The sequence below is a fragment of the Coregonus lavaretus genome, assembly GCF_964263955.1.
Source record: "Coregonus lavaretus genome assembly, chromosome: 16".
NCBI classification, from domain to species: Eukaryota; Metazoa; Chordata; class Actinopteri; order Salmoniformes; family Salmonidae; genus Coregonus; species Coregonus lavaretus.
In genome coordinates, this window is record NC_140003.1 from 29,724,400 (window position 1) to 29,796,488 (window position 72,089).

The 72,089-nt window shown below is 42.5% G+C and overlaps 1 protein-coding gene across 1 annotated transcript; it reads left to right on the plus strand.

Annotated features, from left to right (window-relative positions):
* Positions 1–10,023: 10,023 nt before the first annotated feature.
* On the plus strand, positions 10,024–52,459 carry LOC311144076 (5-hydroxytryptamine receptor 2A-like; the record flags this gene model as incomplete). The annotated part of the gene is made up of 3 exons (XM_084180030.1): positions 10,024–10,507; positions 38,038–38,238; positions 51,603–52,459. The coding sequence occupies 3 exons, from the start codon at positions 10,024–10,026 to the stop codon at positions 52,457–52,459; spliced, it is 1,542 nt and encodes a 513-aa protein (XP_084036156.1).
* Positions 52,460–72,089: the final 19,630 nt, after the last annotated feature.

The window sequence follows — 72,089 nt, forward strand, 5'->3', positions numbered from 1 at the left end:
TTTTGAAGTATGCTTGGGGTCATTGTCCATTTGGAAGACCCATTTGCGACCAAGCTTTAACTTCCTGACTGATGTCTTGAGATGTTGCTTCAATATATCCACATAATTTTCCTTCCTCATGATGCCATCTATTTTGTGAAGTGCACCAGTCCCTCCTGCAGCAAAGCACCCCCACAGCATGATGCTGCCACCCCCGTGCTTCACGGTTGAGATGGTGTTCTTCGGCTTGCAAGCAGCCCCCTTTTTCCTCCAAACATAACGATGGTCATTATGGCCAAACAGTTCTATTTTTGTTTCATCAGACCAGAGGACATTTCTCCAAAAAGTACGATCTTTGTCCCCATGTGCAGTTGCAAACCGTAGTCTGGCTTTTTTATGGCAGTTTTGGAGCAGTGGCTTCTTCCTTGCTGGGCGGCCTTTCAGGTAATGTCGATATAGGACTTGTTTTATTGTGGATATAGATACTTTTGTACCTGTTTCCTCCAGCATCTTCACAAGATCCTTTGCTGTTGTTCTGGGATTGATTTGCACTTTTCGCACAAAAGTACGTTCATCTCTAGGAGACAGAATGTGTGCGTCTCCTTCCTGAGCGGTATGACGGCTGCGTGGTCCCATGGTGTTTATACTTGCGTACTATTGTTTGTACAGATTAACATGGTACCTTCAGTCGTTTGGAAATTGCTCCCAAGGATGAACCAGACTTGTGGAGGTCTACAATTTTTTGGGGGCTGATTTCTTTTGATTTTCCCATGATGTCAAGCAAAGAGGCACTGATGTTTGAAGGTAGGCCTTGAAATACATCCACAGGTACACCTCCAATTGACTCAAATGATGTCAATTAGCCTATCAGCAGCTTTTAAAGCCATGACATCATTTTCCATGCTGTTTAAAGGCACAGTGAACTTAGTGTATGTAAACTTCTGACCCACTGGAATTGTGATACAGTGAATTATAAGTGAAATAATCTGTCTGTATACAATTGTTGGAAAAATTACTTGTGTCATGCACAAAGTAGATGTCCTAACCAACTTGCCAAAACTATAGTTTGTTAACAAGAAATATGTGGAGTGGTTGAAAAATGAGTTTTAATGACTCCAACCTCAGTGTATGTAAACTTCCGACTTCAACTGTAGATATGTATTGTACATGTTGTTTATTTATAGTCTGTTTGTAATAACACTCTGGATGATTCATATTGACTATACAACTTGAAATATACCATATCACCAAAATGTTTGTGCCATGAAGCTCTGCCCTGGCTGTGAAATCCCAATACCCTGTAATACAGCATGGCAGGGCAGGGCTCAAGGGCAGGAGGACAAAAGCAACATCAAAGTGTATGTGAGTTCCTTGTAGAATCCCCACTGTACAAGTCATTATCTAATCAAACTCGAGGGGATTTGGCGCTGTGATTTGTGGGCAGCTGAGAGAAGGAGCAGAGGGTCTTAACGTGTGTTTGTGTGTGTGTGGAAAAGCTGAAACACTGCCAGGAGCCAATGCACCCTAATCTAGCATCACTGGTACTGAGGAAAACAAACAACATAACAGGCTTAGCCAGAGAGAAAAATAGGAGGGAAACGAGAGCGATAGGGAAAGAGGAGGAGGGGAAGAGAGACAGGAGAAACGAGTCGTGACAAAATAGTTGTAGAGGGGAGAGATAAAATAGATAGATGGAGAGGGATAGAAAGAGCAAAAGAGTCATAGAAAGAGAGAGAGGCAGTGTTATCATGAGTTTATGTCCAACATCCTCTTGGACTCCTCCAGTGATTGATGTACTGTAGGGCTCTCAGGGAGCCTGTCTCGGATGTCATAGACAGAACCTCTCCCTCAACTCATCAAGTGCCTGGCAGGTACAGTGGCTGCAGCAGCAGCCCACACAGCACCTTGCCCATAGACACGACAACCCTCTGTGTCCTGCTGAGACATAAGCCCCAGTACAGAGCAGCTCTGTCCCCCATGGGTGATACAAGAGACCGGGGGGATGTGACAGTGACATGATGCCGGAGATTGAACTGGAAAGGAGAAAGAAAGAGAGCAGAGAAAAAAGGAAGGAAGAGCGTGGAGGGGATTAGAGTGTGAGGAGAGGGGGAGGAATTGAGAGGGGGTTTGGAGCAAAGAGAGGAGAGATGAGTAGAGGAGAGAGGGGTAAGGTGAGGAGAAGACCATAACAGGAGAAAGGTCATGATGATTAAGTAAAATCGTCATTTTAATCAGAGGGTTCATTATTGTGTTCAGCTGAATCTTTGTAGAGGCCATTCACCCCTGATGAAAGGGAATAAAATAATATCACTTAATATAAGCTGTCGTTTATTACTTGGTGATTGTCATGTTATTTTTCTCTTTCTAAGGAAGGACACCTGAGGCAGTGTTCCCAGCTCACCCTGTTTATTGACAATCTGTGAGTAAGGCTTTGGTGTTGCTGTCTACACTCCCGATGCCCCTCAAACTCAACTCTGGACCTCGGAGCCAGTTCAACTGCGTTTTTTAATTGTTCCCCTCTAATCAGGGACTGATTTAGACCTGGGACACCAGGTGGATACAATTAATTATCAGGTAGAACAGAAAACCAGTAGGTTCCGGACCTCGTAGGGTAAGAGTTGAATATCCCTGCCCTATGCACTGTATGTCAACAGCTTATTGATGCCAATGTCACTGTCAGTTCAGCTCTCTACATGTTGCACAGCATTTCATTTACAAGGTCAGTCTAACTCTTGCATGCCACTATGTAGCATAGTATCCTAGATCAGTGAGATCTAGATAAGCAGTCAGTTACTCTTTACAACACATGTCAAACTCATTCCACGGAGGGCTGAGTGTCTGTGGGTTTTCGCTCCTCCCTTGTACTTGATTGAGGAATTAAGGTCACTGATTAGTAGGGAACTGCCTTCACCTGGTTTTCTAGGTCTTAATTGAAAGGAGAAACCAAAAACCAGCAGACACTAGGCCCTCCATGGAATGAGTTTGACACCCCTGGTTTACAATGTCCATCTATAACTGTTGTACGATATAGATCAGCCTTCCAATGGGATCTGATTGAGCACAATGATCTTTGACCATTACAGAGGCATCGGTTTGCTTCCCTTCGTTCTCCTCTCATTGAATTATACCATTGCACTGTCAGTAACTGTTGATGTACAAGAACACTGTTGATTGAGAAAAACATGATTTATAAGCCTTTCAACTGAGATATGATGGATCAGAGCGACCATTTACTTTTTACATCAGTTTATTTAAGCAGGTAGCCTCGCGGTTAGAGCGTTGGGCCAATAACTGAAAGGTCGCTGGTTCGAATACCCCAGCCGACAAACTGAAAAGTCTTTCGATGTGCTCTTGAGCAGGACACTTAACCCTAATTTGCTCCAGGGGAGCCGTAGTACTATGGCTGATCCTGTAAAACAACACATTTCACTGCACCTATCTGGTGTATGTGACAATAAAACGTTTTGTGTTATTATTTCCCTTCCTTCCCCTCTCATACCTATCGATCACTTCTGTATATCCACATATAACCAATGACACAGGAAGACAAAATGAGGGAGGAGGGAGAGAGGGATGGAGAGGAGATGCCCTTATCTCTCTTTGTGAACAGTGAGGACAAGTCGTTTATGAAGATGAAGTGTTGTGGAGGAGGTGGGAGGGGAGTGTTATCCGTAACATGACTGTTTAGTCTATTGAGCCGATCATTCATCCAGACCTCTGTTCTCTCTGTCATCCACTCAACGTCTGATGCTGTTTTATCTGAGGGAGGCTTCAGTCAGCAGGCATGAAAGGGGCAAAATTTTTAAGAACCACTGTTCTTATTGGACAATATTTCTCCTTTTCTAAATGTTTTTGTGTTTAATGCCACTGTACCAACCTAAATGACGTTATACGAATGGAATGAATCCAGTAAAGAACCAGAAATACATGCCTCCTGAAAGACGAGCCCAGGGCAGGAACACCTGTTAATTCTGACGTGGCTGTCATCATGAGCTATAGTTAACATATGGGGTAATGTAGATTGATTACAGTACCTTGAGCAACATCCTTGTGTCCAGGCTTACAGTATCAGGGGCATACTTGGTTTTAGAAGTGGGGGGGGACACATTTGTATATATATATTTTTTTTTCTATCCAGTCGGATAAACACTCCAAACAGCCTACCCGACGCTCGGAAGCGTCCGCATGGTCCTAAAGCACACCGTTGCCTCGTGTTGTATCACATTCCAATGATAAAACTGGGGGGAACAAAAATGCAATTTCAGAATGTGGGGAGGACATGTCCTAACCCTTACCCTTATTCAAACCTAACCATAACCGTAACATTAGCAAGCAGTTGCTTAACAGATAGTTTGTTGAAGATTCGGACTATCCAAAGAAAGTATGACCAACCAAGCAGACAAGGCAGGGGTTTGAGAAGTCAATGAGAGCAGTGAAAAATGATTCCTTAGGCACAACCTAGATTAGAGCCAATGTCTTAAGTAGTTGAACATGTTAATACTCCAACCCTCATTTTCATTTTCGTCAAAAACAACTTTATATTGAAGGAGTGCCTTTGATTTGACGGCCTGCACATTCGGCCCGAGATAACCGTTAGACCCGTTTACATGTTTCTGCGCATGAGTTTAGCTAGCCAACGTAGGCATGACATCGCCTACAAGCGTGATCAGGGATTTCTATTGGAGGGATTTCTATTCTATCTTCATACTGTACTGTCTTTGCTTGTACTGTATTTAATACTCTCAGACACATTATTCAGTCTCCATTTTAAGAGCCCTTAACCTCTTAAGGATTGGACCCTTTTTTTCAATTTTCGCCTAAAATGACATACCCAAATCTAACTGCCTGTAGCCCGGGACCTGAAGCAAGGATGTGCATATTCTTGATACCATTTGAAAGGAAACACTTTGAAGTTTGTGGAAATGTGAAATTAATGTAGGAGAATATAACACATTAGATCTGGTAAAAGATAATACAAACAAAAAAACATGCGTTTTCTATTTTTTTTCATCGTCTTTGAAATGCAAGAGAAAGGCCACAATACAATATTGCAGGTTAGGCGCAATTTAGATTTTGGCTACTAGATGGCAGCAGTGTGTGTGCAAAGTTTCAGATTGATCCAGTGAAGCATTGCAATACTGGACTATTTTGTATCAAGTCTGTCCAAATGTGCCAAATTGGTCAATTGATACATTTTCAAGCACATAACTATAGAGAACATACAAAAATTATATGGTAATACAAAATGTAAGTTTACACACTCCCAGGAATGTCATACATGATGGATCATTAGCTTATACACTAACTTTCACACATCTAGATGGCCGGGCGGGGTTGGTGTGGAGCCAGAGACAGCAGGGGTTCAAACAAAACTATGCTACATTTTATCTCTGGGACCCTTAGGATGACACATCAGAGCAAGATTACTGAATGTAAGTTCATTATTTACCTTCAGAGGTGAATGTATCAAACCAGTTGCCGTGATACGTTTTTTGTTGTTGTGTACTCTTTTCACTGTAATAGCTACTGTAAATTGGACAGTGCAGTTAGATTAACAAAAATGTAAGCTTTCTGCCCATATAAGACATGTCCATGTCCTGGAAAGTTTGCTGTTACTTACAACAGTCATGCTAATCACATTAGCGCACGTTAGCTCAACCGTCCCGAAAATGGACACCGATCCCGTAAAGGTAAAGTAGCACAACGACGATTCCATACCAGCATGGAGGCTGACATGAATTGTGCAGAGCAACAGACGGGCTACAGTTAGTCAACTGACAGTCCAGTACAACATTGCTGCCCAAAGACCCATAAAATAATGCACAACTCATCGTACCTTGACACGATTGGGGTTTGGCAGCTGACGACCTGGTCCCAGCACTCTTCAGGTCATTGACCACGTCCTGCCGTGTAGTTCTGGGCTGATCCCTCACCTTCCTCATGATCATTGATGCCCCACGAGGTGAGATCTTGCATGGAGCCCCAGACCGAGGGTGATTGACCGTCATCTTGAACTTCTTCCATTTTCTAATAATTGCGCCAACAGTTGTTGCCTTCTCACCAAGCTGCTTGCCTATTGTCCTGTAGCCCATCCCAGCCTTGTGCAGGTCTACAATTTTATCCCTGATGTCCTTACACAGCTCTCTGGTCTTGGCCATTGTGGAGAGGTTGGAGTCTGTTTGATTGAGTGTGTGGACAGGTGTCTTTTATACAGGTAACGAGTTCAAACAGGTGCAGTTAATACAGGTAATGAGTGGAGAACAGGAGGGCTTCTTAAAGAAAAACTAACAGGTCTGTGAGAGCCGGAATTCTTACTAGTTGGTAGGTGATCAAATACTTATGTCATGCAATAAAATGCAAATTAATTACTTAAAAATCATACAATTTTTTTTTTGGATTTTTGTTTTAGATTCCGTCTCTCACAGTTGAAGTGTACCTATGATAAAAATTACAGACCTCTACATGCTTTGTAAGTAGGAAAACCTGCAAAATCGGCAGTGTATCAAATACTTGTTCTCCCCACTGTACGTGTATGTGCGGGGTACAGAGATGAGGCAGTCATTCAAAAATCATTTTAAGCACTATTATTGCACACAGAGTGAGTCCATGCAACTTATTATGTGATGTTTTAAGGTAATTTTTACTCCTGAACTTATTTAGACTTGCCATAACAATTAGGTTTTCATTTTTTATTAATTAGTGAAAATGTGACATTATTGGGTATTGTGTGTAGGCCAGTGAAAAAATAATAATAATCGCAATTTAGGCACTATATATATATATATATATATATATATATATATATATACACACACACACACACACACACACACACACACACAGGGTCAGTACCAGTACCAGATGTACAATGTGCAGGGATACTGGAGTGGTTGAGGTAGGGTTAGGAGAAAGTGACTGGTAACAGGATAAATAATAATAATAATAATAATAATAATAATAGTAAACAATATGGCAGCAGCATAAGTGGTGGGTGGGTGTGTGAGTTGTGGTGAGTGTGTGTATGGGAGTATAAGTATGTGGGTGTGAGTGTGTGTGTGTGCAAGAGTGTCAGTGTAGGCATGATAAGCGGATATACATGTAAACAGGGCTGAAAAGTGACTGGTAGAAGGAATATATAAATACTTATGGTAATATACTAATGGTAATATATACATGTAAATAGGAGTAATAGTGTCCTGGATTGTGCGGGACAGTCCCGCATTTTGGCCCTTTGTCCCGCAACCAAACAATCTTGTCCAGCATTTTATCAACAAATTCAAACAAATCAAATGAAATCAATGTTTATTGGTCACGTACACAGATTTGCAGATGTTATCGCAAGTGCAGCGGAATGTTTGTGTTTCAGGCTCCAACAGTGCAGTAATACCTAGCAATACAAAACAATACACACATAATCCAAAAAACACCACTAATTTAGAAAAAAAAGGCTGATTTGTCCCGTATTTTAGTCAGACATTCCAACCTGTCTCTTGCAGTCCTGTTGCGCTTAGATATATCATAAGGATGTGGTACTGGTGATGTTAAACACTTCTCTAATCGCTGTTGAGATCTGATATTCTCTGCAGAGCAAGACGAGACGTAAGCCAATGTCATAGGCCTATTGTCAACCAATCACATTTCTCAAATCCTTTCGGGCTAAATTCCAGCAAAAAACTTGGAGAGGACAATTAGGCTTAACTACTTACAAAAAGCGTGCTTCTGACGAGGAGCTACAAAAGGAAGTAAATAGCCGTAATAGACTGAAAGACAAGGTTATTTCTTCAACCTTGTGAGGCTCTCCCATGCTCATTAGTTGCTCATTCAACATATTTGCTGCTACTTCACTCAATCCTGTTTTAAAAAGCATACCTTCCCTTCCTAACTGTTTTACATTCCCAGACACCAATCAGAAATGTTTCCATGGCCATATATTCCCAGATTTTCATAAAACAGCCACACTAGTGGTTTCTCGTTTCTGCATCGCCAAATTTTATGCGAGGCAAAAGAGTAGGCTAGGTGTGCTTCAATTAGCTTGTTCAGTGCAGCGGGAGCAGAGGTGTATTGCTGCCACTTCTTACAATGGTGCTTGTTTAGTAAAGTTAGATCAAAACTGAATCAATGTCTTGGGAGATTACATAATGCCGTGAATGTCCCGCAAAATCATCTTGTTTTCGTGCATATGGGTATTTTAAATGTGGTCACCCTATATGTGGTGCTGGCTGTCACTTCATATTCTCAATAATGTATCTCTGTCATCTAACTATCTATCAATTATCCTAATCCCATTTTATCCTTGTATTCCCGTTATGGCTCTCATGACTCAAACACATGTTGTTGCGTACAGAGAAAGGTCTGAATGGGGCTGTTATGTTCCTTGTCCCTGTCTGCCTGCATGCATACTGTACATGTACTGTTTGTATGCTTGAGTATGTATCTAAATATGCAATGTGTGTGTGTGTGTGTGTGCGCGCTTGAACTTTATGTCTTCCTACATGTTTCTGCTTGAGTGAGTATGTGAGAGACCCCAGAGTGGGAGGAAAGAGGTGGCCCTTTGGTGTGCACAACAGGGGGGTTTAGTGTCTGTGCTCTGTTGCTCTGTTGCTCTGTGATACTCGGAACAGACAGTGCTCAGAGGGACCCCTGTATGCACACTACGCTGCCTGGATTCAGCTGATTTATCACTGCAAAGCTGTACTTTTATGAGCTCTCACAGAACAACTCCTAAAGCTACTGTGTGTACACTGAAGACCTATCCTGGAATGTGTCAGGAGGAAGAGCTGCCTGACATACAGTACAGAGAGCCTGCCCTGTGTGAGAGTGACAGACAGAGAGGGAGAGAGGGAGTGAAACAGGAAGAGAGAGAGGGGTGCGTGGAGAGGGGAACAGAACAGAGAAAGTGAGAGAGAGAGCGAGAGTGAGAGAGAGAGTATGATGCAGGGAGAGAGTGAGGCAGGGAGAGAGAGAGCGAGTGTGAGGCAGGGAGAGCGTATGTGAGCGTGTGAGAGAGAAAATAAACGGCACACAGTGGAGTAGTGCTCAGTGACTGGCGGCTGAGGTGTAGAGCTGTTGGGGACTTCCTGATAATCAGAGGACCTGGAGAACCTGTCACTTGTCAAAGAGGAAACAAAACGATCTATCCTCTGTAGAGGCTGAACTAAAGGGCTGAAGGAATATGGAATAAAAAAAGGAGAAACGGAATAAAGGTAGAGGAATGTTTTCAGGGTGACTGTTTTTCCCAAACCATCATTTTCCATCCATCACATCTGGCGAAACTCACCTCCTTCCCAGCACAGAGGACGGACCTGGCTGGAAGTGTGTTTGTGTGTGTGTGTGTGACAGTGAGAAAGAGAGAGAGAGTGTCTGTGACACCTGTCGTCACTCATTATGCTTTTGATCCATCTCCATAGCACTCACACACACAGGTGCAGTCCTTAGCGAGTGCAGCTGAGACACCTGAGGATTTTCTGACACACACACATGCACACACACCTCCTGTCTCATCTTCTCCATCGCTATGACGACGTCAAGTTTAAACCGAGCGATCGCTGCCATCTGACAGTGTGGATACCTTTCTCTCCAAACTGGCACATTGGAGTTGAGCACATTCCTATGATTATACTTTCCTGATTTCAAATGGATTCAACCTCTTTGATCAACAGGTGATAACGTGGACCTGAGAAAAGGATTGAATGTGAGAAATCGCGCTTAGGGTAATTGCCCTCCGGTTTGGAATACAGAGCGAAAGTCGTAGAGCTCTCTACTGTTCGGTGGCGTTTTGCTACGTTATTGTTGCTCTCCGTTTCCGTCCAACATTAGCTACGACTACTTCAAGAATTGACAGAGGTGAAGTCTGTACCCATGGACAGCCTCCTCTGACTTAATCCCACGTGGAGTTTAACACTGACAGACATTATGAGGTTTGACTTTGAGCTCTGAGCATGTGGAGACTCTTAAGGACCAGACCTATCCCTCTCCGCTCCTCTCTCACCAGGTAACAGACTTGTAAGAGTTAGTGTGTCGTTGTAAGGGACGTGTTGGAGGTGTATGGCGACTGACATAATGAACCTGCATGGGAACATATCGGAGTTGATCTTTTCTGCCGTCAGAGCCATAACGCTTCCGTCGTTTGACCCTGACCCTGACCCTTGGCCTAATGGTCCAGAGGGACTTCTGGGAAATGAAAGCAGGAATTTTTCAAATGGGTGTAACGGGAATGATGGTGGCAACGTGAATTACTTTCCACCAGGCAACTGGACACATAGCGGCGGGGTTTACAGTGAGAAAGCAAGGATTCTGGCATCATCGCAGTGTGTGAAGGGGATGACAGCAGTGGACAAGAACTGGGCTGCTTTGCTGATCCTGGCGGTCATCGCCGTTACGGTGACGGGTAACATCCTGGTCATCATCGCAGTGTCTCTGGAGAAGAAGCTCCAGAACGCCACCAATTACTTCCTGATGTCGCTGGCTGTCGCCGACATGCTGCTGGGCATCCTGGTCATGCCCATCTCCATGGTGACAATTCTCTATGGTGAGTTCCAACTCAAGTTCAAAACTTTATTGTCCCATTGTTTGGTTAAAAATGTACATTTGTCTTTGGCTTGCAGACATACATGCTCAGACACAGCACAGTAAAGATTTTTTATTTTTTTACACAAAAAAGAGCATTACATCATAATACTTACAAAGTCTATAAACAAGAGTGTATTTTGTATATTTGAAGTTTATTTCCAAAAACGCTATACCCACCAATTTTTCTAATTTGTTATTTTTTTCATCAGAAATGATTGCTTATGGGTACATTAATGTGTGTATAAAATATTACTGTTCTCAGATTTTGCATTCATAGATTTTAGATTTGTATGAAAATGTGTTTTTTTGCTAAATGCTATATATCCATTGCTTAGCTGGAATGGAATGGTTGTATTCTGTATATTTGACTGTACAGGATTTGGTTGTCTCACCTAGCTATCTTAAGATGAATGCACATACTGTAAGTCACTCTAGATAAGAGCATCTGCTAGATGACTAAAATGTCAAATGTAAATGTTTTACATACAGATCTCCTATTACTGTATTGAATTACAATATATTTTTTTAAATTAAATAGTTATGACACAAATGTATCATCTGTACAGTTCTTTATTCAAAATGTAATTATTTGTTACATTTGACTGTGTAAAACCTATTAGTGCTACTTTTTTCTCTGAGAGTGAGTCATATATCATTTTGAAAAAAATACATTATTATTTGTCTCTCTGAAATAAAACCATCAAGTGATAGATTTTTAATAAATACACTACCGTTCAAAAATGTGGGGTCACTTAGAAATTTCCTTGTTTTCGAAAGAAAAGCAATTTTTTTGTCCATTAAAATAACATCAAAAATAAAGTGACAGTAGGGAGGCTATATATACAGGGGGGTACCGTTGCAGAGTCAATGTGCGGGGGCACCGGCTAGTTGAGGTAGTTGAGGTAATATGTACATGTGGGTAGAGTTAAAGTGACTATGCATAAATACTTAACAGAGTAGCAGCAGCGTAAAAAGGATGGGGTGGGGGGGCAGTGCAAATAGTCCGGGTAGCCATGATTAGCTGTTCAGGAGTCTTATGGCTTGGGGGTAGAAGCTGTTGAGAAGTCTTTTGGACCTAGACTTGGCACTCCGGTACCGCTTGCCGTGCGGTAGCAGAGAGAACAGTCTATGACTACGGTGGCTGGAGTCTTTGACAATTTTGAGGGCTCTGACACCGCCTGGTATAGAGGTCCTGGATGGCAGGACGCTTTGCCCCAGTGATGTACTGGGCCGTACGCACTACCCTCTGTAGTGCCTTGTAGTGCCTACTCTGTAGTGCCTACATGGGGTGGGAAAGAGTTCCATGTAGTCATGGCTCTATTTAATATTGTTTGTTTCCCAGCCTCTGTTCTGGACCTGGGGACTGTGAAGAGACTTCTGGTTGCATGTGTTGTGTTGTACCGATGAGTGTCCGAACTGTCCGAACTGTGTGCCAACAGACAGTTCGGTACCTTCAACACATCAACACCTCACACAAAGACCAACAGTGATGCAGTCAATCTCTCCTCAACTTTGAGCCAGGAGAGATTGAAATGCATGTCATTGACATGTACATCTAAGTGCAATGCACGCTGCTCTCTTCTGGACCAACTGCAATTTGCCTATGTCCTTCTTTGCCGCACCTTTGGGCTGTAGGAAAAAATTGGGGCTGTAGGACCTGTCTGGTTGACTGAGATGTCAAGAAAGCAGACCTCTTTCCTATTTTAGTAACCATTGAGTCTACATGTTTTGACCATGATAGCTTGCTATCTAGGGTAACAGCCAGCAGTTTAGTCTCCTCAACTTGCTCAATCGCCACATTATTCAATAATAGATCCAGATGAGGTTTAGGTTTGAGCAAGTGATTTGTCCCAAAAACGATGCTTTTAGTTTTTGAGATATTTAGCACCAGCCTATTGCTAGTTACTGTACCCAATCTAAAACTGATTGGAGCTCTTCGTGAAGGGTGTCAGTTATTTATTTTACTGTTGCAGCTGACGTGTATACTGTTGAGTCGTCAGCGTACATGGACACACAGGCTTTATTCAAGGTCAGTGGAAGGTCATTTTTAAGTTTTTTCAGCAATATGTTATGATCAATTATATCAAAAGCTGCACTGAAGTCTAACAATCTCCCACAATCTTCTCATTATCAATTTATGCTGGGGCTGACATTCTTCATTGTTGTGTTGTACAGAATTAGTTGGTTGTTTAACATTATTATTCAAATTGTTAGAATGATTAAGTCATGCGTGGAAACTCCAGCTGTTGGATTTCACAAGTGACTCGACAAGAGCCAGATAATTATTTTGAGAATTTTAATTCAATACATTTTTGGGAATTACGGTTTTGCAATGCATCGATATTTGGGTTATATTTATATGTTATATACAGCGGCTAGTTTATTAAGTACCCCAAACCATTCACGAAAATGGATCGCTCCTACAGGTAGTGAGTCACGTGGCTGTGGCTTGCTATATAAAGTAGACAGACAGGCATCGAGGCATTCTGTTGCTGTTCTATTGAACGTTAGCATGGCCAAAACAAGTGACCTAAGCAACTTTGAGTGTGTAATGATCGTCGGTGCCAGGCGCACCGGATCCAGTATCTCAGAAATGGCCGCCCTCCTGAGCTTTTCACCTACGACAGTCTCTGGGGTTTTCAGAGAAAGGTGCGACAAACAAAAAACATCCAGTCTGCGGCAGTCCTGTGGGCGAAAATTGCTTGTTGATGAGAGAGGAGAATGGCAAGAATCGTGCAAGCTAACAGCTGGGCCACAAACAGAACAACAGTGGTGTGCAGAAAGGCATCTTGGAACGCACAACTCGTCGATCCTTGTCACAGATGGGCTATATTGCAGCAAACAACCACACCGGGTTCCACTCCTTTCAGCTAAAAACAAGAAGAAGCGGCTCCAGTGGGCACGCAATCACCAACACTGGACAATTGAAGAGTGGAAAAACGTTGCTTGGAACATGACAGCGAGTTCAGTTTACTTGAGTGGCCTGCGCAGTCCCCAGACCTCAACCCAATAAAAACATATTTGGGATGAGACGGAACGGGCTGTTCGCAGCATGAATGTACCGCCGTCCGATCTGCAGCAACTGCTTGATGCCAACGCATCAGCATGGACCAACATCCCTGTGGAACGTTTTTGACACAGTGTAGAATTCCCAGAATAATTCAGGATATTCTGGAGGCAAAGGGGGGTCCGACCTGGTACTAGATGGGTGTACCTAATAAACTGTCAGGTGAGTGTATCTCACACAGATTGATCATGGTTGATTCATGTAAAGCATTTTTGTGAATATCATTTAACCGTACCAATTACTGGGACTGTTACTGAATATGGGCTATATTGCGAGCATCCCTTAGAGAGATCTTTACTCTGGAAGCTGCATAGACACGTTAAGTCATACTATGGAAGCTGTCAGAAATGTGCCTATATGGCTTTAGATTTTGATTTATGTCCCCCTTCCTAGAAGTCCCCATCCCCATCTGGTCTTTTTATTTATTTATTTATTTCACCTTTATTTAACCAGGTAAGCCAGTTGAGAACAAGTTCTCATTTACAACTGCGACCTGGCCAAGATAAAGCAAAGCAGTGCGATAAAAACAACAACACAGAGTTACATATGGGGTAAAACAAAACATAAAGTCAAAAATACAACAGAAAATATATATACAGTGTGTGCAAATGTAGCAAGTTATGGAGGTAAGGCAATAAATAGGCTATAGTGCAAAATAATTACAATTAGTATTAACACTGGAATGATAGATGTGCAAGAGATGATGTGCAAATAGAGAAACTGGGGTGCAAATGAGCTAAATAAATAACAATATGGGGATGTGGTAGTTGGGTGGGCTAATTTCAGATGGGCTGTGTACAGGTGCAGTGACCGGTAAGGTGCTCTGACAACTGATGCTTAAAGTTAGTGAGGGAGATAAGAGTCTCCAGCTTCAGAGATTTTTGCAATTCGTTCCAGTCATTGGCAGCAGAGAACTGGAAGGAATGGCGGCCAAAGGAGGTGTTGGCTTTGGGGATGACCAGTGAGATATACCTGCTGGAGCGCATACTACGGGTGGGTGTTGCTATGGTGACCAATGAGCTAAGATAAGGCAGGGATTTGCCTAGCAGTGATTTTTAGATGGCCTGGAGCCAGTGGGTTTGGCGACGAATATGTAGTGAGGACCAGCCAACAAGAGCGTACAGGTCACAGTGGTGGGTAGTATATGGGGCTTTGGTGACAAAACGGATGGCACTGTGATAGACTACATCCAATTTGCTGAGTAGAGTGTTGGAGGCTATTTTGTAAATGACATCGCCGAAGTCAAGGATCGGTAGGATAGTCCGTTTTACGAGGGCATGTTTGGCAGCATGAGTGAAGGAGGCTTTGTTGCGAAATAGGAAGCCGATTCTAGATTTAACTTTGGATTGGAGATTCTTAATGTGAGTCTGGAAGGAGAGTTTACAGTCTAACCAGACTCCTAGGTATTTGTAGTTGTCCACATACTCTAGGTCAGACCGGTCGAGAGTAGTGATTCTAGTCAGGTGGGCGGGTGCCAGCAGCGTTCGATTGAAGAGCATGCATTTAGTTTTACTAGTGTTTAAGAGCAGTTGTAGGCTACTGAAGGAGTGTTGTATGGCATTGAAGCTTGTTTGGAGGTTTGTTAACACAGTGTCCAATGAAGGGCCAGATGTATACAAAATGGTGTCGTCTGCGTAGAGGTGGATCTGAGAGTCACCAGCAGCAAGAGCGACATCATTGATATACACGGAGAAAAGAGTGGGCCCAAGAATTGAACCCTGTGGCACCCCCATAGAGACTGCCATAGGTCCAGACAACAGCCCTCCGATTTGACACATTGAACTCTATCTGAGAAGTAGTTGGTGAACCAGGCGAGGCAGTCATTTGAGAAACCAAGGCTATTTAGTCTGCCAATAAGAATGCGGTGGTTGACAGAGTCGAAAGCCTTGGCCAGGTCGATGAAGACGGCTGCACAGCACTGTCTATTATCGATCGCGGTTATAATATCGTTTAGGACCTTGAGCGTGGCTGAGGTGCACCCATGACCAGCTCGGAAACCGGATTGCATAGCGGAGAAGGTACGGTGTGATTCGAAATGGTCGGTGATCTGTTTGTTAACTTGGCTTTCAAAAGCTTTCGAAAGGCAGGGCAGGATGGATATAGGTCTGTAACAGTTTGGATCTAGAGTGTCACCCCCTTTGAAGAGGGGGATGACCGCGGCAGCTTTCCAATCTCTGGGGATCTCAGACGTTACGAAAGAGAGGTTGAACAGGCTAGTAAATAGGGGTTGCGACAATTTCGGCTGCTAGTTTTAGAAAGAAAGGGTCCAGATTGTCTAGCCCAGATGATTTGTAGGGGTCCAGATTTTGCAGCTCTTTCAGAACATCAGCTGTCTGAATTTGTGTGAAGGAGAAGGGGGGGGGGGGGGGGGGGGGGCATGGGCAAGTTGCAGCAGAGGGTGCAGAGCTGGTGGCCGGGACAGTGGTATCCAGGTGAAAGCATGGCCAGCCGTAGCAAAGTGCTTGTTGAAATTCTCGATTATTGTAGATTTATCGGTGGTGATAGTGTTTCCTAGCCTCAGTGCAGTGGGCAGCTGGGAGGAGGTGCTCTTATTCTCCATGGACTTTACAGTGTCCCAAAACTTTTTGGAGTTAGTGCTACAGGATGCAAATTTCTGTTTGAAAAAGTTAGCCTTTGCTTTCCTAACTGCTTGTGTATATTGGTTCCTGACTTCTCTGAAAAGTTGCATATCGCGGGGGCTATTTCATGCTAATGCAGTACGCCACAGGATGTTTTTGTGCTGGTCAAGGGCAGTCAAGTCTGAGGAGAACCAGGGGCTATATCTGTTCTTAGTTCTGTATTTTTTTAAAGGGGCATGTTTATTTAAGATTGAGAGGAAATTACTTTTAAAGAACAACCAGGCATCCTCTACTGACGGAGTGAGATCTACAGTGGGGAAAAAAAGTATTTAGTCAGCCACCAATTGTGCAAGTTCTCCCACTTAAAAAGATGAGAGAGGCCTGTCATTTTCATCATAGGTACACATCAACTATGACAGACAAATTGAGAGAGAAAAAATCCAGAAAATCACATTGTAGAGTTTTTTATGAATTTATTTGCAAATTATGGTGGAAAATAACTATTTGGTCACCTACAAACAAGCAAGATTTCGGGCTCTCACAGACCTGTAACTTCTTCTTTAAGAGGCTCCTCTGTCCTCCACTCGTTACCTGTATTGATAGCACCTGTTTGAACTTATCATCAGTATAAAAGACACCTGTCCACAACCTCAAACAGTCACACTCCAAACTCCACTATGGCCAAGACCAAAGAGCTGTCAAAGGACACCAGAAACAAAATTGTAGACCTGCACCAGGCTGGGAAGACTGAATCTGCAATAGGTAAGCAGCTTGGTTTGAAGAAATCAACTGTGGGAGCAATTATTAGGAAATGGAAGACATACAAGACCACTGATAATCTCCCTCGATCTGGGGCTCCACGCAAGATCTCACCCCGTGGGGTCAAAATGATCACAAGAACGGTGAGCAAAAATCCCAGAACCACACGGAGGGACCTAGTGAATGACCTGCAGAGAGCTGGGACCAAAGTAACAAAGCCTACCATCAGTAACACACTACGCCGCCAGGGACTCAAATCCGGCAGTGCCAGACGTGTCCCCCTGCTTAAGCCAGTACATGTCCAGGCCCGTCTGAAGTTTGCTAGAGTGCATTTGGATGATCCAGAAGAGGATTGGGAGAATGTCATATGGTCAGATGAAACCAAAATAGAACTTTATGGTAAAAACTCAACTCGTCGTGTTTGGAGGACAAAGAATGCTGAGTTGCATCCAAAGAACACCATACCTACTGTGAAGCATGGGGGTGGAAACATCATGCTTTGGGGCTGTTTTTCTGCAAAGGGACGAGGACGACTGATCCGTGTAAAGGAAAGAATGAATGGGGCCATGTATCGTGAGATTTTGAGTGAAAACCTCCTTCCATCAGCAAGGGCATTGAAGATGAAACGTGGCTGGGTCTTTCAGCATGACAATGATCCCAAACACACCGCCCGGGCAACGAAGGAGTGGCTTCGTAAGAATCATTTCAAGGTCCTGGAGTGGCCTAGCCAGTCTCCAGATCTCAACCCCATAGAAAATCTTTGGAGGGAGGTGAAAGTCCGTGTTGCCCAGCGACAGCCCCAAAACATCACTGCTCTAGAGGAGATCTGCATGGAGGAATGGGCCAAAATACCAGCAACAGTGTGTGAAAACCTTGTGAAGACTTACAGAAAACGTTTGACCTGTGTCATTGCCAACAAAAGGTATATAACAAAGTATTGAGAAACTTTTGTTATTGACCAAATACTTATTTTCCACCATAATTTGCAAATAAATTCATTAAAAATCCTACAATGTGATTTTCTGGAATTTTTTTCTCATTTTTTCTGTCATAGTTGACGTGTACCTATGATGAAAATTACAGGCCTCTCTCATCTTTTTAAGTGGGAGAACTTGCACAATTGGTGGCTGACTAAATACTTTTTTTCAGCCACTGTATATCCATCCAGGATACCTAGGCCAGGTCAATTAGGAAGGCCTGCTCACTAAAGTGTTTTAGGGAGTGTTTGACAGTGATGAGGGGTGGTCGTTTGACCGCGGACCCGTTACGGACGCAGGCAATAAGGCAGTGATCGCTGAGATCCTCGTTGAAGACAGCGGAGGTGTATTTAGAGGGTAAGTTAGTCAGGATGATATCTATGAGGGTACCAATGTTTACGTATTTAGGGTTGTACCTGGTAGGTTCGTTGATAATTTGTGTGAGATTGAGGGCATCTAGTTTGGATTGTAGGATGGCCGGGGTGTTAAGCATATCCCAATTTAGGTCACCAAGCAGTACGAACTCTGAGGATAAATTGGGGGCAATCAATTCACATATGGTGTCCAGGGCACAGCTGGGGGCTGAGGGGGGTCTGTAGCAAGCGGCAACAGTGAGAGACTTATTTCTGGAAAGGTGGATTTTTAGAAGTAGAAGCTCAAACTGTTTGGGCACAGACCTGGATAGTATGATAGAGCTCTGCAGGCTATCTCTACAGTAGATTGCAACTCCACCCCCTTTGGCAGTTCTATCTTGGCGGAAAATGTTGTAGTTGGGGATGGACATTTCAGAATTGTTGGTGGCCTTCCTAAGCCAGGATTCAGACACTGCTAGAACATCAGGGTTGGTGGAGTGTGGGATCGGCAGGGCTCCGTGTCGACTCTAGGAGGTCCCGTCCGGTTGACAGAGAGGTAGATAGCCGGGAGATGTGCTTGACTCAAGCATTACTTTATCCTATCCCAGGTATTCCTTAAAGAGGTGGGGTTTCAAATGTCTCCGGAAGGTGGTGAGTGATTCCGCTGTCCTGGCGTCGTGAGGGAGCTTGTTCCACCATTGGGGTGCCAGAGCAGCGAACAGTTTTGACTGGGCTGAGCGGGAACTATGCTTCCGCAGAGGAAGGGGAGCCAGCAGGCCAGAGGTGGATGAACGCAATGCCCTCGTTTGGGTGTAGGGACTGATCAGAGCCTGAAGGTACGGAGGTGCCGTTCCCCTCACTGCTCCATAGGCAAGCACCATGGTCTTGTAACGGATGCGAGCTTCAACTGGAAGCCAGTGGAGTGTGCAGAGGAGGGGGGTGATGTGAGAGAACTTGGGAAGGTTGAACACCAGACGGGCTGCGGCATTCTGGATGAGTTGTAGGGGTTTAATGGCACAGGCAGGGAGCCCAGCCAACAGCGAGTTGCAGTAATCCAGACGGGAGATGACAAGTGCCTGGATTAGGACCTGTGCCGCTTCCTGTGTAAGGCAGGGTCGTACTCTCCGAATGTTGTAGAGCATGAACCTGCAGGATCGGGTCACCGCCTTAATGTTAGCGGAGAACGACAGGGTGTTGTCCAGGGTCACGCCAAGGCTCTTCGCACTCTGGGAGGACGACACAACGGAGTTGTCAACCGTGATGGCGAGATCATGGAACGGGCAGTCCTTCCCCGTGAGGAAGAGCAGCTCCGTCTTGCCAGGGTTCAGCTTGAGGTGGTGATCCGTCATCCATACTGATATGTCTGCCAGACATGCAGAGATGCGATTCGCCACCTGGTTATCAGAAGGGGGAAAGGAGAAGATTAGTTGTGTATCGTCAGCGTAGCAATGATAGGAGAGGCCATGTGAGGATATGACAGAGCCAAGTGACTTGGTGTATAGGGAGAAAAGGAGAGGGCCTAGAACTGAGCCCTGGGGGACACCAGTGGTGAGAGCACGTGGTGCGGAGACAGCTTCTCGCCACGCCACTTGATAGGAGCGACCGGTCAGGTAGGACGCAATCCAGGAGTGAGCCGCGCCGGAGATGCCCAGCTCGGAGAGGGTGGAGAGGAGGATCTGATGGTTCACAGTATCAAAGGCAGCAGACAGGTCTAAAAGGACAAGAGCAGAGGAGAGAGAGTTAGCTTTAGCAGTGCGGAGAGCCTCCGTGACACAGAGAAGAGCAGTCTCAGTTGAATGACCAGTCCTGAAACCTGACTGGTTTGGATCAAGAAGGTCATTCTGAGAGAGATAGCAAGAGAGTTGGCTAAAGACGGCACGCTCAATAGTTTTGGAAAGAAAAGAAAGAAGGGATACTGGTCTGTAGTTGTTGACATCAGTGGGATCGAGTGTTGGTTTTTTGAGAAGGGGTGCAACTCTCGCTCTCTTGAAGACGGAAGGGACATAGCCAGCGGTCAAGGATGAGTTGATCAGCGAGGTGAGGTAGGGGAGAAGCTCACCGGAGATGGTCTGGAGAAGAGAGGAGGGGATGGGGTCAAGCGGGCAGGTTGTTGGGCGGCCTGCAGTCACTAGTCGCAAGATTTTATCTGGAGAGAGAGGGGAGAAAGAAGTCAAAGCATAGGGTAGGGCAGTGTGAGCAGGACCAGCAGTGTCATTAGACTTAACAAACGAGGATCGGATGTCGTCAACCTTCTTTTCAAAGTGGTTGACGAAGTCATCCACAGAGAGGGAGGAGGGGGGAGGGGGTGGGGGGGAGGATTCAGCAGTGAGGAGAATGTGGCAAAGAGCTTCCTAGGGTTAGAGGCAGATGCTTGGAATTTAGAGTGGTAGAAAGTGGCCTTAGCAGCAGAAACAGATGAAGAAAATGTAGAGAGGCGGGAGTGAAAAGATGCCAGGTCGGCAGGGAGTTTAGTTTTCTTCCATTTCCGCTCAGCTGCCCGGAGCTCTGTTCTGTGAGCTCGCAATGAGTCATCAAGCCACGGAGCTGGAGGGGAGGACCGAGCCGGCCGGGAGGATAGGGGACACAGGGAGTCAAAGGATGCAGAAAGGGAGGAGAGGAGGGTTGAGGAGGCAGAATCAGGAGATTGGAGGGAGAAGGATTGAGCAGAGGGAAGAGATGATAGGATGGAAGAGGAGAGAGTAGTGGGAGAGAGAGAGCGAAGGTTGCGGCGGTGAGTTACCATCTGTGTAGGGGCAGAGTGAGTAGTGTTGGAGGAGAGCGAGAGAGAAAAGGATACAAAGTAGTGGTCGGAGACATGGAGGGGAGTTGCAGTGAGATTAGTAGAAGAGCAACATCTAGTAAAGATGAAGTCAAGCGAATTGCCTGCCTTGTGAGTAGTGGGGGACGGTGAGAGGGTGAGGTCAAAAGAGGAGAGGAGTGGAAAGAAGGAGGCAGAGAGAAATGAGTCAAATGTAGACGTAGGGAGGTTGAAATCCCCCAAAACTGTGAAGGGTGAGCCATCCTCAGGAAAGGAACTTATCAAGGCGTCAAGCTCATTGATGAACTCTCCAAGGGAACCTGGAGGGCGATAGATGACAAGGATATTAAGCTTAAATGGGCTAGTGACTGTGACAGCGTGGAATTGAAATGAGGAGATAGACAGATGGGTTAGGGGAAAAATTGAGAATGACCACTTGGGAGAGATGAGGATTCCTGTGCCACCACCCCTCTGACCAGATGCTCTCGGGGTATGCGAGAACACATGGTCAGACGAGGAGAGAGCAGTAGGAGTAGCAGTGTTTTCAGTGGTAATCCATGTTTCCGTCAGCGCCAGGAAGTCGAGGGACTGGAGGGTAGCATAGGCTGGGATGAAGTCAGCCTTGTTGGCAGCAGAACGGCAGTTCCAGAGGCTGCCTGAGACCTGGAACTCCAGGTGTGTGGTGCGTGCAGGGACCACCAGGTTAGAGAGGCAGCAGCCACGCGGTGTGAGGCGTTTGTGTAGCCTGTGCGGAGAGGAGAGAACAGGGATAGGCAGAGGCATAGTTGACAGGTTGTAGCAGATGGCTACAATAATGCAGAGGAGATCGGAATGAAATGAACTAAACATCTGGGAAAGGAGAGAGCAGGGCCTCCCTCACCAAAAAAATATATAACTCTCCCAACTTCCACCTCAGAAACTATAATTGTTTCACTGAACCACCCGAATAAAACTCTCCCAACTTCCACTTTAGAAATTAGAATTGTTGTAAACTACAGCGGTTCAATGTTTCAAGGAATAGACTCAACTTACTTTATTCAGCTAGCTAACTATGACACCATAGCTAACTAGCATGCTAGCATCCAATAACACACAGTTTAGCACCAATACTTGGTTACAACAAACTACCAATAGTGTGTGAACAAACTAAACAGATAATTCGTGTCCGTGTCTAGTTCTTTCATAACGCAGCAATAATTAAACGTTGGCTAGCTAGCACAAAGATATTGTATTTAGCTACTACAGTACAGCTAGCTGGTAGTGTTGGCTAGCTAGCAATGGCTGCTGTGTTGACTTTGTTTGAAAAACGGCGTCGCTGCGAACGAATGTAGCTGGCTAAAAGGATATTGTATTTAGTTGCTACCGTTGCTAATAGCTACTCGCCAGCTAATCCAGGAGGTGAGTTAGCTAGCTAGCTTCGTGCTACACCCGGCACCGCCGAATACAAAAGTAACCTACAATAACTACATACAACAACTACCCACAACAGCCCACGATGCCTACCTATAATACCTAATAATATACAGCCCACGATGCCTACCTATAATACCTAACTACAATCTAAATACATAGTTTAAGCCTTACTCGACAAAGCCCAAGCTATGTATAAAGCCAAACTTACCCGACGCCAGCTGTCTGGGTGGCAGACTGCAATCAGTAGCTGTAATTAAGTACAGCAGCTACCAACCACCTAACGTTAATGCCTCGGATAATGAGGTTAGAAAAACAGCTGAATGGTAGGCAGCTAGCTGGCTCAATCACAGGTACTCTTAAGCGTGAAATAACATTGGAAACAACTAACCACAGTTGCTAAAAGTTACCAGTAGCTACCCGCTAGCTAGCTAGCTAGCTTTGTTGGTCCAAGTAGTGGGTGAGCTAGCCTCGTGCTTCGCCGGGGTCCGCCGAATACAATACTTACCTACAATAATTACCTACAATAACCTACAATAACCTACAATAACTACCTAAGTAAACTACCTATAATACCTAACTACAATACCTACCTACAATCTAAATACATGGTTTAAGCTTTACTCAACACCATATAAGAAGCCAAGCTTACCTCCTGCTAGAGAAAACACAACCTCTCCCGACCACCGAAATTCACAAACTAGAATTGTGTTTTTTGTGTGACTCAATAATAAGGTGTGTTTGTTTGATGTTTTCCCAAAGATGTAATAAGGTGTGTTTGTTTGATGTTTTCCCAAAGATTTCCCTTTCAACTGGAGATTCTAGATAAAGGTGAGTAAATAATAGAATCCGTTCCACATTGAGTGAGGCGGGTTGCAGGAAAGTATATTTAGTAGAAGGATGAAAAGTTAATAGGGAAATATATACGTACAAAAAAAATACAAAAAACTGGCTATTTACATGGACACACAAGAGAACACGACCGCACTGCTACGCTATCTTGGAAGAAAAAGGTGGTGAACATACCACATACCCACAATGCTTTGTGCAAGTAATGAATGTCACCATCCTTTTTTTAACCTTAAATGTGGAGTGGAGGGGATTCTCTCTGAATGGATCTCTCTCTCTCTCTCTCTCTCTCTCTCTCTCTCTCTCTCTCTCTCTCTCTCTCTCTCTCTTTCCCAGCTTCTCCAGGGATTGGAGTTAGTCAGTCTGTTGTTTCCCAAGTCTCTCTCCGTGCCGTTCTAAATGTGTAAATGTCACAAGTCTGCTTTTATAATGAGCTTTAAGCCCTAAGTAGGGACCTCATTTGCATGAAAATGAGGAGTGTAGTAAAAGTATGACCTCTGCTGCGTATTAGATGTTCCCCTTTAATAAGCAGACAAAATAACTAATTAAACGTTGTGATGCCAGCAGAAACTCATCAAAATACTTTGTCATTATTTTCTTGTGTCGCTACTTTGTCGCTAAATTGCCCACAGTGAATTGGATTCATTTGGCACATGAAAAGACTGAGCAAACAGAGAATATTTTCATTACAGAGAGAACAACAACTGTATTACAGTCCTGTCTGTCCATTACATGTTGTTGGGGATTAGACATCTTGATTCTTATGAATGCATATAAATTAGGTTTTACCCCTTGAACAGCGTCCAGAGTCACCCAATAATTTATTAGCTTGCCATTGCTATAGATTATGTGAGGGTTTATTAATTGTCTGCCTTTAGGTGATGTGACACCAGATGACAGCACCACAGGGCTCTGATTCCAGGTAGGGTAGAACATGAACATGAATAGTCTCACCTGACAGCCATTCTTAGAAGGCTTGCGAGATTAAGGCCTTCATGGTCCACTGAGTTATAATCAATCACTCTGTTTTATAGACACTTTTAACTGGGCTGAGTAGTCACCAAAGGCAACGTCTGGGGGCTCATGAGAACAGAGTACTCTGTTGTGGTCTTAATGGAGGTTAGCCAGACCCTCCAGTCCTGTCCTGTGGGCCTATTAGACAGGAAGACAGCACCTTTCCTCAGCCTCGCCACTCATTCAGCTCTACTGCCCTCTGGAAATAAGGAAATTACTTAATCTCTTTATTGATTTGTCTCTCTCTCTTCTCGGTTATGTCAGGATCCTGATACCTGGTCTGTGTCTCCCACCTACACCACTTTCATGGATTTAATCGCTTTCCTTTGCTTTGCTTTGCTTCCGCTCATGTACTGTTACGCTCTCAGAGGGGTGCATGACAGAGAAAAACAGAGACCTCTTTTTCAGAGTTTGTGTTTTTGCAGTCAGAACCTTTTGACGGGCAGGTATGCCGTGTTCTGTTGACAATGCAGTAAGTGCGCTCTAGTTTCTTGGTGTTGCCTGGATCATGACATAGAGAATAAATAATTGTCTTCCCACTGGGCACAGACATCAGTTCAACATCTAGTTCTGATTTACTTTTAGTTGATTTTCACGTGAAATCAACAAAACATTTCATTTAGGTTAAAAGTTGTTTGCCCAGTGGGTTATGACTAATGCCGAACTAAGGGGAAATGTGTTTCATATAACCCCCTAAAATCATTTGACCCTCGCTCTTTAGACTGTCTTTATAGAAGAAGATTACCCCCTTGGTAAAAATAGACCTAATCCCCTGGGTGATGGACTAGAGAGCGAGAGAGCGAGAGAGCGAGAGAGCCAGATGAGTGGTTCTGTGGTTAGGGAGAAAACTTGGTTTGTGCTGTGCCTGACACAGGGGAGATTTCAGGTCAAGCCAGCAGTGGCAAAAAAAGAGTCAAAAGAGCAGCCAGCATGATAATTAGGGTGGCAGGTAGGCAGGTAAGATCGTTGGGCCAGGAACCGAAAGGTTCTTTTAAGTCACTCTGGATAAGAGCGTTTGCTCTTCCTCTCAGACACGACCAAACACAAAACAAAGCCATGTCATTATCTGCTCTCAGAGAACCAGATGTGTGATAGCAGGGCAAAAGAGGGGTATACCACAATACAGGATCAAGGAGTTAGCCTGCTAACTTGCCTAAATATTCTGAAATGACTTTTTGTTTTTTTGAAAGATGTAAGCTTGAAATGGGCATGGTCTACTTAACTCAACAACCAAAAACATACAGTATGTACGTTTCTGGTTGTTTATCAAAGTTAGCTGGCTAACTCATTGATCCTGCTTTGTAGTATACCCCTCAGGTCATTCACAGACAGAGAGATACAAGAGGAAAATAAACAAATTGGTTTCGAGGGCGAAAGACAAGAGATGTTCCTGATGCTTCAATCAATGGAGAGAAAAATCTGAGCGAGAGAGAAGAGAGAAAGAGACAGAGACAGAGACAGAGGGATGAGACAGAGGGATGAGACAGAGGGATGAGACAGAGAAGAGAAGGACGAGACAGAAGCCCTGTTTATACCTGGTTCTAACTTGCATCCTTTGTCCTGATCTTGTCCACATTCTGATTGTGCCCACATTTATAGACAGGTGTAGACAATCAAAAGACACATTGTGATCTGATTGTGATCAGATCATCCTGCCCACCACCGGAGGTAGTTAGACACACATTGTGTCTGGATATCTTACAAGTGTAGACAGATCTGGACAGAGAAACCATTTATATCATCATTATTCCGCCCTCTAGAATCATTGACAGGTGGCACCATTGACTGAGAACATCAATATATGTTTTACAATAAATACATAAATATTATTTTGAAAGAATAGCTGTGAAATAATTTTCATAAGGGACCAGGAAATCTGTTCACAATGCAGACACAGTGGACGGATAACAGACACATTTGAATACCATGTGTAAACACATATTGGGAAATGTGGGCAAAATAAGAATGCAGACAAGATCAGGACAAAGGACACATGTTACGACCAGGTATAAACGGGACTAGAGAGGGACGAGACAGAGAGAAGAGAGGGATGAGAGAGAGAAAGAGAGGAGAGAGAGACAGAGAGAAGAGGAGGCTGACTAAGTGTATAGGTGTCTGATACAGGGGCAGTTTGAAAAAAGATTTAGAAAACAGACCGAGAAAGAGAAAAAGAGATCAAGAGAGGTGAACAGCTTTTCTTGCTTATCCTCCCACTGTTATTTGAGCTACATAACTACCCTCATTTGGGGTTCTTTGGTATATGATGTCATAGTCATGGACATGTGATAGTTTGTTTCTGACCAACTGTTTATGCGTCTGTATTATTGAGACATGCCCCATGTTTCATATTCTACCTACGGGAGGCCACCAGCGGTTTACTGTTTAAATGCTGCAGTTAGAGGCAGAGGTAGTGGATTGGGGGATGTATTTATTTATACTGCTGTGTGTTTATTTTTGGAGTCTCTGACTGCTTCCAGTCATCCTCTAACTAGTTATAAAACCCTATTTTCACCAATGTCAAGACCAGGAATGGGGGCATCAACCATGATATATTGTACACACGCATGCACCGCACACACACACAAACACTCCTCCTGACAAACACACACACACACACACACAGTCAGTATTGGCTTTTAAGAACCTGGTATCAAACACAAAAAAATACTGCTATTGAATCCTAGAATAATACAGGATATCAGTAATGAACACTGTATCCACGGTGATAGACAATTTGGGAACACGTCAGACATAAATGCTGTTACCAGGGTGATGGTGAACCCCAGTATAAATCCAAATGGCGGGTTGCCATGACTCTCATCCATTGACTCAAGCGTTGTAACTATGAGCCTCACTGTGCGAGGTGTCACACATACTGCACTGTACTCTCAGATGAGTCCTTCAGAAATCTCAGTCATCCAAACTATGAACCTGTGGACCAGACAGCATTACTGATGACTGAGAAATAGTCTTTGGTTGGGTGAAAATGAATGCTGAACACTTTATTACATAAATAGTATGGCATACGGTAGATGGACTGTACGTGTCAGCTTTCATTCTCTGAACGTTATGTGGAATTGTGTAAACAATGTAGAAAGACTGGTATCTTTCCTTCTATTTTGACATTTCTCTGACATGTGGGAGGGTACAGATTGTAAATACAGGTATTGTGGTGAAGCTTATCTGATGTTTCCAAATTAACTGGGATTCAAGCCCAGTCAGCACACCCAGGAAGACTACTGATGTTACCTGAAACACCAAACTGCAAAAAAAGTCAAAGGCCTCAGAGGAAATGAGAGAATTAGAGACAGAGCGAGAGACAGAGCAACAGACACATTGAGAGACAGCAACAGAAATAGAGACAGACAGACAGACATGGACAGACAGAAAGAGACAACTAACTGTCTGCTCCTATCTACTGTATTCTTTCCTAGATTTTCTCATTGGTTATCTTGTTTTGTTGCTTTGAGTTCGTGTCAAGGTCAGTGGCCTCAGGGCTATGAAATTATGTACAGTTGAAGTCGGAAGTTTACATACAGTGGAGAGAACAAGTATTTGATACACTGCCGATTTTGCAGGTTTTCCTACTTACAAAGCATGTAGAGGTCTGTAATTTGTATCATAGGTACACTTCAACTGTGAGAGACGGAATCTAAAACATAAATCCAGAAAATCACATTGTATGATTTTTAAGTAATTAATTTGCATTTTATTGCATGACATAAGTATTTGATACATCAGAAAAGCAGAACTTAATATTTGGTACAGAAACCTTTGTTTGCAATTACAGAGATCATACGTTTCCTGTAGGTCTTGACCAGGTTTGCACACACTGCAGCAGGGATTTTGGCCCACTCCTCCATACAGACCTTCTCCAGATCCTTCAGGTTTCGGGGCTGTCGCTGGGCAATACGGACTTTCAGCTCCCTCCAAAGATTTTCTATTGGGTTCAGGTCTGGAGACTGGCTAGGCCACTCCAGGACCTTGAGATGCTTCTTACGGAGCCACTCCTTAGTTGCCCTGGCTGTGTGTTTCAGGTCGTTGTCATGCTGGAAGACCCAGCCACGACCCATCTTCAATGCTCTTACTGAGGGAAGGAGGTTGTTGGCCAAGCTCTCGCGATACATGGCCCCATCCATCCTCCCCTCAATACGGTGCAGTCGTCCTGTCCCCTTTGCAGAAAAGCATCCCCAAAGAATGATGTTTCCACCTCCATGCTTCACGGTTGGGATGGTGTTCTTGGGGTTGTACTCATCCTTCTTCTTCCTCCAAACACGGCGAGTGGAGTTTAGACCAAAAAGCTCTATTTTTGTCTCATCAGACCACATGATGGGCGGCAGGTAGCTTAGTGGTTAAGAGCGTTGTGCCAGTAACCGAAAGGTCGCTGGTTCAAATCCTGAGCCGACTAGGTGAAAAATCTGTCTGTGCCCTTGAGCAAGGCACTTAACCCTAATTGCTCATGTAAGTCGCTCTGGATAAGAGCGTCTGCTAAATGACTAAAATGTAAATGTAAATGACCTTCTCCCATTCCTCCTCTGGATCATCCAGATGGTCATTGGCAAATTTCAGACGGGCCTGGACATGCGCTGGCTTGAGCAGGGGGACCTTGCGTGCGCTGCAGGATTTTAATCCATGACAGCGTAGTCTGTTACTAATGGTTTTCTTTGAGACTGTGGTCCCAGCTCTCTTCAGGTCATTGACCAGGTCCTGCCGTGTAGTTCTGGGCTGATCCCTCACCTTCCTCATGATCATTGATGCCCCACGAGGTGAGATCTTGCATGGAGCCCCAGACCGAGGGTGATTGACCGTCATCTTGAACTTCTTCCATTTTCTAATAATTGCGCTAACAGTTGTTGCCTTCTCACCAAGCTGCTTGCCTATTGTCCTGTAGCCCATCCCAGCCTTGTGCAGGTCTACAATTTTATCCCTGATGTCCTTACACAGCTCTCTGGTCTTGGCCATTGTGGAGAGGTTGGAGTCTGTTTGATTGAGTGTGTGGACAGGTGTCTTTTATACAGGTAACGAGTTCAAACAGGTGCAGTTAATACAGGTAATGATTGGAGAACAGGAGGGCTTCTTAAAGAAAAACTAACAGGTCTGTGAGAGCCGGAGTTCTTACTGGTTGGTAGGTGATCAAATATGTATGTCATGCAATAAAATGCAAATTAATTACTTAAAAATCATACAATGTGATTTTCTCACAGTTGATTCCGTCTCTCACAGTTGAAGTGTACCTATGATAAAAATGACAGACCATGTTTTGTAAGTAGGAAAACCTGCAAAATCGGCAGTGTATCAAATACTTGTTCTCCCCACTGTACACCTTAGCCAGTTTTTCACAATTCCTGACATTTAATCCTAGTAAAAATACCCTGTCTTAGGTCAGTTAGGATCACCACATTATTTTAAGAATGTGAAATGTCAGTATAATAGTAGAGATAATTATTTATATCAGTTTTTTTTCCTTCATCACATTCAAAGTGGGTCAGAAGTTTACATACCCTCTATTAGTATTTGGTAGCATTGCCTTTACATATTTAGTATATAGTGCACCAGTCCCTCCTGCAGCAAAGCACCTCCACAGCATGATGCTGCCACCCCCGTTCTTCACGGTTGGGATGGTGTTCTTCGGCTTGCAAGGACCCCCTTTTTCCTCCAAGCATAACGATGGTCATTATGGCCAAACAGTTCTATTTTTGTTTCATCAGACCAGAGGACATTTCTCCAAAAAGTACGATCTTTGTCCCCATGTGCAGTTGCAAACCGTAGTCTGGCTTTTTTATGGCGGTTTTGGAGCAGTGGCTTCTTCCTTGCTGGCGGCCTTTCAGGTTATGTCGATATAGGACTTGTTTTACTGTGGATATAGATACTTTTGTACCTGTTTCCTCCAGCATCTTCACAAGGTCCTTTGCTGTTGTTCTGGGATTGATTTGCACTTTTCGCACCAAAGTACGTTCATCTCTAGGAGACAGAACGCGTCTCCTTCCTGAGCGGTATGACGGCTGTGTGGTCCCATGGTGTTAATACTTGCATACTATTGTTTGTACAGATGAACGTGGTACCTTCAGGCATTTGGAAATTGCTCCCAAGGATGAACCAGACTTGTGGACGTCCACAATTTTTTTTCTGAGGTCTTGGCTGATTTCTTTTGACTTTCCCATGATGTCAAGCAAAGAGGCACTGAGTTTGAAGGTAGGCCTTGAAATACATCCACAGGTACACCTCCAATTGACTCAAATGATGTTGATTAGCCTATCAGAAGCTTCTAAAGCCATGACATAATTTTCTGGAATTTTCCAAGCTGTTTAAAGGCCAGTCAACTTAGTGTATGTAAACTTCTGACCCACTGGAATTGTGATACAGTGAATTATAAGTGAAATAATCTGTCTGTAAACAATTGTTGGAAAAATTACTTGTGTCATGCACTAAGTAGATGTCCTAACCGACTTGCCAAAACTATAGTTTGTTAACAAGAAATTCGTGGAGTGGTTGAAAAATGAGTTTTAATGACTCCAACCTAAGTGTATGTAAACTTCCGACTTCAACTGTATGTGACTCTCACTCTCTCTAGTACATTCTACAATACTCATATCACTCTATAACCAAGTTAGTTTTGCTTAAATTCAACAACAAAATTGTATCTTGCACTCATGCCAATAAAGCATTTGAAATTAAACAATTCAATCGAGAAAGACAACAAGAGAGACATATACAGAAACAGACTTAGGTTTTTACAGGAGCCATAGTAGGAGAATTGGTTTTCCAAACTTTTTCCTAAAGCGATTACCCAGCTCGCACATAACGTTCTGAGAACCATATGTTTCTTAGAGCTTGTTGAGAGTGTGGTTGTTCTATGGTTATTTTGCATACAACCTTCCCACAACTTTCTGGGGATGGTACTTCCCACTGGGCATAGCTGCTCCTCACTGGGCAAAAACTGGTTGAATCAATGGTGTTTCCATGTCATTTCAAACCCCAAAATCTTGAATAAACATGGAAAAGTGATTGGATTTGCAAAAAGTCATCAACTTAAAGGCATTTTGCGTTGAATTCGCGTTAGTTGAAAACTCAACAAAATGTAAATCAAAACTAAACGTTGAACTGATGTCTGTGCCCAGTGTGTGCCCACATGCGCACTGATTTAAAGCAACAGCATTCGAAGATGATGCGGTTAAAAAATTCTGCAGCTGCAATTAAAAAATTATGATCTTTACAATTAAAAAATAAATAGGTGACCCCCGAAAGCCGATAGCACTAGCCATAATACTGAACCTGCAAAAGGGACCAGTGAAGAAAGATGGAGATGTGTAAATTAGACGTTCATTCATACTGTATATATTAGGCCTATTATTACTGTAGCCTATAGGCTATGCTGAAGCAAATTTTGTCACAATAACAAAGTTACCAGCTGATAATGAGATGATACAGTGCATTTGGAAAGTATTCATACCCATTGACTTTCTCCACATTTTGTTAAGTTACAACCTTATTCTAAAACTGATTATAAAAATTGTTTCCCCTCATCAATCTACACACAATACCCCATAATGACAAAGCAAAAACAGGTTTTTAGACATTTTTGCTAATTTATTACATATAAAATAACTGAAATATCACATTTACATAAGTACTCAGACCCTTTACTCAGTACTTTGTTGAAGCACCTTTGGCAGCGATTACAGCCTCGAGCCTTCTTGGGTATGACGCTACAAGCTTGACACACATGTATTTGGGAAGTTTCTCCCATTCTTCTCTGCAGATCCTCTCAAACACTGTCAGGTTGGATGGGGAGCATCGCAGCACAGCTATTTTCAAGGCTCTCCAGAGATGTTCGATCGGGTTCAAGAACGGGCTCTGGCTGGGCCACTCAAGGACATTCAGAGACTTGTCCCGAAGCCACCCCTGCGTTGTCTTGGCTGTGTGCTTAGGGTTGTTGTCGTGTTGGAAGGTGAACCTTCGCCCCAGTCTGAGGTCCTGAGAGCTCTGGAGCAGGTTTTCATCAAGGATCTCTCTGTACTTTGCTCCGTTCATCTTTCCCTCGATCCTGACTAGTCTCACAGTCCCTACCACTGAAAAACATCCCCACAGATTGATTCTGCCACCACCATGCTTCACCGTAGGGATGGTGCCAGGTTTCCTCCGAACGTGACGCTTGGCATGGTCTGAGATGTTGAATTTAAGCAAAACTAACTTGGCATGGTCTGAGAGTCCTTCAGGTGCCTTTGGCAAACTCCAAGCGGGCTGTCATGTGCCTTTTACTGAGGAGTGGCTTCCGTCTGGCCACTCTACCATAAAGGCCTGATTGGTAGAGCGCTGCAGAGATGGTTGTCCTTCTGGAAGGTTCTCCCATCTCCACAGAGGAACTCTGGAGCTCTGTCAGAGTGACCATCGGGTTCTTGGTCACCTCCCTGACCAAGGCCCTTCTCTCCCGATTGCTCAGTTTGGCCGGGTGGCCAACTCTAGGAAGAGTCTTGGTGGATCCAAACTTCTTCCATTTAAGAATGATGGAGGCTACTGTGTTCTTGGGGACCTTCAATGCTGCAGAAATGTTTTGGTACCCTTCCCCAGATCTATGCCTTAGCACAATCCTGTCTCCGAGCTCTACTGACAATTCCTTCGACCTCATGGCTTGGTTTTTGCTCTGGCATGCACTGTCAAATGTGGGACCTTATATAGATAGGTGTGTGCCTTTCCAAATCATGTCCAATCAATTGAATTTACCACAGGTGGACTCAAATTAAGCTGTAGAAACATCTCAAGGATGATCAATGGAAACAGGACGCACCTCAGCCCAATTCTGAGTCTCATAGCAAAGGGTCTGAATACTGTATGTAAATAAGGTATATGTTTTTTATTTTTAATACATTTGCAAACATTTCTAAAAGCCTGTTTTCGCTTTGTCATTATGGAGTATTGTGTGTAGATGGATTATTTTGTAACGTTTTTTATATACATTTTAGAATAAGGCTGTAACGTAACAAAATGTGGAAAAAGTCAACGTCTGAATACTTTCCGAATGCACTGTACATATACAATTACATTGATACAGACACATTACAGAGATAGAGACGAAAAAATGCTCAACCTCCAGATGAGTATGAGGGGGGAGTTTAAGTACAATTCTTACAAGCTTGTTTGGCTGGTAGCTTATTCTTTAGATGTTTGGGGCTGCTGGTGAACCATGATGTGCAGGCATAATCAAAATTACACTTGACTAGGTAGGTTTCCATCCAATTCGCGACAGATTTTCATGCGAATATTCTAAAATCTTCATAAAAACAATATGCCATTTCAGAGTTTCCTTTAGGAAAATTTAGCACCGGACAACATGACAAGGAAGATTTTAATGTACCAGACATTTGAGAAATTTACCGGACACCCATATGTATTCAGATCAGACCTGGCGCAGCCAGCACCATCAATAAATGAGGGATATTGGCCAAGTGAGCCACATTTACGTGTCCTTAAAAACAGCATATAACAAATTACAAAAACACCATTCCTTGTGTTTCGATGTGTAGCATATGCAAACCTTTATAGCCTATTTTTTTATTGGTTTTAAGGCTACTTTCCTAAAACAATAATTGTCCACCCACGGTTCAGTTGTCAGAGATTTGAGCACTACATGTATCAGGGCATTGCATGCATAGGCCTATAAGCTTAGGTGTCCACTGTATGATATTACATTTGAATAAATATATATAGCCTATATAAAGGAAGAGAAGCTTAGGCCAAACCCCAGAGAGATAGAAATATGCCGATGGCATGCTACAACACCGACATGCATTTCTTTATGGCAGATGGCTACTGTGTCTGCTATACAGATATAGAAGTACAGAAGGATGCTAATTTGTTAATTTTCTATCAGAATATTTGTATATATAAAGATAAGCATTATATTGTTAGATTATAGGAGTAACTCTGGTAGGCCTGAAACAATCTTCCTCACCTCAAGTTCAACTGTCGGAGTCAGTTGGAGCGTCGGGGCGTACTGCCTTCATATCAAAGGCCTGCAGTAGCTAAAGCTTAATAATAGCCACACCATACCAAACCTTCACAAATGTTTCTAAACTTTATTAGGGTAATATCAAAAGTAAGTCAAGCCATTGTTTATAGGGAAAATAAGAGCAGAAGAGCAAATGTAAACCAGGGAAAAAACACACTACCCTGTGCCCAATAAAAAAAACACACAACCATCCCCAAAGCAAAACAAATTGTTTGACAACACTCCTCTATTTTGTACATTCACATGGTCTGGGTGTGTTTCTAGGTTCTGAACAGAATGTAATAACTGTGAATGTAATCTTCTCAAAAGGAGCAGGCCTCCTGCTGTTCTGAATAAGAATCACAATCTTCCAGCTAATATACAGGATTGGTTTTGTCAGAACACAGACATTATGTTGGAATAACCTGTCATTGTGTCAAGGTTTTTACCCCATTGTATTGGCCCTGGTGGAGTAGAGTTCTGTGAGCTTTCATGTCAATTAGTTTATTTCACGTGTTCGTGGAGAGATTTAGGCTTTATAAAGTCAGACTCATTCTGTATGGTAATGAGTGTGAGGAGCACCTTATAGAATTTCTTTGATGTAGACCTAGAGAGGTAGAGAGAGAGAGGAGGAGGAGGGGGAGAAAGGGAGAGAGAGAAAGAGAGATTAGAGAGAAACACGTTAGAAATACACTATTTACAATTCACCACTGACATACAGTATGGCAGCCTTGAGGAAGTAAATTAGACAGGGTTAGAGAGAAAAACCCTGTTCAGATTTCTCTATGCTGGTTGGGTCCACATAACAGAACAAATCCTTTAGCGGTCTCTGGAGAGACTCTTTATGTCTGAGTCGTTGATGAAAGACTTGGTGTATACACTTTGTGGTCATGCAGGTCTCTAGCTCTCCATCTCTCTGTTTTCTCTCCATCTATGCCCCTCTCCTCTCACTTTATCTTTTACTCGTCCTCTTTCCCTTTCTCTACCACTCTCTCCCTCTATCTCTCCCTCCACCCTGCTCTCTGTTTGGTAGGAAACACAAATCCAGCTTTCGTCAGGCGTAAGGCAAGCAAGCCTGAAGCTGTCAGCGAGTTTGAGGAGAAAAGCTATTTCATTTATCTCCAGTGCCCAGATTGATGCCCCTGCCAATATCTGTATGAAAATATACAGCCTCCCTTGTGGATAAAGTCTGCTTCCCTGGATTCCCTGCCTCTGAAGTCTCTGCTCTGCTTCCGTCAGTCAATATTGTTTTGTTTCCCGCTTTTACCCCTTTGGGTACAACAGGCGGACAAGCATAAAAAATGATAACTTAACCCGACTTGTCCTCTTTCTTAGGGTGTTCAGACGAGCGTGTGCACTTCTCTGCCGGACCTGTGAAATGCTTCAGTGTCAAGTGCTTTTGACTTTTTGAAAAGAAGGAGTGAAAATAGGTCCCTTTTCAGCAGACTTCTTTTCACTGGGGTTATTGGTCACTCAGCGAAAAGCATTGAAGGGTAATTCACTGTGGCTGCTCTGCCTGGCCTTAGACCAGCATCATTAGGCTCTCTGCTTCTCTGGCTGCAGGACAGAAAGACTCATTTAGGCTAAATCCTACAGGGTGGGATGGAGCTAACTCAGGCAGGCTCTGCTTAGAGACTAATGCTGGGCATACACTACACAACTTCTAAAATCTTAACTTGCTCGCATTTTCCCAAATCTTTCATTCCGTCCATCCACAACCCCAGTACGTGGGTGCTCACATGACACGATGATTCCCTAGTTGATCCTGCCTTGTGTTTCTCGGTTGTTGTAGGAAAAAAATGCAGACACGCAAACAGTAAGCTGCTTTATTAGTGTACACATTATTATGTGCAGAAACATAAAAAAAGAGACAGAGGTGCAGAATATGTATAAAATAATCATGATAATATGAAATTATATTTTTGGTTTCTGTCATGGTAGGACACAGATGTACTATTGGTGGAGTTCGTTTTGCATGGCCCGGTGCCCCGGGTGGGACGAGATTTCACTTAAGGACCAATGGAATGGTCTAAAAAGAGCAAAATCTGGGGCACCGGATTTCTCTCCACAGCTTGACCAATCTGTCTTCCATCAACTCGGTCCACACGGTGCGTGTTTTTGTTGCTTTCCTCTTCGCCGTCATTGTTTTGGTCTCACATACTGAGTGCTCATTGGCTATTGGCAGCAGTCCTTGCACAATCACGTTGCAGCACTGCTCATACTACAAGATGCACACAGGACATCTGACAGGGGTCTGGAGAACGGAACAGCCATCATCGGTTCGTCCTTGACCCGCTCAAACTACGCGAGTCCCGACGTACTGATCTTAGCCCGAATTCATAGGATTTCACCCCGATCATGAAAATTTGTCTGGGACGGCAAAAACGTGTAGTTTATGCCCGGCATAAGGGAATGTACTACACTATACAGGCCACAGGTGGCACATCATCATCATTATAAGATCCTAACATAGACTGGGTCCATTTTCTTCCCCCTTCCCTCCATCCATTACGGCAGACCAAAATATCTTATACCACAGAGAAATGCATGCTGGGACGGCTTGAGGTCTAATGACTTTCCACCTCAGAGAGGTGAGAGAGAGAGGTAAGAGAGGGAGAGGGAGAGAGAGGGAGAGAGAAAGAAAGAGAGAGAGAGAGGTGAGAGAGAGTTGCTGATAAAAAAAGACGTAGAAAGAGGCATTAGCATTGCTGGAGGTCTAATCCTTTTCCACCTCCATGGGAGAGGAAAGAGAGAAGTGAGAAAGAGTGATGAAGTGTGATGGACAGATAGCTAGGGAGAGAAAGAGAGAGAGAGAGAGAGAGAGAGAGAGAGAGAGGAAGAGAGAGAAAAGGAAGAGAAAGACAGAGATAGAGAGGAAGGAAGAGAAAGAGAGAGATATAGGGCTGTCAGTCTGTGACGATCAGTCAAAGAGTCCAAATAAACAGGCTTTACGTAAGGCTCTCCTTCAGGAGAGAGGGAGTCTGTGACCTCCCAACAGAGAGAGAGAAATAGAGGAGGATAAATTGGAGAATGGAGAAACAGTGTAACTGCCACGTCTGACTGTGGATGCCAACAGTGACATTCCCTATCTCCAGCTTATTATCCAGGCAGTGTATTTGTGTTGGCCTGGTGTGGGGATGTGTCCCAACTCAGCATTAGGAACATGCATCAGACTATCCAATTCTACTGCCCGGTCTTTATTCTGCACTTTTACTGTGCATTATTTTCATTTGGAGGTTGTATTTAGTCCTGTCTGTATGGGGGATGTAGCTACAGGTTCTCAAAATATGGGGCACAGGGGCCTCTCTAAACTACCTTGCACATTCTGAGAAAGGCTGATTTGCGCTGTGTGTGAACCTCAGACACAAACTATGTTTTAGAGGGTTTGGAGGTGTTCCACGCATCTGAGTCATTCTATTTTATGTGTTTTGGTCACCTCATAAGAAGCTTTTTAGTGGCTATTACTACCCAACAACTCTGTAAAAACTTCACTGTCTCTGCAAATGCGTTTTACAACCAACACCAATTCCATAAAAACAAATGTGGTAGGTGCTAAAAGTCTCACATATATCGTGTAACTGGTATTCCCATTACAAGACAGGCTTACTGTAACTGGTATTCCCATTACAAGACAGGCTTACTGTAATTGGTATTTAATTCCCTCTGTAAAAAAAAAGGTACCTCCGCAAAAAAACATTTCCCAGAGTTCATTGCGTTTTCCCTGTGTCTCCCCTACAGACCACTGGTGGCCCCTGCCTTCGGACCTGTGCCCTGTCTGGATCTACCTGGACGTGCTGTTCTCCACAGCCTCCATCATGCACCTGTGTGCCATCTCTCTGGACCGCTACATCGCCATCAGGAACCCCCTCCACCACAGCCGCTTCAACTCCCGAACCAAGGCCCGCCTCAAGATCATGGCTGTCTGGACCATCTCTGTGGGTAAGAGACTGGAAGACTGCACAAGTATATGCCGCCCTCTTGCTTTAGAGAGAGAGGGAAAGAGATGGAAGAGAGAGAGAGGAAGAGAGAGCATGTGGGTCTTTCTATAAATAATGGGGCCAATGGGTGACATTGGGATAAACCTTTCAAAATGGTTTGAAACAAAAATAAAAAAAAGATTTTGTGTACTTAGAGGAATAAAAGTGAATATTTGCTAATTGCCCCATAACTCCACCTATACAACAACATAGGCGTAGGACTATCCATACAGACATTGGCAAGTCAAATTCAGGGACTTTTTCAAGCACTTAATTGTAATTTTCACAGACCTCAATGTTATACAATTATATAATTTATAAACACCCCCCATTACTACTTTAAGAATAATGCATTTAGGCCAAAAAGGCCAGAAAGTAGGGAGGCCATTACCACTAAGAATAATTACTTTTTTAGGCCTTGCCAATGCATTGATTTTCAAATTATTACTCCATTCTAAAATATGTGAGAATAATGTGGACATTGCCTGACTAAATAGATTGGCTGCATGGTGATTTTTCTGTAGCCTATATGGCCGACGCAGGCACACATAATAAAGCCATGAATAGTGGTAGCATGAATCTCACTATCGCTGTTTTTATCATGAGAAAGTTACCAAAAACCAGGTTCCTTTTTAATGGAAGGATTTGTATGGAAAGCCAAGTTGAAGCCAACATTAGATGTTGTCGTCATAATAACCGCATGTGGTTTTAACGCAACAGAGTTGCGCAACACTCTTCAATTGAAGCTGCGGACACAAACGAAAGTGGCCACATCTCTCACAAAAACGGATAAAAAATGAAATAATGTACAGTGGGGAAAAAATGTATTTAGTCAGCCACAAATTGTGCAAGTTCTCCCACTTAAAAAGATGAGAGAGGCCTGTAATTTTCATCATAGGTACACGTCAACTATGACAGACAAATTGAGAATTTTGTTCTCCAGAAAATCACATTGTAGGATTTTTTATGAATTTATTTGCAAACTATGGTGGAAAATAAGTATTTGGTCACCTACCAACAAGCAAGATTTCAGGCTCTCACAGACCTGTAACTTCTTCTTTAAGAGGCTCCTCTGTCCTCCACTCATTACCTGTATTAATAGCACCTGTTTAAACTTGTTATCAGTATAAAAGACACCTGTCCACAACCTCAAACAGTCACACTCCAAACTCCACTATGGCCAAGACCAAAGAGCTGTCAAAGGACACCAGAAACAAAATTGTAGACCTGCACCAGGCTGGGAATACTGAATCTGCAATAGGTAAGCAGCTTGGTTTGAAGAAATCAACTGTGGGAGCAATTATTAGGAAATGGAAGACATACAAGACCACTGATAATCTCCCTCGATCTGGGGCTCCACGCAAGATCTCACCCCGTGGGGTCAAAATGATCACAAGAACGGTGAGCAAAAATGCCAGAACCACACGGGGGGACCTAGTGAATGACCTGCAGAGAGCTGGGACCAAAGTAACAAAGCCTACCATCAGTAACACACTACGCCGCCAGGGACTCAAATCCTGCAGTGCCAGACGTGTCCCCCTGCTTAAGCCAGTACATGTCCAGGCCCGTCTGAAGTTTGCTAGAGTGCATTTGGATGATCCAGAAGAGGATTGGGAGAATGTCATATGGTCAGATGAAACCAAAATATAACTTTTTGGTAAAAACTCAACTCGTCGTGTTTGGAGGACAAAGAATGCTGAGTTGCATCCAAAGAACACCATACCTACTGTGAAGCATGGGGTGGAAACATCATGCTTTGGGGCTGTTTTTCTGCAAAGGGACCAGGACGACTGATCCGTTTAAAGGAAAGAATGAATGGGGCCATGTATCGTGAGATTTTGAGTGAAAACCTCCTTCCATCAGCAAGGGCATTGAAGATGAAACGTGGCTGGGTCTTTCAGCATGACAATGATCCCAAACACACCGCCCGGGCAACGAAGGAGTGGCTTCGTAAGAAGCATTTCAAGGTCCTGGAGTGGCCTAGCCAGTCTCCAGATCTCAACCCCATAGAAAATCTTTGGAGGGAGTTGAAAGTCTGTGTTGCCCAGCGACAGCCCCAAAACATCACTGCTCTAGAGGAGATCTGCATGGAGAAATGGGCCAAAATACCAGCAACAGTGTGTGAAAACCTTGTGAAGACTTACAGAAAACGTTTGTCCTGTGTCATTGCCAACAAAGGGTATATAACAAAGTATTGAGAAACTTTTGTTATTGACCAAATACTTATTTTCCACCATAATTTGCAAATAAATTCATTAAAAATCCTACAATGTGATTTTCTGGAGAAAAAAAATTCTCATTTTGTCTGTCATAGTTGACGTGTACCTATGATGAAAATTACAGGCCTCTCTCATCTTTTTAAGTGGGAGAACTTGCACAATTGGTGGCTGACTAAATACTTTCTTTCCCCACTGTATAATTATATGGGAGCAGGATAACTTATAAATTGGCCACAATAATGACAAGGACTTTCAAGTACCAAATTGAGGAAATGTCAGATTTTCAAGGTAGGCCTATTTCAGTACTTGAATTTCTGAGCTCCAAATTCTAATCCAAGTAGTCAATCATATTTTAATCAAATGTATTCATAAAACCTTTTTACATCAGCAGATGTCACAAAGTTCTATACAGAAATGCTTGTCTCGTTTAACATTTCAGTTGTAACATGGAAACAAATGTATTTGTCATGTTATTTCATTACCCGATTATATTGTGAAAAAGCCCACTAGGCTATGTAAGTTGTTGTCACTATATCCAGAATAATTATTAGGAATACCGTTGGGTGTTGCGCAAGATAGTCTATCCTACACAATCGCGCACAGTAGACTCTGTGTCCAATCCGAACTCATTATCTTGATGCTTTCTCTGTTAACTCTAACAAGACCCTGCTGTAAATCAAGCAGTGATGTGTATTCAAGGTCACCAAGGGAAGCCAGGCTTCCCCAAAAAAATCAAAAAAAAAAAAAAGAAACCATCAAATAATTTATATTTCCCCCCCAAAATTACCAAAAATATAAATAGAAAACCATCAAATAATCTCTGTGTTTCATAATTTTCCTTGCCACCGTAGCATTGAATACAAGGGAAGCCAGCGAGCATTTGGCCTCCCTTTACCAAAAAAAGTATAAAAATCAGCGTTGAGCTAAACTGAGCGAGCTCAACTATGAATGGTCTTGGCAACAAAGAAAAAGTTGTCTCTCCTATCAAATCGCTTTGAGAGAATATGTCATTAACAGAAACAACTTGAATTTTTTCATCTCCTTGTGTTGTTGTCCTCCAGTTGCTAAAATTGGCCCTTTCCTAAATTAGCCATGGATGGAGATAGGGATTTGGACTTGTGGTTTTACTTCATTCTCCGTACTGGCCAATGATTATAACAGCGATTCTGATCCAACCATTAAGTCATACATTGTTGTGCCCCTGGCCTGAGAGGATGGAAGTTCAATATGTACAGTAGCTAGATGTAGAAGGCTAATGTTAATAGCTAACGTTGCCCATGAATGGAAGTTAGGTTAGCGAGCAAGCATTTTAGCCAGGTAGCCTAGGACAACACAAAATAAAAGTGTGTACTGTATGACAGAGTGATAGACCATTTCATCAACATGAAAGAGAAGAGGATGGCATTGGCGTTTCTCTACAAGTAGGGTGAGTCAACGTGTTTTCTACTTGCACGAACGTGCACGAACGTGCACGCACACACAGAAATCAGAACCATGGACAGCCACATCATATTTAGCTTATGTTGATTGGACTAAATTGTTTTTGTTATCTTTTAGTTGTCAGTGTATTAGACTAAGCAGAGGTGATTTGATAATGTTGAAGTTGAAATGGTGCTGGAATAGTGGAGGCAGCTCCTGTTTTCTTTGCAACTTGCAGTAACTCTCTGTGGTTCTAAATCAATAGTTGTTTAGTGGTCCAAAAATGTCGGAAACATTAACTTGCTTAACCATGCTGTAGGTTATGTAACTTTCTGTTACATGCAATATGCGTCGTGGACTTCAACGGACAGAGGTTGCTATCCGGTTTTGTGATAAAACAAAGGTGTGGTTGAATTTATTCTGCCACTGTCTTCTTATTGTCTCGGCCTTTAGGCCTATATATCACGAGATATATGAATTAACAGCAAACAACGCAATTATCATGACACATACAGTGTAGGTTGTTATATGGCAAAACACATTTTTTTTGGGCGGGGGGTTACCCACGCACTACTTCTGAAATCAAGCAGACAACAACAGATTATCAACTTCAATTCGCTAGGGATATTAGATCCAACGTGGATCCAGGCTTCACTGGTGTAACGAATGATACAAAATATTCTGGACATTCCTCGCAAAAATGTTTTTTCCAGTGTGGTTGCATCGCATGCACTATCACAACAGCTGTTGTCACTTGACTATTGTCGTAGTAAATATATAATGTTATAGCTTGGTCTGACTAAAATCTTGTGCATGACCCATTTTGTGTTGGGCCTTTGTATTCAATACAATGCACAAAAGAGTCCTATCTTGTCAGCCTTATCAGCAGGTGGCTAAGGACAACACCCACGCCATAGGTCTCTCAGTTCTTCCAACTCACGAGTTCTTGCTCTGAGGACACACACACACACACCCCCCCACACACACACACACACACACACACACACACACACACACACACACACACACACACACACACACACACACACACACACACACACATACACACACACACACACACACACACACAAAAATCCCCTTCTCTTAGGCTGAACATCTGAAGACAGAGAACCCGACTCAGAGCCAATGCAACAGTGATACTAACCTGGAGGGGACCTCGCCCAACTCATCAGGACCAATCAGAAGATCAGAACTACTAGAATCAACCTACTTCATTTTATTGTATAAAATGTCAGCACACAATGTTTCGGGGCTCTCTCAGATATCTCCCTACGAGATTGACGAACGGGTCCGTGCACGCGATTCCAGATATCTTTACCTCTGAATAAACTGCCTTATATTATACAATTATCCACCTTGTCCAAAAGTCTCTACTTGGTCTCCGTTCTCCAGTAAACTTGTTTTATCAACACTATCATTCCGAAAATTCCTTCCTGAATCAGATTATGTGTGGTGAAGCACCACGGTGTAATTTAACAGCTCGACACCAAATGCACATCCAACAAGTATTATGCATAATTATTGAAGAACCACGTTCATGACAGTATCGATTTAGGTTTTAAGTATCAAGGTAAGGTGACTCTTTCGGTTAGAAGCATTCGTATTTGCAATCGCATACATTATTTTAGATGTGTGTGCCCATGAAAACTGTTTTAATTCCTTGCATAAGGAGACAGGAAATGTTAAGTAGTTATACTGAATTTCTGAGATCTTTATAGAAAAAATATTTAGAAACTAGTCTTTGTCAAACACCCCCACATTGTACCGCTGGAGGAGGGAGGGAGGCAGTGAACGAGGGAATGAAAGAAGGAGAATGACTCTTAAACAGCTGTAATTTAAGTTTCAAGGTCAAAATATTTTTATGTAAGAGTCAAGGCGACTGAACAATCAGGACTTAATGGCCTAGTTGATATCCAGCTGATCAAGTCAATGGCCTAGCATGAAAATGAAATAATGAGCCACTAATGCAGCCTGGTACATCAAGGCGTTAGACTTAGCACAGAACAGTACGAGTCATTTCTGTTAAGTGAAGTCGGCACACCCAAGTATTTCTGTCGCGAAGCTAAAGCTGCAGCTAAAATGAGACATGCCCTGCTGTAGTTGTTTCATCAACCAACTTTTAGGGTCCAAATAACCAGATGTAAATTTGTTTAACCAAAAATTATTGACATGAGAATATTAGAGGGTCGATCAGCTCTCATCATGACAACTGCCTGTCAGACTTCAAATAAAATGTTATTCATCACATGCATCGCAAAACAACAGGTGTGGAGTAACAGTGAAATGCTTACTTACGGGCCCTTCCCAACAATGCAGAGAGAAAGAAAATAGAGAAATAATAGAAAAGTAAAACAGGTATTAATAAAAGCACCATTGGCAGCGATTCAGCTGTGAGTCTTTCTGGGTAAGTCTCTAAGAGCTTTCCACACCTGGATTGTGCAACATTTGCCCATTATTCTTTTCAAAATTCTTAAAGCTCTATCAAATTGGTTGTTGATCATTGCTAGACAACCATTTTCAGGTCTTGCCATAGATTTTCAAGCAGATTTAAGTCAAAACTGTAACTCAGCACTCAGAAACATTCACTGTCTTTGTGGTAAGAACTCCAGTGTAGATTTGACCTTGTGTTTTAGGTTATTGTCCTGCTGAAAGGTGAATTAATCTCCCAGTGTCTGGTGGAAAGCAGACTGAACCAGGTTTTCCTCTGGGATTTTGCCAGTGCTTAGCTACATTCCGTTTCTTTTTTATCCTGAAAAACTCCCCAGTCCTTAATGATTACAAGCATACCCATGGCATGATGCAGCCACCACTATGCTTGAAAATTTGCCCCAAACATAACACTTTGTATTGAAAAGGTTAATTGCTTTGCCACAATTTTTGCAGTATTACTTTAGTGCCTTGTTTCAAACAGAATGCATGTTTTGGAATAGTTTTATTCTGTACAGGCTTCCTTCTTTTCACTCTGTCATTTAGGTTACTATTGTGGAGTAACTACAATGTTGTTGATCCATCCTCAGTTTTCTCCTATCACAGCCATTAAACTACAGTATGTAACTGTTCTAAAGTCACCATTGGCCTCATGGTAAAATCCCTGAGCAGCAAGTGAGTTAGGAAGGACGACTGTATCTTTGCAGTGACTGGGTGTATTAATACACCATCCAAAAATGTAATTAATAACTTCACCATGCTCAAAGGGATATTCAATGTCAGTTTTTTTGTACCCATCTACCAATAGGTGCCCTTCATTGCGGGGCATTGAAAACTCCCTGGTCTTTGTGGTTGAATCTGTGTTTGAAATTCACTGCTCGACTGAGGGACCTTACAGATAATTGTATGTGTGGGGTACAGAGATAATGTAGTCATTCAAAAAATCATGTTAAACACCATTATTGCACACAGAGTGAGTCCATGCAACTTATTATGTGACGACTTGTTAAGCAAATGTTTATTTATTTAGGCTTGCCATCACAAAGGGGTAGAGTACATATTGAATGGAGAGATTTCAGCTTTTCATTTCTAATTAATTGGGGAATTTTCAATAAACATAATTCCTCTTTGACATTATGGGGTATTGTGTGTAGGCCAGTGACAAAAAATATGCACTACCCTCTGTAGCGCCTTGCGGTCAGATGCCAAGCAGTTGCCATACCAAGTGGTGATGCAGCCAGGCAAGATGCTCTCAAAGGTGCAAGTGTAGAACTTTTTGAGGATCTGAGGGCCCATGCCAAATCTTTTCAGCCTCCTGAGGGTTAAGAGGCATTGTCGTGCCCTCTTCACGACTGTGCTGGTGTATTTGGACCATGACAGGTCCTTAGTGATGTGGACACCCGCTCCACTTAAGCCCTGTCGATATGTGTGCTCGGCACTCCGTTTCCTGTAGTCCACGATCAGCTCCTTTGTCTTGCTGACATTGAGGGAGAGGTTGTTGTCCTGGCCCCACACTGCCAGATCTCTGACCTCCTCCATATAGGCTGATCAGGCCTACCACCGTCATGTCATCAGAAAACTTAATGATGGTGTTGGAGTTGTGCACGGCCACGCAGTCGTGGGTGAACAGGGAGTACAGGAGGGGACTAAGCACACACCCCTGAGGGGCCCCCGTGTTGAGGGTCAGCGTGGCGGATGTGTTGTTGCCTAACCTCACCACATGCGGACATCCAGTCAGGAAGTCCAGGATCCAGTTGCAGAGGGAGGCGTTCAGTCCCAGGGTCCTTAGCTTAGTGATGAGCTTGGAGGGCACTATGGTGTTGAACGCTGAGCTGTAGTCAATGACTTGTGTGGCTCCTTTATATTGCCTCAACCAATGCCTCAATACAACCACTAATGATCCAGTCATGCTGTGTAGAGACCCAGGGAGGCAGGGAGGGACAATGTCACATAGAACCAGGGAAGCAGAGAGAGACAACACACAACGTTGGGAGGAATTAACTCCCGATATGACTCACCATTCCACAGGTTCCAGGTCCCAGGCAGAGCGCTATAATATGATACGCTGCTGCCTGCAAATTAAATAAGATGATGTATGTCACTGCTGCTTATCTACATGTTATGTCTCATCCCCCACTCTGTGATGTTACACAGAACTGAGATGATGTATGCTGTTAAACAAACCCTGGAACACAGTGCTGCTACTGCCCAGCCTATTGCACAAGACTGCTACCACAGAGAGATATCGCTGAAGACCTTACAAAACCCCACACATACACATCTACACGTACACACACACCTCATCCTGTACACATAACAAATACTGTACGTACACACATTACGCTCTAACAAACTCATATGCACGAGTCCACACACTCACACCCACCTCACCCCGCCATGACCAAGGAAAGTTCCTGGGCCATGACCAGGACGTTATTAACTTTTCATGTCAAACAAGATAACTTTTGTAAGACCGCCAAGCTCAATTAAATAATACTACTATTTGGTCTTTGAAACCAGCAGTCATTTTCTTTCCCATTGAATCATTAAGGAGCTTCCTACAGCTTCCTGTATCTCTGTAATGTATTGTGCCTCAGTGTTGGTCTGAAAGACAGAGACTGAAGGCCTCCCCCGGAGCTATTTCTCTCCCTTCAGACAAACTGAGCTATAGTTTCCTCAAACAAAGAAACACGCAATAACCAAAGCCGTAACAATGTACATGTTGGCATCAACAGTTCCATGTTAATGAAACTGGCACACATTTTTGGGGGCAAATATGGAGATATAATTAGCTGAGCTGTGTTTATTGGAGTAGGAGCAAATTGCTCCTACAGAGCAGAGATACTGACCTAAGGTCAGTTTAGGATTTATTCTTCTTCCTGGGGTTAAGCTCATGTTTTGGGAAGGGTGAACTGATCCTAGGTCTGAGTCTAGTGTGTTCTCCAACCCGGAGCTCTTTGTATCTGTGGTTCTGGTGTGGACGTGTTAGTGTGGAAACATGGCAGAGATGGTTGAGATGTCTGGATCAGGTATGTGTTCTTTGGTCGGTCTCCAACTGCTGGGCTGGATGTGCTGCTGCTCTGCTCTACAGAAAACACTTAACACACACCCAGGGCAACGTGAAGCTAGTCCAAACAACCTTTAATACTAGGGAGGAATGGAGTAAAGATACGTGATGGGGGGGATAACAACAGAGTAGAAGGAATATTAACATCATATATGATGTTAATACACATTATATGATGAAATGTTGGACTTGAGTCATATGATTGATTCAGGGTTCCATGGCCATCTGGATAGCAGAAGATTGTCTTGACTATATGTCAGCTGCCTCCACATCCCAACCCACACAAGCAGATGTCTCTTTCTCAACTTCCTGAATTTCCAAAGTGCTCTTGACGCGATTGCTTTTCTGCATTTCAGGTATGTCTTGGTTCATCCTTTAAACATGCCCTGGATTTCAACAAACGCAGTAGCTACAGAAAAACTAACTCTTTCTCTAAGTCAGCCAAAAATAGTTCATGACATTCCCTCCCTGGTTAAGAAAAGACCAACTCGAAGAAAAACTTCAGCTTTCTCTCTCCTTTTAGTCTCAACCCCCTCTATATAGTGCATTCGGAATGTATTCAGACCCCTTCCCTTTTTCCACATTTTGTAATGTTACAGCCTTATTCTAAAATCGATACAATATTTTTTTTTCGTCATCAATCTACACACAATACCCATAATGACGAAGCAAAAAACTAGTTTTTAGAACCTTTTGCTAATTTATAACAAAAATAAAAAACTGAAATACTTTACTTACATAAGTATTCAGACCCTTTGCTATGCGACTCGAAATTGAGCTCAGGTGCATCCTGTTTCCATTGATCATCCTTGAAATGTTTCTACAACTTGATTAGAGTCCACCTGTGGTAAATGTAATTTATTGGACATGATTTGGAAGGCACACACCTGTCTATATAAGGTCCCACAGTTGACCGTGCATGTCAGAGCAAAAACCAAGCCATGAGGTCGAAGGAATTGTCCGTAGAGCTCCGAGACACGATTGTGTCGAGGCACAGATCTGGGGAAGGGTACCAAAACATTTCTGCAGCATTGAAGGTACCCAAGAACACAGTGGACTCCATCACTGTTAAATGGAAGAAGTTTGGAACCACCAAGACTCTTCCTAGAGCTGGCCACCCGGCCAAACTGAGGAATCGGGGGAGAAGGGCCTTGGTCAGGGAGGTGACCAAGAACCTGATGGTCACTCTGACAGAGCTCCAGAGTTCCTCGGTGGAGATGGGAGAACCTCCAAGAAGGACAACCATCTCTGCAGCACTCCACCAATCAGGCCTTTATGGTAGAGTGGCCAGATGGAAGCCACTCCTCAGTAAAAGGCATATGACGGCCCGCTTGGAGTTTGAGTGGCCAGCCAGAGCCTGGACTTTAACCCAATCGAACATCTCTGGAGAGACCTGAAAATAGCTGTGCAGCGACGCTCCCCAACCAACCTGACAGAACTTGAGAGGATCTGCAGAGAAGATCACATGTAGTCCCGTGTAGCTCAGTTGGTAGAGCATGGCGTTTGCAACGCCAGGGTTGTGGGTTCGATTCCCACGGGGGGCCAGTATGAAAATGTATGCACTCACTAACTGTAAGTCGCTCTGGATAAGAGCGTCTGCTAAATGAATTTTAAAAAATTAAAAATAATTGGAGAAAGTCCCCAAGACGACTCGAGGCTGTAATCGCTGCCAAAGGTGCTTCAACAAAGTACTGAGTAAAGGGTCTGAATACTTATGTAAATGTAATATTTCCATTTGTATTTTTAATACATTTTCAAAAAACCTGTTTCTGATTTGTCATTATGGGGTATTGTGTGTAGATTGATGAGGGGAAAAAACAATTTAATCAATTTTAGAATAAGGCTGTAACGTAACAAAATGTGGAAAAAGGGAAGGGGTCTGAATACTTTCCAAATGCACTGTATATCTTTAGATGGGGCCCACTGGGCACAGACGTCAATTCAACATCTATTCCACGTTGGTTCCAGGTAATTTCATTAAAATTACGTGGAAACAACATTGATTTAACCAGTGTGTGCCAAGTGGGAGGAGGTCACCAGGGCGAATAAAAACGCAGACAAAACTTATCTTTTGATTATTTCTGGATTCTGGGTATACAGGCATGATGATGGATTTTTGGCCTCCTAAATATGACAATAAAAATACTGACTGGAGCCTTGTCAGAAAATCGAATCAAATTGTATTTGTCAAATGTGCCGAATACAACGGTGGTAGACTTTACTGTGAAATGCTTTCTTACAAGCCCTTCCCTACAATGCAGAGTTTAAAAAATATATAAATAAAACATTTAAATAGTAACACAAGAGGAATAAAATACACAATAATTAAGCTAGAAACAGGGAGTACCAGTACCAGATCAATGTGCAAGTGTATGACGTATTTGAGGTAGATATGTACATGAAGGCAGGGTAAAGTGACTAGGCATCCGGATTTATAATAATATGAGTAAAATCAAGAACAGAGTAGCAGCAGCATATGATGAGTGTGAAAGTGTTTGTGCGTATGTAGTGAATGTGTGTGGGTTTTGTGTGAGAGTGTCAGTGTAGTGTGTGTGTGTGTGTGTGTGTGTATAGTCTACAATAATAACCCAACACTACCCCAACCTACCAGGAGAACATAGCTTTCATAGGCCCAGAGAGGAAGAGCAAGGAAATAGTCATTTCAGAGCAGTCGTTTAGGACGTATAACCCACCCTAACCCCGAAAATGACTCCTGAGTTTAAGTCTCATCCTTCTTCCAAGCAAAGTCATGAATGTGTAATAAAACGAGGGACTATTTAATTCCTTCAGATCAGGATGCCAGACCAGACAGAATTTGAGAAATATGCTAATGTACACTGAACAAAAATATAAAAGCAACATGTAGAGTGTTGGTCCCATGTTTCATGAGCTGTAAATAAAAGATCCCAGAAATGTTCCATACGCACAAAAAGCTTATTTCTCTGAACATTTGCCAAGATAATCCATCCAACTGACAAGTGTGGCATATCAAGAAGCAGATTCAACAGCATGATCATTACAACGATGCCCCTTGTGATGGGGACAATAAAAGGTCACTCTAAAATGTGCAGTTTTGTAACACAATACAATGCCACAGATGTCTCAAGTTTTGAGGGAGCGTGCAATTGGCATGCTGACTGCAGGAATGTCCACCAAAGCTGTTGCCAGAGAATTGAATGTTCATTTCTACCATAGGCCGCCTCCAACATCGTTTTAGAGAATGTGGCAGTACGTCCAACCGGCATCACAACTGCAGACCACGTGTATTGCGCCGTGTGGGCGAGTGGTTTGCTGATGTCAACGTTGTAAACAGAGCGCCCCATGGAGGCAGTGGGGTTATGGTATGGGCAGGCATAAGCTACGGACAACAAACACAATTGCATTTTATCGCTGGCAATTTGAATGCACAAAAATACCGTGACGAGATCCTAAGGCCCATTTTTGTAAAGATATCTGTGACCAGCAGATGCATTGTCTGTATTCCCAGTCAAATCCATAGATTAGGGCCTGATGAATTTATTTCAATTGACTGATTTCCTCATATGAACTGTAACTCAGTCAAATCTTTGAAATGGTGGCATGTTGCGTTTATATTTTTGTTCAGTATACTTGCAAATGGGAGGTAATAAATAATTGAATCTGTTACCCATGCCTAAAGTGATGTGATTTTAATTCCCTGTCTATTTTCCTACTCTGAACCCCAAAATGTCTGTCAGTGTCAGGCCAGTTGCACTTCCTCCCTGAGGGCATTAGGGTCTCTGCATCTAACTGTGTTGCTATGGGGATGAAAGCCATAGTGAATGGCTCCAGATGCTTCTGTCCCTCTCTCTCCCAAATCCAGTTATTGGCCGCTAATGATAATAGTGCTGGGTCAGTGAGGGGAAATTGCAGGGTTTATCTGTCCTGGTGGGCAGACAGTGGTGATATGAGGACTATTGCATTAATAATGCAAGAGGATCCTGCCCTGGTGGATTGATTTACGGTGGGAATGAGCAACAGGTGCGCTATGATTGTTGACTTTTTTTACTTTTTGATATTACTGGTACAATCTTGAAGCGCCACAGTGCTATGGTTTAGGCAGAGACAAGCTGTAGAAAATTACTTTGAAATCTCAAGAAGTGGAACACACGCAAACCTCACACCAAAATAACTTCTCTCTGTGTCTCTCTGTAGGTATCTCCATGCCCATCCCTGTCCTAGGCCTGCGGGACCACACCAAGGTATTTAAAGATGGCAGCTGCCTGCTGACAGACGACAGTTTCGTTCTGGTGGGCTCCTTCGTGGCCTTCTTCATCCCCCTCACCATCATGGTGGTCACCTACTTCCTCACCATCAGCGCCCTGCAGAACGAGGCTACCCTCTGCCTGGACCAGCTGGTGCCCCGGCCCAAGTGGAGCACCACCCTGACCCTGGGCTTCTTCCCACAGTCCTCGCTCTCCTCAGAGAAGCTCTTCTTCAGGCGTTCGCTCAGCCGTGACACAGGAGGGGTGGGAGGAGGAGTCGGCGGGGCCGGGGTGGACCCGCGGTACGGGCGTCGTACAATGCAGTCAATCAGCAATGAGCAGAAGGCCACCAAGGTCCTGGGTGTGGTCTTCTTCCTGTTCGTGGTCATGTGGTGTCCTTTCTTCATCACCAACGTGCTGGCAGTGGTGTGCGACCCCGTGAACTGTGATCCACGGGTGATGGGGGGGCTGCTGAATGTGTTCGTGTGGGTGGGATACCTCTCCTCAGCCGTCAACCCTCTGGTATACACTCTGTTCAACAAGACGTACCGTGCAGCCTTCTCCCGCTATGTACGCTGCCAGTACAGCCCAGAGAGGAAGCCTCTGCAGCTCATGTTGGTTAACACCATCCCTCCACTGGCCTATAACTCCACCCACCTGCCCCTGGAGGAAATGGGTTCCCTCAGGAATGGGGCCCAAAGTGGTGGAGGACCCAGGGACTCCTTACGAGCCCTGGTAAGGACCAAATCAAACTCAGACAACGACAAGGCACCCAGGGACCAAGATGAGAGCATCAGCTGTGTGTGAGCCTGTAAGGACTGAATCTCCCATAATCCTAGTGAGATGTGCAGGGTTTTGATCACAATCTCGCCTTGTTTTGGGAGGGAAACCTTTGGAAAGGGGGTTCCTGTGCTGGAACATGCTCAGTAGCTCTGTGGTGAGACTCATGCCAGAGAGGAATACGCAAAGCGAGAGGGTCCACTCCCGTCAAAATCTGTCCACGCGTGAATACAGCGATAAGCTGTAGGAAGCAGGAAGTACAGCGAGAGGAAAAGACACAGCCTGCCTCACAAACACTTAAACTAGTAACACCAGAAGAGAACAACTGAGCTAATGCTAAATTATCAGCAACAGCCAGGGGGTACGAGGGGATACATTTCCCCAAATATTTTCATACACCTAGCTTGGGTACCAGTCTGTTTAGCTAACATTCCACTCCTTGTGTGCCAAAGATGTTTCACAATGACACGTCAAGGAGTGGAATGTTAACCAAACGTACTGGTACCTAAGCTATCATACACCATATACAAATATATATTTGTGTATATACATTGTGCCCGTCCATAAATAAATGTGGGTTTTTGTTGTCATTACCTGAAGAGACAGAGCACATTTTTGTGTTTTCTTGTGTTTCCTTCATGCAGTATAAAAATACAGAAATGTGTACTGGTGGGATGTAGGCTAATGAAGATGTATATGTTGAGAGATTCCTAGGCATAGCTCAGGGGGCTAAAGGACCTTCCTTGTAAAGGCGTGGGACTCATTTGCACTAAGTGTTGTTGTACCTATGATTGATGTGATCTGTTGTTATAAACCCTCCCACTTTTTCATAGGGAACCCACCATCGCCACTCTACCACCAGGTCCTCTGATCTCAACCCTACTTAAGCATAGAACTGATGCTTCTTTTATAAACATAGACAATGTTGATGTTGCCTGGGTAACCACTTCTAACTCCAGCGGAGAGAGTTCTGTGTATTTGATGGTGTCCATTTTTTCTCTTGACACAAATGAGAATTTCTTTTTCCAATCAAAGTCAAATAGAAATTGAAGCCTTTATGAGTGTGTGGTGGTCATTTTAGTGTGTATGTCTGACTGGTCAAAGCGGACCTGTTTTTTAACTGTAGACCAAGGAGAAGCAAAGTGTCTAAGTGTGTGGGCGATGTTCATTTTCTTCACATAAAAACGAACATATCATTTAGGAGTTTTATCCCCCAACACTAAGGGGATAAAACTTGTTGTTCAATAACACTTATGCACGCACATTCAAACAGACGCACACACGTGCACACACACACACCCTAATTGCTTGTCCTGTTTGAGTGCTTGTTTGGGTGCATGTCTGTTCAAGTGTCTTATAGCGTAAATGAGATAATGATGATGATGATAATCATTAATGTATGAGAATCCTATCCATGAAGGTAGTGTGTGGGGGCATGAAATGCCAGTCCTCAATGGCTGCTATGTATTAGAATTATTAAAGCACCACACACACACATACACCATTCACTGTCATCATTACCTATCTCTAAACCCAGCTGTCATGCTCCCCGATCCCTCTTTATTGAAATTACCCAACTTACCACTAAATTATTCATGAAGGCCATCAGCTCTGATCCTTTTAACTTCTTCACCATTTAAAACCATACCTGGGTGATCCATCATGATTTAGAAATGGGTAATTAGCCAGGAAGAAAAAAGCAAATGTCACTGGGATCATGAGTATATTCTCACAGGGAAATAATAAAAAAGCCCAATTAACACAAGTTGAAGCCTAACATAACTACATAACATATACATTAATAACAACAAAGGCAATTCCCAGCCTGTAGACTGGGGCCAGATGGTCCTCCCTGTCTTACATCATGACATCATGGTAACGGCCACCTAAGGTAATGTTAAGAGGGGTAAAAGAAGGGGCTGCAGGGGTTTAATTTAGGTCACATTATTTAAATAATTATTCTGGAATCCCTTCAATAGCTGGGTGGGGAGAAGGGATGGATTAATTAGAAATATGAGGAGAGAGGGAAAGAGAGAGGAGAAAGAGTACGGTAGGCTCCTATCCCAGTCTCTGTGGTTTCTTTTAGTGACTGAGCTTGTGTCAGTCTATGAAATGATTAAGTGAGGAAGTAAGAAAGAGTGGGACTGATTAAGAATGGGGAGAAAGGAGCGTAGGAGACCTAGAGAAACTGAAAATGGGAAAACAAGACAGTCAGTGGGATGGAGGGAAGAATGAGAGAGAGAGAGAGAGAGAGAGAGAGAGAGAGAGAGAGAGAGAGAGAGAGAGAGAGAGAGAGAGAGAGAGAGAGAGAGAGAGAGAGAGAGAGAGAGAGAGAGAGAGAGAGAGAGAAAGAGAGAGAGAGATGCGGTCAGAGTGCTGGCTACTGTGACCCTAGTGTCAATCATTATGGCAGGTGATGCTTTTTTAAACAAGGCTCAGGTGTTTATCCTTTACTTCAATAAGCCTTTGAAAATGTTCTCACAGAGGATAAATAATTATTGTTTCTATAAAGGGCTTTGATCTCTAATTCATCTCATTCAAGCTGTTTTCCTGAAAACAGTTTTTGTGTATTTGGCTTGGATATTCAAAGCAGCATAGCAGTTTAATCGATTCCTTTTAATCTCTTGCCATAGACAAATGTGTTTACTTTAGTATCAATTAAAAGTGAAAACAAACTGAAATGAAAAAGAAATACTCATATAAAGTGCTTGGAGTAGGTATTAATATCAGTATGGATTTTATGCTGAAAAAATATCAATATGCATTTTAATACACCTCAATGAGCAATGTTCAATCTCAGCAATAAAATATAACTGAAAAACAGAGTGGCATTTCAAACAGTAACAAACGGAAACATTTCAGACCAAATTCGTAGTGCCATTTACAGTATTGGTAGGAATTTCAGTCACTTCGCACTCTCTACGCATGGCACATATCTTGAGTTCCACGGCTGTCATAATAAGAACAATTTAATACCCACTTCACTCTCTGGCCTATGGCAGTCATTGACCGGCAGTCCTACATCATGAGGTGGTATTCAATGAGGCACACAGTACTTGAATGTAGGCTAACCACCAAGCTTTGCACAAGCCAAGCCATAAACAAACATCAAACCTGCAGACAACATGGGGTGTCAAGTCAATACGTTTGTGCCTTCATTCAGAGAAAGAGTCTGTCTATTGAAGGGATTTGTTGTGCTATGACTATGCTGTCTAAGATCTGATGGGTCGCTGACGAAGGCACAGCATCTCAATGTGGTAACAACCAATGAAGTAATTGTCAGCAGTGGGCAGTTTCATTGTTTGGTTACAACTTCAAGGGAGTGCGTGCGAGTTTGCAGACACACAGAACTCGGGACACACCACACACACACACAACCACACACACACACACACAAACACACCACAGTCAATTTATTAGGTAATTTGTGTCTTTGTCAGGGAGGTAATGTAACACAAACCTTTAATCAGGCAAGTGTGTTTCACTCTAATGTTTTCAGTGCTCAACAGAGAAGAGGAGCATCACTTTATCCACACATGGTTACTAAGAGAAGAAAAACAGTAAAGATTCAAAGATCCATTGGATGCTTTTCAGAAAGCAAAACAGGATAATAATTCCAATGTGCTTACATGTATAATGCTTTTACACCTTCAGAAACACAATTTATGTCTGGTATCCAGTGTACCCAGTATTAATACAATATGTACTATACAGTATCTCCAGTTGAACATCTAGGGAACCATTTGACATACAAATAATGCACTTTGGCTAAGTAGTAGTGGAGGTATGCAAAATTGCTATAACCGTTAAGGTAGAGCAGAGCTGGGGAGAGTCTTACAATGCTGTCATTGCTCCAAGGTCTCTCCGTATAAGCTAGTGAGAAGCCCAGCTCCATTCCAGTGACAGACTTAAATGTCTAGAGTTTTATGAGCCCAGAGGCTATCATCAGATACCCACAGGCTATCATCAGAAATCTGACAGGTTATTCTCTACCCTATACACTACCGGTCAAAAGTTTTAGAACACCTACTCATTCAAGGGTTTTTCTTAATTTTTTACCATTTTCTACATTGTAGAATAATCATGAAGACATCAAAACTATGAAATAACACATATGGAATCATGTAGTAACCAGAAAAGTTTTAAACAAATCAAGATATATTTGATCATTGAGATTCTTCAAATAGCCACCCTTTGCCTTGATGACAGCTTTGCACACTCTTGGCATTCTCTCAACCAGCTTCACCTGTGATGGGTTCGGATTTCTAAACTTTAAATATTGTTAATCATCAGTTATACTAGAGACATGAGGAGTGCCATAGTCTGGTTTATACACCAGAAGTTAATGGTTACCTGTAGGAGGAATGTATATGGTGGGGTCAATTAAGGTTGGATAGGAGCCAGGGGGCTCTGGAATGTACTGATTAAAAGAGAGGCAATCACATGATTACAGTTATTGATAAGGGTGGAGAGCTGTGGATTAGTGAGGAATGGGGTTGAGGTCAGGTCAGGTCACATTGAGGGAGAAGAAACAGTTTATTACCCACATCACTTAACTTCCTGCCTAGCAATGAAGATGTAATGTTTAGAGGGAAGGAGGAGTTCACCTAAATTGGATTATATATATATATATATATATATATATATATATATATATAGTAAATGTGTTGGTTGGAACATGTTTTTTGTCTTATGCAGCTGCGGGACCCAGTGGGTGAATAAACTTGGTTGAGCTTCACTAATCGTCCGTGAGTTTTACTCGGTTTGTTTAGAACCTAACACCTGGAATGCTTTTCCAACAGTCTTGAAGGAGTTCCCACATATGCTGAGCACTTGTTGGCTGCTTTTCCTTCACTCTGCGGTCTGACTCATCCCAAACCATTTCAATTTGGTTGAGGTTGGGGGATTGTGGAGGCCAGGTCATCTGATGCAGCACTCCATCACTCTCCTTCGTGGTCAAATAGCCCTTACACAGCCTGGAGGTGTGTTGGGTCATTGTCCTGTTGAAAAACAAATGATAGTCCCACTAAGCCCAAACCAGATGGGATGGCGTATCGCTGCAGAATGCTGTGGTAGCCATGCTGGTTAAGTGTGCCTTGAATTCTAAATAAATCACAGACAGTGTCACCAGCAAAGCACCCCCACACCATAACACCTCCTCCTCCATGCTTTACGGTGGAAAATACACATGCGGAGATCATCCGTTCACCCATACCGCGTCTCACGAAGACACGGCGGTTGGAACCAAAAATCTCCAATATGGACTCCAGACCAAAGGACAAATGTCCACTGGTCTAATGTAAATTGCTCGTGTTTCTTGGCCCAAGCAAGTCTCTTCTTATTATTGGTGTCCTTTAGTAGTGGTTTCTTTACAGCAATGCGACCATGAAGGCCTGATTCACACAGTCTCCTCTGAACAGTTGATGTTGAGATGTGTCTGTTACTTGAACTCTGTGAAGCATTTATTTGGGCTGCAATTTCTGAGGCTGGTAACTCTAATGAACTTATCCTCTGCAGCAGAGGTAACTCTGGGTCTTCCATTCCTGTGGCAGTCCTCATGAGAGCCAGTTTCATCATAGCGCTTGATGGTTTTTACGACTGCACTTACGTTACGTTATAGTCATTTAGCAGACGCTCTTATCCATAGCGACTTACAAGAGCAATTAGGGTTAAGTGCCTTGCTCAAGGACACATCGGCTTGGGGATTCGATCCAGCGACCTTTTGGTTACAGGCCCAACGCTCTTAACTGCTAGGTTCCTGAAATTGTCTGTATTGACTGACCTTCATGTCTTAAAGTAATGATGGACTGTTGTTTCTCTTTGCTTATTTGAGCTGTTCTTGCTGTAATATGGACTTGGTCTTTTACCAGATAGGGCTATCTTCTACCTTGTCACAACACAACTGAACGCATTAAGAAGGAAAGAAATTCCACAAATTAACTTTTAAGAAGGCACACTTGTTAATTGAAATGCATTCCAGGTGACTACCTCATGAAGCTGGTTGAGAGAATGCCAAGAGTATGCAAAGCTGTCATCAAGGCAAAGGGTTACTATTGAAGAATCTCAAATATAAAATATATTTAGATTTGTTTAACACTTTTTTGGTTACTACATGATTCCATATGTGTTATTTCATAGTTTTGATATCTTCACTATTATTCTACAATGTAGAAAATAGTAAAAATAAAGAAAAACGCTTGAATGAGTAGGTGTTCTAAAACTTTTGACCGGTAGTGTATGTTTTGATACTCTGAATGCTCTATTCACAGCAGTGTTACACAGCTGGTGGGTCACAGCTAGTTCCAGCCTCTGTAACAGCTAAAGTCTGGGGGATATATTCCTATAATTTTTTTTATTTATCAGGACATTTTAAAAGTAATTGAGAAGGAGGGTTGCAGCTTAAACGGTTTAGGAGACCCTGCTGTATGGGGTGTTTCTTAACCAGGCCAGTATTTCAGGAGAAGGACAGTTTTTTACTTGTTTCAGATGTGAATATTTTACTTATGTGCAACCACAATGCTTAAAGACGTCCTCCACCGATTGTTGAACTTTTCCAGCTGAAAAGCGATATCCCAAGTATAAATACAATAAAGTACACACACTAAAGGGTAAACAAATATGTTTTTTTTGCAAAATAGTGTTTTTTAGACACGACTGCAATCTTCAATGAGTAGGGCATTCAAGGAGTTGACCTGATGGGAATCTGTGATGTCATCGGCCTTCCCCCTTGCGTGAGGAACAATAGACAACAAAAGAGGAAAGGCCCACCTCCTCCCATTTGTGCCATGTCATCCCTGGACCACCTATTGAGATGTCTTTTTTCTAAGTAAATCAGGTGTTAAATGAGGTGAAAAAGAGATTGGAGAAGGACTTTAAAGAGTCTCAACTGTTCATCCATAGACCTTCATATCAACATTTATTGAAGTGTTGAATAGTTAATCAAAAGGGAATATGTTCATATATAATTCACATGCTCATCAGATACTTTTATCCAAGGAGAGGATGGTCAACCATAATGAGTTTTCCACAGGTGTGGTCCATCAAAGGCTACAACAACTGAACCAAACAGACACCACAACCACTGAGTGTGAGTCCTAAAGGCATCTGCATACTAGGTTCGGTTTTCTCCTAGCAGAACTCAGCTAGGTGAAGTGAACGTCTGTGCCTCGCATACTCCCTTAAAGACCTTCGCTTGAAAAACAAGAAAAAAGCGGCAATAGTACTGTTTGTCCCTCTTGAGACGTCGTAACCAGTATACACTTCCTCTAAATCAGGGGTGTCAAACGTACGGCCCGCGGGCCGGATCAGGCCCGCAAACGGGTTTAATCCGGCCCGCGAGATGATTTCAAAAAAAAAAAAAAAAAAAAAAAATTACATTTTTTTGTTGTTGTTGTAACGTATAAAAATGCGCTGCAATTTTTCAATTAAATAAACTGCTGTTCCAATTGCGTCCACTGGATGGCGCAATAGCAATTGTGTTAAGCAAGCAAACTGTTTATACCGGGGCAGAGCAAGTAGGTCAAGCACGTGCAGCCAATGAGCTACTTTGTTTTGCCCGCGATATTTATTACGGCTTCTACTTTTAACATTATGTGCTTTGGCACCCTCATTGCCCCAATATGTCTCTGTCAAAAAAGAGAAAAGTGGACGCAGAGTGCAGAGTGTTCCAAGAAAAATGGTCATCCTATTTATTCACGGAATTGAATGGGAAAGCTGTATGTTTGGTGTGTTCAGAGCATGTTGCAGTGCTGAAAGAATATAACCTTCGTCGCCACTATGTGAGTCTTCATGCCGACAAATATGACAACTTTCAAGGACAGCGGAGATGAGAGAAGGTGAATGAACTGTTGGCGGGTCTGAAGAAACAGCAGTCTGTGTTTACTCACAGCCGAGACATCAGTGACGCTGCAGTGAAAGCTAGCTACCTCATTGCTAATGAAATCGCAGTGGCTTCAAAACCATTTAGTGAGGGTGAATTTGTAAAAATATGCATGATGAAGGCAGCGGAGATTGTGTGCCCTGAAAAGCGGCAGGCTTTTGCAAATATCAGCCTGACAAGAAACACAGTTGCAGACAGGATTTCCGATCTTTCAGTGGATTTGGACAGCCAGTTGAAGCAAAAAGTAAAGTCATTTATTGCGTTTTCGGTTGCAATTGATGAAAGCACGGACATTGCAGATGTTGCACAACTGGCCATTTTCATCCGCGGAGTTGATGACACATTGACCGTCACCGAGGAGTTTGTGGAGTTGGTGCCGATGACAGATACAACGACAGCAGCTGATATTTTTACCGCACTCGTCGGCGCGCTGGACAGGGTCGGAGTGGACTGGTCCCGCGCTGTCAGCCTGGCTACAGATGGTGCGCCGTCAATGATCGGGAAAAAAGCAGGCGTTGTGACAAAGTTCAGAGAGAAAGTGCAATCTGCAAATGGAGGACGTGATTTTTTGACTTTTCACTGTATTTTGCACCAGGAGGCTTTGTGTTGCAAGTCATTAAAGATGGATAACGTCATGAAGGTGGTCATCCAAACTGTTAATTTCATCCGATCCAGAAGCCTGAATCACCGTCAGTTTGACAGCCATCTCAGAGAGAAAGACCACATCTATGGCCTGCCATACCACACTGAGGTAAGATGGTTAAGCCGAGGTGCTGTGCTGAGGCGTTTCTTTGATTTACGAGAAGAAATTGAACAGTTCATGGAAGAAAAGGGCAAACCAGTGTTAGAATTTCATTCCGGAGAATGGATGCAGGACCTTGCATTTATGGTGGATGTTACAGAGCACCTGAATAACTTGAACAAACAGCTGCAAGGGCGCAACAAAGTTGTCACGCAGTATTATGACAGCATACGTTCTTACAAGTTGAAGCTGTCATTGTGGGAGACGCAACTTGCCGGTGGTGATGCAGCTCACTTCCCCTGTCTGAAAAATGTGTGCGCGACCCAACATGTGGCAGACATGAAGCGGTTCAAAGATAAAAAAAACGGGACTGTTACGGGAGTTTGAGCAACGCTTTCAGATTTATGTTTATATGTTTTTATGTTGATGTGCTATTGTTTTTAATTGATTTTATTTTATTTGTATATTTAACCTATTCTTGACTCTGTGGTTCTTGCACTTGTTTGGGGAACAGGATTTCATTCTTTTTATCTACATTTCTGCCTGAGAAATGACACCCTGATATAGTTCTGTGATCTGTGAAACAGTTCTGTTAATCACTGAGGCATTGTGTGTTTGTGTGTTCTTTTTCTTTAGAATTTTCAAATAAACTTGACGTGTTTTATGATTAATAGTGATGTTGTGCTTGTACTAGTTTGGACACACTGTCCTCAGGCTCCAGCTTTATGTTGTATGTTGATCGTATTAAAACAAAGAAAACAATCTGAAGTTGTTGTTTTTAAGTTATATATACCATGATCTTTCCCACTTGGGAATAGATTTTCCTCCATGTGGCCCCTGAGCTAAAATGAGTTTGACACCCCTGCTCTAAATAGTCTGAATTAATCAAAGATAACTCAAGAAATCTGTAATTAATTTTGATGTTATTTCAGAGGAGGTCTTAGTCGCACAATTTCACATCTAACTACACTGAACAAAAATATAAGCGCAACATGCAACAATTTCAAAGATTTTACTGAGTTACATTTCATATAAGGAAATCAGTCAATTGAAATACAGTGGCTTGCGAAAGTATTCACCCCACTTGGCATTTTTCCTATTTTGTTGCCTTACAACCTAGAATTAAAATGGATTTTGGGGGGGTTTGTATCATTTGATTTACACATCATGCCTACCACTTTGAAGATGCAAAAACATTTTTTTAATAAGACCAAAAAAAAGAAAACTTGAGCGTGCATAATGAAACATGGGACCAACACTTTACACGTTGCTTTTATATTTTTGTTCAATATAATGTTACGTTCCCCAGCAAGAAAACCAAAAATGTTGCTCAAACAGAAGAGGGAACTAACAAAGAGTCACTGACCAACAACCCAAAAAAAACAGGTGGGGTTTTAGGAGGGGTTCTGAAAGACTCATGGGGTGTCCACTCAAAGTTGACTGCAACAACAACTGGAACCTAAAAGACACCCTCCATGAGTGCCCACTAAATTTGCCCAAGAAGAGGCAAACAAAAGAAAAACCAACACCAAACTTAAAGACAGGAAGCAAACCAAAAAGGTAGAGCAAAACGAAATCAGATAAAGGATTGTTTGTCTAAAAATCTAAATAGGGAGCGTCAACTAAAGGTGTTAACCCTCCGCATCTACAGTATCAAGACAACTGGAGCACTGGGCCAGCCACTCTTAAATAGCACCTGGGCCAGCACAGGTGAAACACCTTCCCACTAATGAGACCAAGCTATACGCCCTCACCTCCTTCAAGTTCCTCTGCGTACACATCACTGACAAACTGAAATGGTCCATCCACAGAGACAGTGTGGTGAAGAAGGCGCAACAGCGCCTCTTCAACCTCAGGATGCTGAAGAAATTTGGCTTGGCACCTAAAACCCTCAAAATACTTTTACAGATGCACAATTGAGAGCATCCTGTCGGGCTGTATCACCGCCTGGTACGGCAACTGCATCGCCCGCAATTGCAGGGCTCTCCAGAGGGTGGTGTGGTCTGCCCAACGCATCACCGGGGGCAACCTACCAGCCCTCCAGGACAGTTACAGCACCCGATGTCACAGGAAGGCCAAAAAGATCATCAAGGACAACAACCACCCGAGCCATTGCCTGTTCACCCCGCTATCATCCAGTACAGGTGCATCAAAGCTGGGAACAAGAGACTGAAAACAGCTTCTATCTCAAGACCATCAGACTGTTAAATAGCCTTCACTAGCACATTAGAGGCTGCTGCCTATATACACAGATTACAAATCACTGGTCACTTTAATAAATGGAGCACTAGTCACTTTAATAATGTTTACATATCTTGCATTACTCATCTCATATGTATATACTGTATTCTATACTATTTTACTGTATCTTAGTCTATGCCGCTCTGACATTGCTCATCCATATATTTATTTATATATTCTTAATTCCATTGCTTTACTTAGATTTGTGTGTATTGGGTATATGTTGTGATATTGTTAGATATTACTTGTTAGATATTACTGCATTGTCGGAGCTAGAACACCTGCAATAACATCTGCTAAACATGTATGTGACCAATAAAATTGGATTTGATTTGATTTCCAACTTCAAAACATAAATGGAAAAAACAAAGCATGTAACAATAAGATGTTTGGTGTAGTATTTCTTAATTGAAAATGTTTTTAATGAAAATGTGTTGTCTCTCGTTGAATGACAAGAAACACTTAATTGAAGAATCTCTACTGTTGAACAATCACAGACAAAGGGGCGTAGACTTTTGCTACCGAACTTCGGCTTGCCTCAATAAGAAATGTTGTGTGCACGAATAGTAGAACCCTTGCTGAAGCGCAAACAAACAAAAACGTCACTAAATGTCGTCATAATATATGCACAAGCTGTTTCGAACTGTTTCTGATGTGAGGCATGCGGACACCTTAAGTGGTTTAAAAGATTAAACAGGCTTCCTCTGTCCTTGTCCCCTTTCCTCCAGCTTCACTGACCTGAAACCCCAGCCTGAGAGAACGCATTATGGAGGATGACGCTTGTTTGTTTTTTAAACACACACAAACATAAACAACACAACCACCACACCCGATACACACCACAACATGCCCACACCTGTCCATGAACGTATCAAAACACACAGTAGCCTCCCCATTCAATAAACATACAGTGGGGAGAACAAGTATTTGATACACTGCCGATTTTGCAGGTTTTCCTACTTACAAAGCATGTAGAGGTCTGTAATTTTTATCATAGGTACACTTCAACTGTGAGAGACGGAATCCAGAAAATCACATTGTATGATTTTTAAGTAATTAATTTGCATTTTATTTTTAATTTGCATGACATAAGTATTTGACACATCAGAAAAGCAGAACTTAATATTTCGTACAGAAACCTTTGTTTGCAATTACAGAGATCATACGTTTCCTGTAGGTCTTGACCAGGTTTGCAAACACTGCAGCAGGGATTTTGGCCCACTCCTCCATACAGACCTTCTCCAGGTCCTTCAGGTTTCGGGGCTGTCGCTGGGCAATACGGACTTTCAGCACCCTCCAAAGATTTTCTATTGGGTTCAGGTCTGGAGACTGGCTAGGCCACTCCAGGACCTTGAGATGCTTCTTACGGAGCCACTCCTTAGTTGCCCTGGCTGTGTGTTTCGGGTCGTTGTCATGCTGGAAAACCCAGCCACGACCCATCTTCAATGCTCTTACTGAGGGAAGGAGGTTGTTGGCCAAGATCTCGTGATACATTGCCCCATCCATCCTCCCCTCAATATGGTGCAGTCGTCCTGTCCCCTTTGCAGAAAAGCATCCCCAAAGAATGATGTTTCCACCTCCATTCTTCACGGTTGGGATGGTGTTCTTGGGGTTGTACTCATCCTTCTTCTTCCTCCAAACACGGCGAGTGGAGTTTAGACCAAAAAGCTCTATTTTTGTCTCATCAGACCACATGACCTTCTCCCATTCCTCCTCTGGATCATCCAGATGGTCATTGGCAAACTTCAGACGGGCCTGGACATGTGCTGGCTTGAGCAGGGGGACCTTGTGTGCGCTGCAGGATTTTAATCCATGACGGCGTAGTGTGTTACTAATGGTTTTCTTTGAGACTGTGGTCCCAGCTCTCTTCAGGTCATTGACCAGGTCCTGCCGTGTAGTTCTGGGCTGATCCCTCACCTTCCTCATGATCATTGATGCCCCACGAGGTGAGATCTTGCATGGAGCCCCAGACCGAGGGTGATTGACCGTCATCTTGAACTTCTTCCATTTTCTAATAATTGCGCCAACAGTTGTTGCCTTCTCACCAAGCTGCTTGCCTATTGTCCTGTAGCCCATCCCAGCCTTGTGCAGGTCTACAATTTTATTCCTGATGTCCTTACACAGCTCTCTGGTCTTGGCCATTGTGGAGAGGTTGGAGTCTGTTTGATTGAGTGTGTGGACAGGTGTCTTTTATGCAGGTAACGAGTTCAAACAGGTGCAGTTAATACAGGTAATGAGTGGAGAACAGGAGGGCTTCTTAAAGAAAAACGAACAGGTCTGTGAGAGCCGGAATTCTTACTGGTTGGTAGGTGATCAAATACTTATGTCATGCAATAAAATGCAAATGAATTACTTAAAAATCATACAATGTGATTTTCTGGATTTTTGTTTTAGATTCCGTCTCTCACAGTTGAAGTGTACCTATGATATAAATTACAGACCTCTACATGCTTTGTAAGTAGGAAAACCTGCAAAATCGGGAGTGTATCAAATACTTGTTCTCCCCACTGTATACATATCATTTTCAAACATGATTATGTGTGTTGGAAACTGTCACACTCCTCAAGATGGATGTAAGGTTTCCAGATTTGATCAAACATGACTTTTGTTGCTTAATTTGATAAAAAACTAAATCTAATTGAATGTAAACTACATAGTTCAGCCCTCCAGTACATTACAGTACTCCCGAGTGGCGCAGTGGTCTAAGGCACTGCATCTCAGTGCTTGAGGTGTCACTACAGACCCCCTGGTTCGATTCCAGGCTGTATCAAAACCGGCCGTGATTGGGAGTCCCATAGGGCGGCGCACAATTGGCCCAGCGTCGTCCGCATTTGGCCGGTGTAGGCCGTCATTGTAAATAAGAATTTGTTCTTAACTGACTTGCCTAGTTAAATAAAGGTAAAATTAAAATAAATAAATAAATAAAAAATATTGAAAGTGAGTATGATGCTTTCCAATTGATAGCTATAGATGTTTTCTGCAGAAATTGGACCTAAGTTACAAAACTTTATTTGATATTGGTCACCAATATTTACATTTCCCAACAGACATAATTGTGGCGATGGATGGATATAAATTCCTAGACACAATGATGTGATAGCACAGACATTATCCCAAAATGGTGTCAGTTCGTCACACGTGGCTTTAGATCCAAACAGTGGTGGAAAAAGTACCCAATTGTCATACTTGAGTAAAAGTAAAGATACCTTAATAGAAAATGACTCAAGTACAGTGGCTTGCGAAAGTATTCACCCCCGTTGGCAATTTTCCTATTTTGTTGCCTTACAACCTGGAAATAAAATTGATTTTTGGGGGGTTTGTATCATTTGATTTACACAACATGCCTACCACTTTGAAGATGCCAAATATTTTTTTATTGTGAAACAAACAAGAAATAAGACAAAAAAAACTGAAAACCTGAGCGTGCATAACTATTATTTTTTTAATTTCACTTCACCAATTTGGACTATTTTGTGTATGCCCATTACATGAAATCCAAATAAAAATCAATTTAAATTACAGGTTGTAATGCAACAAAATAGGAAAAATGCCAAGGGGGATGAATACTTTTGCAAGGCACTGTAAAAGTGAAAGTCACCAGTAAAATACTACTTGAGTAAAAGTTTACAAGTATTTGGTTTTAAATATACTTAAGCATCAAAAGGAAATGTAATTGCAAAAATATACTTAAGTATCAAAAGTATTTATTTACGGATAGCCAGGGGCACACTACAACACGCAGACATCATTTACAAATGAAGCATTAGTGTTTAATGAGTCCGCCAGATCAGAGGCAGTAAGGATGCCCAGGGATGTTCTCTTGATACGTGTGTGAATTGGGCCATTTTCCTGTCCCGCTAAGCATTCAAAATGTAAAGAGTACTTTTGGGTGTCAGGGAAAATGTATGGAGTAAAAGTACATTATTTTCTTTAGGAATGAAGTAAAGTAAAAGTTATCAAAAATATAAATAGTTCAGTAAAGTACAGATACCCCCAAAAACTACTTAAGTAGTACTTTAAAGTATTTTTACACCACTGGATGAAAATAGTTAATATTGATAAAGGAAATAGAAGGACTAACAGTACAGATAAATATAATTAAAAACTATACCATAGAGGCACAGAATAAATTACAGGAAAAACGAAAATAAATGGAGGAACTTATCCAAGAAATATCGAGTGTAATATATTATAAGAATAAAGCGAACTGGATGGAATATGGGGGAAAATGCACCTAATTATTTTTTTATCTTCAACATAGGAATGCTACCAAAAAGAATTTACTGAAACTTGTTACAAATGACAGAGTCACCCATGATTCACCAAACTATATTTGAAAGAGGAAGCAAAGTACATTAAGCATGTTTTCGTTTCAGTCTCCTCCATCGCCACTAACCAAAGTTAATTGTATGGATTTTTTTTATTCTATTAATAATGTAAAATGAACAGCTCAGGTGAAGGCCAAATTACAGAGGAGGAAGTTCTTGATGCAATTAAAGACTTTAAGTCTGGGAAAACTCCAGGGCTGGACGGCATAGCAGTTAAAGTAGATCAAACCTTTTTTTGATGTACTCAGAGGACCATTATTAGCATGTTTTAACCACTCCTATAAAAATGGTAGATTATCAGATACTCAGCAAGAAGGTCTGATTTCATTATTACTGAAACAGGACCCAAGTGGTAAATAGAAAGATCCAGTCCATTAAAAAAATTGGAGGCCCCTTACACTCCGAGCAAAATGCATAGCGCAAAGAATTAAAAAGGTATTGTCGGATATTATTAATCGTAATCAGACAGGTTTTTTACATGGACGATACATTGGGGATAATATAAGACAAGTACTGGAAACAATAGAACACTATGACAAATCTGGGAAACCAGGTCTGGTATTCATAGCTGACTTTGAAAAGGCTTTTGATAAAGTACGACTGGAATTTATATATAAAATGCCTGGAATATTTCAATTTAGCAGAATCTCTTATACAGTCGTGGTCAAAAGTTTTGAGAATGACACAAGTATTGGTCTTCACAAAGTTCGCTGCTTCAGTGTTATGAGATATTTTTGTCAGATGTTACTATGGTATACTGAAGTATAATTACAAGCATTCCATAAGTGTCAAAGGCTTTTATTGACAATTACATTAAGTTTATGCAAAGAGTCAATATTTGCAGTGTTGACCCTTCTTTTTCAAGACCTCTGCAATCCACCCTGGCATGCTGTCAATTAACTTCTGGGCCACATTCTTGCATAATCAATGCTTGGAGTTTGTCAGAATTTGTGGGTTTTTGTTTGTTCACCCGCCTCTTGAGGATCGACACAAGTTCTCAATGGGATTAAGGTCTGAGGAGTTGATGTTTTGTTCCCGAGCCACTTAGTTATCACTTTTGCCTTATGGCAAGGTGCTCCATCGTGCTGGAAAAGGCATTGGTCGTCATCAAACTGTTCTTGGATGGTTGGGAGAAGTTGCTCTCGGAGGATGTGTTGGTACCATTCTTTATTCATGGCTGTGTTCTTAGGCAACATTGTGAGTGAGCCCACTCCCTTGGCTGAGAAGCAACCCAACACATGAATGGTCTCAGGATGCTTTACTGTTGGTAGCGCTCACCTTGTCTTCTCTGGACAAGCTTTTTTCCGGATGCCCCAAACAATCTGAGCAAGCTCTGCACTGGTAGTGCCCCAATCCCACAGCTGAATCAACTTTAGGAGACGGTCCTGGCGCTTGCTGGAAATTCTTGGGCGCCCTGAAGCCTTCTTCACAACAATTGAACCTCTCTCCTTGAAGTTCTTGATGATCCGACAAATGGTTGATTTGATCTTACTAGCAGCAATATCCTTGCCTGTGAAGCCGTTTTTGTGCAAAGCAATGATGACGGCACGTGTTTCCTTGCAGGTAACCATGGTTAACAGAGGAAGAACAATGATTTCAAGCACCACCCTCCTTTTAAAGCATCCAGTCTGTTATTCTAACTCAATCAGCATGACAGAGTGATCTCCAGCCTTGTCCTTGTCAACACTCTCACCTGTGTTAACGAGAGAACCACTGACATGATGTCAGCTGGTCCTTTTGTGGCAAGGCTGAAATGCAGTGGAAAAGTTTTTTGGGGATTAAGTTCATTTTCATGGCAAAGAGGGACTTTGCAATTAATTGCAATTAATCTGATCACTCTTCATAACATTCTGGAGTATATGCAAATTGCCATCATCAAAACTGAGGCAGCAGACTTTGTGAAAATTAATATTTGTGTCATTCTCAAAACTTTTGACCACGACTGTACAATGGAACAAAGTTATGTATAGTAACCCTAGGTGTAAAATAGTAAATAATGGCTACTTCTCAGAAAGTGTTAAACTGTCTAGAGGAGTAAAACAAGGTTGTCCACTATCTGCATATCTATTTATTATGTCCATAGAAATGTTAGCTATTAAAATCAGATCCAACAATAATATCGAGAAGCTAGAAAACCAGGGCTTAAAAACAAAGGTGTCATTATACGCTGATAATTCATGTTTCTTTTAAATTCACAATTTGGATCCCTCCAAAGCCTCATAGATAGATACTTTTTCTAACCTCTCTGGATTACAACCAAATTATGATGTGTACTATATTACGTATTGGATCACTAAAAAATTAAACTTTTACATTACCATGTAGTTTACCAATAAAGTGGTCTTACGGTGATGTGGACATACTCGGTATTCATATCCTGAAAGAAATGATCTCACTACAATACATTTTAATAGAAAGTGAGCAAAAATAGATCAGATCTTGCTACCATGGAAAAGAAAATACCTGTCTAGTTGTGGGAAAAATCACCCTGACTAACTCTTTAGTCATATCCCAGTTTACCTATTTGCTTAAGGCCTTAAGTGACTTGTTTTTTAAATTATATGAGCAAAAAATATTCCATTTTATTTGGAACAGCAAGCCAGACAAAATTTATCGGGCCTATTTATATAATTAATATGAATTCGGAGGACAGACATTATGAATTATTAAAGCATTATACCTCTCATTAAAGGCATACAAAAGTTATACTTAAATTCGAACTGGTTCTCTAGCAGATTAGTAAGAATGTCTCACCCGATGTTCAAGAATTGCCTTTATCCCTTTATTCAGATTACAATCTCTCACTTTCGTTATATTTCCAAAATATTGCTATTTTTAAAACCAGCCATAGAAAGTTGGTTGCAATTTCAGTTTAATCCACCAAAAAAGACAGAACAAATAATGCAACAAATAGTATGGTTAAACTCAAATATACTAATTGATAAATAACCATTATTTTGGGAAAAAAAAAAAAAAGTATAATCTTTGTAAATTATATAATAAATAGGACTGGTGGAGTTGTCACACATGCAGCTAACAAAAATATATGGAAATGTCTGCTCTACCCAAAATGACAACCAACTAATTGCAGCATAACCGAAAAATGGAAGAGGCAAGTCGACTTGTCTGTCGGCCCTGCATTAAAGACCAAAATTGGTTAAAGAACATTGTATAACAGTTTCATTTAAGGACCCAAAAATTAACAGCTGTGCCATATAGATTGCAAAATAGTTGGGAAGAGATTTGATGTACTCCCGAGTGGCGCAGTGCACTAGAGATCCTGGTTCGAATCCAGGCTCTGTTGTAGCCGGCCGCGACCGGGAGACCCATGGGGCGGCGCACAATTGGCCCAGTGTCGTCCAGGGTAGGGGAGGGAATGGCCGGCAGGGATGTAGCTCAATTGGTAGAGCATGGTGTTTGCAACGCCAGGGTTGTGGGTTCGATTCCCACGGGGGGGCCAGTATGAAAAATATAAAATAATGTATGCACTAACTGTAAGTCGCTCTGGATAACTAAATGACTAAAATGTAAATGTATGTACCGATTCCATGGCACATGGTTTATGAACTGATACACAAAACAACACCAGATTAAAAACGTGGAATTGTTCAATTTAAATTATTATACAAAATTCTTGCAACCAATAGAATGTGAATACACTACCGTTCAAAAGTTTGGGGTCACTTAGAAATGTCCTTGTTTTTGAAAGAAAATCCTTTTTTTTGTCCATTAAAATAACATCAAATTGATCAGAAATACAGTGTAGACATTGTTCATGTTGTAAATGGCTATTGTAGTTGGAAACGGCTGGTTTTTAATGGGATATCTACATTTATTGTATTTATTTATTTCACCTTAATTTAACCAGGTAAGCCAGTTGAGAACAAGTTCACATTTACAACTGCGACCTGGCCAAGATAAAGCAAAGCAGTGCAATAAAAACAACAACACAGCGTTACATATGGGGTAAAACAAAACATAAAGTCAAAAATACAACAGAAAATATATATACAGTGTGTGCAAATGTAGCAAGTTATGGAGGTAAGGCAATAAATAGGCCATAATGCAAAATAATTACAATTAGTATTAACACTGGAATGATAGATGTGCAAGAGATGATGTGCAAATAGAGATACTGGGGTGCAAATTAGCAAAATAAATAACAATATGGGGATGAGGTAGTTGGGTGGGCTAATTTCAGAATGGCTGTGTACAGGTGCAGTGATCGGTAAGGTGCTCTGACAACTGATGCTTAAAGTTAGTGAGGGAGATAAGAGTCTCCAGCTTCAGAGATTTTTGCAGTTCGTTGCAGTCATTGGCAGCAGAGAACTGGAAGGAATGGCGGCCAAAGGAGGTGTTGGCTTTGGGGATGACCAGTGAGATATACCTGCTGGAGCGCATACTACGGGTGGGTGTTGCTATGGTGACCAATGAGCTAAGATAAGGCGGGGATTTGCCTAGCAGTGA